Genomic DNA, 72,089 nt, shown 5'->3' with positions numbered 1-72,089 from the left:
ATTTGCGCTTTTCAATCTGATGTTGTATCTGTTATTGTTCACAGTACGTTTTTTGGAACGTGTGCAGTGGACCAGGGGAAAACGCCCCCACCCCACTTTGCCCCGTTTGGATCATAGATGAAGGGCATGAAACAGAGACGAAGGTTAAAATTCATTCTCATGGAGAGATGGAGGTAGGAATGGACTATTGGGGTTTTCCGATTCCGGTGGTGGATTTCCAGCGAAGCCTCAATTGGCACCCCTGAGCAGCGGTGGCCCTGTGTAAAAACAGAAATAACACAGAGCATGCGTACCTGATGCCGCCATTGGAGGAGCTGATGTGCTCGTCGGAGATGGTTGGCAGAGTTTCTCTGCTCAGCCGGACTGCTGCCCTCCACGAGCCCAGACTTCTGGATGCAGTCGGTGAGTAGACTTGTATTTCCCTTTTCGTCTCTTATCCTGGGTCGCTCATGATACCCAGTATTTATAAAGCACAAAATGGGAACGGTTGAGAAACCGTTCCCTCTGATTTTAATGCAGGTTTAACGAAAGGAGCACATTCATGGGGAGCATTACTCACATTGTGGGTAACCACCACCAACGTGGTGGTTTATCCCAACATTCTCCCACTTGTTTCGACGATAAACCCTTTAATCAGAAAACCTTATGGGAATAACTTGATGAATAGAATGGCCTTTTGATTCTATTCTAAAGGTCCTTAGTTGAATCTCTAATCCTTATGAGATTAACAACAACCATAATAAGAATCAAAAACTGAAAGTGATCACTTTATTTATATGCATATGTCAAAAAGAGTTTAACAATCCCATCCTCATTACATGTTCGGAATATAATCCCGGTGCTATCCCTTTAATAAGAGGACCAGTGATCATCTTATTGGTACCAATATTGACAATATGCACTAAATGATTCTTTGTCCTTTCTTTAACAACAAAATACTTCAATTTCATATGCTTGCATGACGTAGTACTTTTGTTGTTGTTCAAAAAGGACACCGCAACTTCATTATCACAGTAGACCTTCAGTGGCTTCCGAATGGAATCGACCACCTTTAACTGTGATATGAAGTTCTTTAACCATATAGCCTGCGAAGTAGTCTCGTACAATGCTATGAATTCTGCCTCCATGGTGTGGGCAGTAGTGGTCGTCTGCTTTCCACTCCTCTAAGAGATCGTGCCCCCAACAAGTAAGAAGACATACCGAGTAGTAGACTTTCTACTATCAAGGCATCCTCCTAAATCCGCATCTGAGTAGCCAATGACCTCGAGGTGATCAACTTTATGATACATTAACATATAGTCTTTTGTCCCTTGCAAGTACCGCATGACTTTCTTGGCAGCCTTCCAATGGGGTAAACATGGGTTAGACTGAAATCTGCCAAGTACCCCTACTGCAAAAGAAATATCTGGTCGAGAACATGTCTGCGCGTACTGCAAGCTGCCAACAACTGATGCATATGGATAAGCACTCATATGTGCTTTGTCAATATCGTTCTGTGGACAATCCTTTAGGCTCAGCTTATCACCTTTTGATATGGGTGTAGAACTAGGAGAACAATTCTCCATCCCATATCGCTTTAACACCTTTTTTATATAGGATCTTTGGGAGAGTCCTAGAAAACCTTTTGCTCGATCTCGACGAATCTCAATGCCAAGAACGTAAGCAGCCTCACCCATATCTTTCATATCAAAATGTGATGCAAGAAACTGTTTTGTCTCTGAAAGCAACTTTATATCGTTGGTTGCAAGTAAGATGTCATCCACATACAACATCAATATAATGAACTTACTCCCACTTTCCTTAAGGTATATACATTGATCAATAATGTTTTCTGTAAACCCGAAAGTCATAATGACTTAGGAAAAATTAATATACCACTGTCAGGAGGCCTGTTTAAGTCCATATATTGATTTGTTAAGCTTGCAAACCAAACGATCATTTTCAGAGAAACCAAGAGGTTGTTTCATGTATACCTCTTTATTCAGATCCCCGTTGAAGAACGTTGTTTTCACATCCATCTGATGTAGCTCTAAGTCATAATGAGCTACGAGGGCCAAAATTATCCTCATTGACTCATTAGTTGAGACAGGGGAAAATGTCTCATTATAGTCAATGCTCTTCATCTGTGTGAATCCTTTAGCAACCAATCTTGTCGTATGTCTCTCTATGTTACCTTTGAAGTCTTTCTTGGTCTTAAAGCCCCATTTACACCCTACGGGCTTTACTCCTTTAGGTAACGTGACAAGATCTCACACTTGATTTTTAGCTATAGAGTCTAACTCTTCTTTCATGGCTTCTATCCAGTGCGAAGATTGTTTGCTTTCAACAACTTCCATAAAAGTCAACGGGTCATCATCCATATCTATGAAATCACCAGGCTCCTGAAGGTACACCACATAATCAGGATGTATGACAGATCTCCTAATCCTTGTGGATCTCCAAACAGGTCGTTCCTCAGGCTCAGATTGAACCTGATCATCCTGTTCGTGCTCTTCTGCATTATCCACAATAGGTTCACTTTGGATTTGTGCATTAACAATCGAATGATCAACCACACCATCATTAGGAATAACAATGTGGTATCTTTCGATGTTTTCCTTAACAAGTGACGAAACTGGATCCTGTACTTTCTTAAAACCAAGGCTTTGAAGTGCACTTAATCCTATTGAACCATCTTCTAGGAATTTTGCCTTATCCATTTCAACAATCTGTGGTGAGTGAGATGGGCAATAAAACTTGTACCCTTTTGATCTCTCTGGATAACCAATGAAATATCCACTGGTTGTTCTTGGATCAAAGGCTTTAATGTGGGGGTTATACAGTTTAGCCTCTGCAGGACATCCCCATATGTGCATATAAGACAGTGATGGTTTTCTACCTGTTCACAGCCCGTAAGGAATTTTAGGCAGAGATTTCGTAGGAACCTTATTCAAAATATGCACAACAGTCCTTAAAGCTTCACCCCACAACTTTATGGAAAGCGTTGAATAATTCAACATAGCTCTGACCATTTCTTTAAGTGTACGATTTCTTCTTTCAGCTACACCATTCTGATAAGCACTATCAGGCATGGTATATTGAGGCACAATGCCTTTCTCTTTAAGAAATCGCGCTAATGGTCCTTCCCTTTGCCCCATCTCAGTAAATCTACCATAATATTTGCCACCTCTATCAGACCTGGATATCTTAATAACCTTATCGGTTTGTTTCTCTACTTTTTTCTTAAATTCTTTAAATATCTGAAAAACATCTGATTTTTCAAAAATCAAGTAGAGATACATATACCGGGAATAGTCATCAATAAATGTGATGAAATGTTTATCGTCTATGTAACAGGGAGAAAATGGTCCACATACATCCGTATGGACTATTTCTAATATCTCACTACTGCGTTTGGCACCCTCTTTATATGTGTTTGTATGCTTAGCCTTTATGCAATCAACATATGGGTCATTGTCGGTAAAATCTAAAGATTTCAAGATCCCTTCATTTACGAGTCTCTTTATTTTCTTTTCAGAGATATGACCCAACCTTCGATGCCAAAGCATATAAGATTTATCATTTATCAAGCTACGTTTATTTCTAACTAATGTGTATTCAGAAGTCAGAGACTCCTGAGTTTGGACCTTCACATTCAATCTATATAAACCATCATAAACTGATGCAGAACCAATTTCAATTGAATTTCTAAATATGAACAATTTGGAATTTTCAAATTTAAAACAATATCCAAATTTATCCAACATTGAAATTGAAATTAAGTTTCTAAAACTACGCCTGTATCTAGAGTAATCCTGTAGGTTCCAACACCCTTCACATGTGAACGCATCTTGTTTCCTGAATAGATGCTCTTCTCATGCATTGTTGGTTCCCTTCTGCTCAGGAACAACTGTAGACAGTTTGAAATATGAACAATAGCACCAGAATCAATCCACCAGTTATTTTCAGAAATATGTAATAACTTACATTTATGAGAAACTAATGACAAATTACCTCTCTTTTCCAACCACTTCTTATACTTTATGCAATCTGCCTTCATGTGTCCCTTCTTCTTGCAAAAGAAACACTTTATGGGAGCAGAGTTGGATTGCTTATCTTGGGATGACTTATCCTCAATTGGCTTCTTCCTAGCATTTCTCTTAAATGCATTCTTCCTTGGTTCTGCCTTGGACGTATGAGAAGTCATATGTGTACTCTGCACCTTCTCACCTTTCATCCTCTCTTCTTCTTCAACACACTTGGACATGAGTTCATTAAATGTCCATTCATCATTATGTGTGTTGTACGAGATTTTGAAAGGTTTGTATTCCAAGGGTAAGGATGTTAGGACTAAATGCACTAGGAAAGAATCAGAGATGGTGAACTTTATGTCATTCAACTGAGATGCTATGTTTCTTATCTCCAAAATGTGTTGGCAAATGTTTTCCCCTCCAGTATATTTCATAGATATGAGTTTTGACATCAGGGTACTGACTCTGGCCTTATTTGAACTCACAAACTGTGCCTTAATGGCATTCATGAATTCCCTCACTGTTCTGTATTGTGGGATAGAACTACGAATGTTCTTAGCTACTTTAGATTGCAAAAGCAACAAGCTAAGCCTATTCGAGCGCTCCCACTTATCAAAAGCAATCTTTTGATCAACAGTGTTCTGATCAGTGAGGGCAGCGAGTTCATCTATCCTTAGGGCCAGATCTAGATCCACATACCCTAATGCAAAAAGAACAGTTTCTTTCCAATCACTAAAGTTAGATCCATCAAAAAAATGTATAGAGCTTGAGCCATCTAAAATCACAGAACTAGAAACTGCATGACAAAAGACACGTATCAAGAAACATTCATACGAGACTAAAACTTTAGTGGAAAAAGCAAAAGAATAAAAGGCCCTTGATATGCTTCTTTTCAGGCAAGTGAAGGGGGTCATCGAAGTCCTACTTTGGTAAGAGCTTCAACACACGAAACCACTTTGCCTACCGACCATATTCGGTAAAACTAAGGTTCTTGTGAAGTTAGACCATCAACACAAGGTACCTTTGGGCACTCATGTGTGATGTATCTCTACACATTTACCTTATTCTACCCTACTTAAATTTCAAACACGATAAAACTACCTTTGGGTCGTTTATCGTTTCATGAATATAAGTACAACAGTAATATTAACTAAAACCATATGATAGTACAACATTTTGACAACATACGTGTATTCAGTCACTTTGGTGACATGAATACACTAAGTTATCTAACTATCCTTGATGCCAATATTATATACACATTTATACATGCATAATTATAAATAAATGTATGAGCAATAACCCAAGCCAAACTTAAATGGGTAAAACCTTGGGTTCTCTAGCAAGAACCAGTTTGAAAGCACTCTGAACCGGTCTGAAACAGCCCTGAACCGGTCATCTAAGGGTCTGAACCGGTTCTGAACCTTATGAACCGGGTCAAGTATGAACAAAAGTTTATAAAAACCCTATAATCGTATGTCAAAATCCCTGTATTTTCTTATATTTAAGAAAACAGGGTCTTAGCATCTCGGAACCGGTGAGAAACTGGAAGGAACCGGTCAAAAACGGCTCTGAACCGGTCCCGAAAGGGGGCCGAATCAGTCCCTGATCCGGTTCAGGCCAAATAGTGCCTAGACCCTACTGGATCCGGGTCAGACCCGACTGTAACCAGATCTGAGTCAGACCCAGAATAATCTGGATCTGAGGCAGACCCAAAATAATCTGGATCTGGGGCAGACCCAGAATAATCTGGATCCGGGTAAGACCCGATACTAACCTGATCTGGGTCGAACCCGCTACTAACCGGATCTGGGTCAGACCCGGTACTATCTGGATCAGACCCGGTAATATCTGGATCCGGGTCGGACCCAATGTTTACTGGATCCGGGCCAGACCCAGTAATAACCGGATCCGGGTCGGACCCAATGTTTACTGGATCCGGGCCAGACCCGATAATAACCGGATCCAGGTCTGACCCAGGGTTTACTATATTCGGGCCAGACCCGGTAATAACCGGATCCGGGTCTGACCCAGAGTTTACCAGATCCGAGTAAGCCCGGGGTTTACTGGATCCGGGCCAGACCCGGTACTATCTGGATCAGACCCGGTAATATCTGGATCCAGGTCAGACCCAATGTTTACTGGATCCGGGCCAGACCCGGTAATAACCGGATCCGGGTCTGACTCGGGGTTTACTAGATTCGAGCCAGACCCGGTAATAACCGGAGCTGGGTCTGACCCAAAGTTTACCAGATCCGGGTAAGCCCAGGGTTTACTGGATCCGGCCCAGACCCGGTAATAACCAGATCCGGGTCTAACCCGTGGTTTACCAGATCCAGGTCGGACCCGGTCTGGTTTCACCACGATAAAAAAAAATGAAAAAGGGGCAGAAAACCCCGATTTTCTGAAAAAGAGGGGTTTTTCCCTTTTTGCAGCCGGCGACCGATGTCGCTCGCCGGCAACCCACCGGTGACCAACGTCGCCTGCCGGCGACCCAGTGTCGCCCGTCGATGACCAACGTTGTCGATGGCGAGCCACCACGACTTTCGACGACTCTCACGGAGCCCAGACCCGACACAACTACATTACAGGAAACCCCAAAACGCCGTCGGTTGGATGCTCGCATCGCCGGACAGTGGTTGGTCAGAAAAAAATGGTGACACTGCGCGGCAGTCTCTGACGACGACGAAAGAAACAACAGCCTTTATGGCCTCAGGTAAAGAAAAAAAACCTGAAACCTTTTTTTTTTTTTCTGTCACCCGATGGCGATAGTCGCCGGAAAAAGGGGTATGTCGCCCCATGGCGACTGTGGCTTGAAAACACTATCGCCCAATGGTGACAGTTGCCGGAAACCTCGCAGCGGAAGCGTTGTGGGCCCATAACCCAATGTTGGGGTTTTTCGATTCCGGTGGTGGATTTTCGGCGAAGCCTCAATTGGCACCCCTGAGCAGCGGTGGCCCTGCGTAAAAACAGAAATAACACAGAGCATGTGTACCTGATGCCACCATTGGAGGAGCTGCTGTGCTCGTCGAAGATGGTCGCCAAAGTTTCTCTGCTCAGCCGGACTGCTGCCCTCCACGAGCCCAGGCTTCTGGATGCAGTCGGTGAGTAGACCTGTATTTTCCTTTTCGTCTCTTATCTTGGGTCGCTCATGATACCTAGTATTTATAAAGCACAAAATGGGAACGGTTGAGAAATTGTTCCCTCTGATTTTAATGCAGGTTTAACGAAAGGAGCACATTCATGGGGAGCGTTACTCACATTGTGGGTTACCACCACCAACGTGGTGGTTTATCCCAACATGGACTTCTGCTTTTCCCCACCTCGCCCATTCTTGTAAGGGATGACAATTGGCCAAGGAAAAACGGGGTCCCGCCCTGCTCTGTTTGAATTGGGGATTGAGGACATGAAACAAGGATGAGGCAAGGGTGGAGGTTAATCCATCCCAGGGATGGAGATTCGGATTTTGAGACGGGGCGGGTGATCCATTGCCATCCTTAATGCACACACATACACAGACAAGCATGTGGATGTAAACATAAGGTGTGTTTGGGAGCCCATGTTGGAGGGAGTTGCAAGGAGTTAAGGGAAGTAGAATTACTAGAATTCAAGGAAAATGGATTTGAGAGGAGTTGTGGACTTCCTCTTTTGTTTGAAAGCATAAACAACTCCTTCAATTTAGGCTTGCAACTACTCCTTATTCCTCGCCATGTTTAGAAACTCGTAGCATGGTATTTGGGTCAGGCTAGGTCCTATAAATTAGGCCTAGGCTCGGCTCGAGACGGGTTAATATATATTTTCTATAATATATATACATATATTATGTATGCATATATAATATGTATATATATATATAACATAAAAATGTAGGATTTACTGAGGTAAAATAGGTGATTATAGGATTTACTATGGTAAATGGGGTAAAAAAAATTGAACCATCAGAAATTTAAAAATGGATATTTTGGAGGAAATGAAGACGGCTGATTCATGGCCAAAAATCTGGCCTCCCTCCAAATCCTTCCTCCAAAAGTCAGCCAATTACCTATATTCAGTGCCAAGTGATATAACTATCTTCGGTTACACCCCAACTCCTCCCACAACCGGCTCCCAATCAGAGCCTAAAGGTAAAGACATTTCTTTGTTACCTCTTATCTTCTTATCTTGGGGGCATCCTCAATGATGCATTGTGGCCATTACTAAATCCATTTTCTTTTGCCTTACCTTATGCAAGTGCATAGGGATGGCAGTGGACCGGGGGAAAGCGGGGCCCTGCCCTGCTTGGACCGGAGATGAAGGGTATGAAACGGGGACGAATGTTAAAATCCATCCCCGTTCGGGGGATGGAGGCGGAGATGGACGTACACTTAATTTTCCCCACCCCGCCCCGTCCCCATCACTTTTCCCCACAATATCCCCACCCCATCCCACCTCATCCCCGTTTGAACCGGGGATGGTGGACATGAAACGGGGATGAAGGCAGGGGTGGAGGTTTTAATCTTGAGGCAGGGCGGGGATGGAGACCTCGTCCCGCCCCGCCCCACTGCCATCCCTACAAGTGCATCAGCTGATCACTATTGTTTCTTTTTTATCTTTTTCACAGATAAGGCTGAATATGGAAAGGGCTGTGCTGGAAATGATCATCTCAATCTTCAGTGTCATGATGGAAACAATTATTGAATGAATGGCTTCGAAAGGCATGAGGGTCCACGTCAGTATGCATAAGTTGGTCTAGTTGGACAACTGAATAAAGCATAAAAATAAAAAGTTGCAACTTGTTGCTCACTTATCAGGAAAACCACTTGCTAGATGGGAGGTAAGGTTGGCATTCCACTTCAAAGATTTTAACGGCAATTTGGACATTTTTTCTTGATACATTTGCCCTTTATCGCCTAAAAATTTAGACATCTGATTTTTCCAGGCGACACCTGACATGGCATCTGATTTGTTCAGGCGACAGAAGGGTAAAACTGTCAAAAAATCAAGTGGCCATGTTTGACATATTTTGAGTAGTGAATAGGCCATGTTTAACATATTTCTCTAGTCGTTATGAAAACAAGTGCTGGTGACAAAAGTGAGTATAAATGAATATTTTTTACATAAATTTAACCAGATCTAATTCATGGGTTAATTTGCTTTTACCTACATTAAAAGTTCAAGCCTCTGGATGGTGAGGAGTCTAATGAACCAAATATGGGCTGTTCGAGCTCAGCTCATTTTACAACCAAATGTGCATTCGAGCTTGGCTCATCTTGCTTATGCATGCAGAGAGCCAAGCTCAACTTGCATTGGCCCAAGCTAAACGAGTTGGACCAGCCGAGCTGGCTCCTTTAGGTGAAAAAAAATCTTTTTTGTCAAAGGGTCCATCATAATAACTAGTGGTTACAAGTATATCCCTCCAACTAGTTGGAGTTATAACTTATCACGCTTCTTTAACATATATGATACATAAATACTATGTAGGAGCATTGAAAAAATGAGAAAAGTTTCGTGGATATATTAATTAGGATTAAAAGTTTGGTGGTCATTTAAATGTTTCTTATTTTTTCTTTAATAGCACTCCAGCCAATGCCACCTAATTTTGGTGCGGTTTCGATTCTCTCGTGTTCGGTGGCTTAGATTATTAGGTAAGAACGAAGCATCATAGATGTGAACTTGTGATGACGTCATTAAATTACCAAAATGGCCCTTATTGTAATTTTTAGATGTTTATTAACTTATTATATTTATTAATGTGATGGCGCAACTGCCACCACCTTCTACTTTGAATTTTGACGAAATAAGAAATTATGAAGCTACGAAAGGCCTTGCCGAAATTCCTTCCATCTTTCTATTTGGTTCATGGAACAAGAGTCAACATGTGGCAAACTCTTTTTGGACCAAAATGCCCTTCATGTTGGCATCTCTACCCTTTTAATCTAGGGCTTTATATTTAAGTCATATGCAATTAGGCGGTCTAAGTAAACTTTAAAGTGTTATTAAAGTGCAATTAATAAAGGTACGCAGAATACCAACAAAAGATTTCATCTTATGCTGAGGCCGTAGTTCGCCCGTGATTATGTTCAATGTCACAAAATCTCGATCGGTATCATGGCTTTGTCGGCAAGAGAAAATCTTGCAATAAATTTTAAAAAAAATGTTCTATATAAAACCTTGAAAATATATTGGCATATAAAAATTCATCAAAATGTAAGAAAATATATAACGAAAAGTACAAAACATAAAATAAAAATTTGTTGATATCAAATTAATATAACAAAATTTTGAATATAGGCTACATGATGAAGAGATTGCACTTGGTATTCATTAGAATTTGAAATACTGCAATAAAATCGCTATATTTTTTTAATATCTGTAATATTTGTGGCTCTGATTATGTTTTAGATGAATGACTGCCTGAGACGATGTTGGAAATGAGAGGGGATCAGGCGCAAGGAGCCTTAGACAGGAAACTGTTTAAGACTCTGCGGATGCCGTTGATCATTAAGATGACTCATCTAAAAGGTTAAAAGACTTTACTTAGATGGGGCCCAACAAAAATGTCTGATGCCGTTCTCTTGGCATAAAAAATAGATGCTTAAAGTGTCAAATCTATATTTGTCGCACATCTTGAACTATTATACAGTACTGAGCATCAGAAAGACTTGGCTATGTTTCAAATATGATGGTTGGTGACACTAACCTATTTTTTAGATGGGAGAACCGCAGATTATGATGTTAGGAAAGTTTTAAATTATTAATGGTTACTACCAAAAGTGTTTTGGAAAAAGTTTAGTACCATATCTAAGAGAGAAAAGTTTTTCAAGAGGTTTAAATAGAGAGTTTGTAATCTATTCTTTACTTTGGTAAGCCTTGAGTATTTAGGTGAATTACGGACGTCGCTGCGCATCGTGCAGCAACGGACACACGCGCGCGCGCGCTTGAGGCGCTTTGATGGCGCACTTTGCATGCTCGCAGCGGTGCGAGGTGCATATGAGGCGCAAATATCCATTTTGATTTTTCGGTTTTGAGACATCTGGCCGTTTGAAAGGTTTAATAGCATTTATATTGAGTTTAAGGCGCTTTGTGACTGTTGGACGGTTTTGGAGGCCTTTGATTGACAGTCAAAGGTGGGTGACCGTTCAGGTACCTTTTGTCCTATTTTGAAACTGTCAGATTTATGGCCTTTAATCTCATTTATCGCAAAACGTTTTGGCCTCTCTAAAAGTCTATAAATTCTTCTATTTTCGTCTTTTTGAAATCATCAAAATTTCTGACTCTCCAGTTTTCTCCTTTCTTTCTTCTCGGTTTGGCTTGCTGAGTTCATGTGTGGGAGAGGTCATCTGTTCTTGCGAAGCAGTGACTCTCTTGAGGTTCAAGCCTAGTTGTATCCTGGGAACTCAGTCGTAACAAAACCCTTTTTCGCATCTTCAGAATTTCCGGAGTGGGGCGATTGAAGTTCTAAAGATAGCGATCTTAAAAACGTGCCTCTAGGCTTGAATTCTCTTTTCTGAAATCCATTTTCACAAGGTTGGAATAACAATTTTAGAACTTCAAATGGCCTCTGGTTCGACATCCAACTCCATCAATCTGCTTAGCCGTGACCTTGAAAAACTCGATCGATTTGATGGGTCAAACTTCAAGCGGTGGCAATCAAAGGTATCGTTCTTGCTGTCTGAGCTGCATATCGACTATGTCCTCAAAAAGCCCTGTCCCACTGTCGTTGCTGGAGAAGTTGAGACAGAAGAACAGAAGAAAGAGCGAGAGAAGTGGCATACTGACAACTACAGATGCAAAGGGCATATCCTGAACACTTTAGCCGATTCACTCTTTGACCTGTATTCACCATTGGAGTCGGCTGGAGAGTTGTGGAATGCTCTCGAGATCAAGTACAATGCAGAAGATGCTGGTAACAAAAGGTTTATAGTAGATCAGTATGTTAATTTTTCTATTGTTGATGAAAAGCCTATACTTGCTCAAATTCATGAGATGCAAATACTGGCCTATAAGATCAAAGGAGAAGGTATGTATCTTGATGATGACTTCCAAGTTGTTGTCATCATTGGGAAGTTGCCGGATTCCTGGAAAGAATATAGGAATCACCTAAAACATAAAAATGAGAAAATCACTTTAGATGGCCTTCTTAAGGACATCCGAATTGAGGAAGAGACTCGTCTTCGTGACAAAAAGAATTTGAGTCCTAAAGAAGGTTATCCTAAAGTGAATTTTGTTAGTAACAAGGGTGGCAAAATCATGAAAACCCAGAAAATCAAAAAGAATTTTGTGAAGGGAAAAAGCCAACTGATAAAAAGAAAATTAGTTGCTATGTTTGTGGCAAGTTTGGCCATTTTGCTAGAGAATGCAGAGAACGGAAGAGGACTGGTCCTAAGCCAAATGAGTCAGAGGAGAGGCTTGTTGCTGTAATCTCTGAAACCTTTATGGTGGCTGCAAATAAGGGCTGGTACCTGGATACTGGAAGCACTGTTCATGTGGCAAACGACAGGAACTTGTTCAAGTCGTATGAAGTAGTGGGGGAGGGATGCAATCTCTTTATGGGAAACTCTTCCTCAACTAAAGTGCTGGGAAAAGGGAGTGTGGAAATTAAGTTCACCTCCGGGAAAGTCCTAACACTTGAGAATGTCCACTATGCTCTACAAGTTCGGAAAAATTTAATCTCTGCAGATCTCCTGTCACGAAATAGTTTTAAGATTGTTATTGAGTCTAGGATTATAACTGTGACCAAAGGGAAAATCTTTATAGGAAAAGGGTTTGCCACTGGTGGTATGTTCAAGATGAGCATAAATGAAGCTACTACTTCTGTTTATATGGTTGACTCTTATTTTCTTTGGCATTCAAGATTAGGACATATAAATTCTCGTTGCATTCATAATATGAATAACTTTGGTCTTCTTCCGTGTCATGTGAAAATAGAACATAAACATAAGTGTGAGACATATATTCAAACTAAGCTAACTAGACTCCCGTTTCCTAGTGTAGAAAAGAATTATAAATTGCTTGAATTAGTGCATTCTGATGTGTGTACGATGGATAATGTTTTGAGTCGTGGTGGCAATAGGTACTTTATTACCTTTATAGATGATTACTCAAAATTTTGTTATGTTTATTTGTTGAAACATAAATCTGAAGCATTTTCCAAATTTCTTCTTTATCTAGCTGAAGTACAAAATAGGTTTAAAACAAAAATTGTACATTTAAGAACAGATAGAGGAGGTGAATACTTAGGTGGAGGATTTGATAAATTCTGTGAAGATAATGGTATTATCCATCAAACGTCAGCTCCTAGAACTCCTGAACAGAATGGAGTAGCAGAAAGGAAAAACATAACACTTGTAGAAATGATGAATGCTATGCTTCTTAATACGGGTTTGCATTCCAACTTATGGGGAGAAGCTATACTTTCTGCTTGTTATATTCTTAATCGAGTTCCTTATTCCAAATCTGATAAATCACCTTATGAATTGTGTTTTGGAAAGAAACCTAATCTTAGTTATTTTCGTGTTTGGGGTTGTTTAGCATATGTTAAAATTCCAGAAAATAAAAGGAAGAAGGTTGGACCTAAAGCATTTAAATGTGCATTTGTTGGGTATGCTGAACATAGTAAAGCATATAGATTTTTGGACATTGTTTATGATGTTATTGTAGAATCTAGAGATGCATCTTTTATAGAACATAAAAATGCATTTGATTCTCTTCTTGATGGCAGCCGGATTATAGTAGATGAACTTCCTGCAAATGACATGATTGAATATTCTAATGAATGTGTTGATGAACCAGAAACTGAAGTTAGACTCAGTAAACGCATTAGAAAACCAACTAATTTTGGTTCTGACTTTTATACATTTCTAATTGAGAATGATCCTATGTCTTTTCAAGAGGCTATGTCTTCTCAAGATGCTGCCTTTTGGAGAGAAGCTATTAATGATGAAATAGAATCAATTATGTCTAATAATGTTTGGAAATTAGTAGATTTACCTGTTGGTTGCAAAACTATTGGCTGCAAATGGATTTTCAAAAAGAAATTAAAAGCTGATGGTATAATCGATAAATTTAAAGCACGTTTGGTTGCAAAAGGCTTTAAACAAAAAGAAGGTATTGATTATTTTGATACTTTTGCTCCTGTAACCAGAATATCTACTATTAGAATTCTGATTGCCATGACTGCCATATATAAGCTTCAAATCCATCAAATGAACGTGAAAATGACCTTTTTGAATGGAGAATTAGATGAAGAGATATATATGGAGCAACCTGAAGGTTTTGTAGTGCTAGGGCAAGAGCGCAAAGTTTGCAAACTTGAGAAATTCTTATATGGATTAAAGCAAGCCCCTAAGCAATGGCATGAAAAATTTGATAGTTCTCTGGTGCATAATGGTTTTAAAATTCATGATGCGGACAAATGTGTCTACAGTAAAGTAGATAGTGGCTCAATTATTATTATTTGTTTATATGTTGATGATATGCTTATTTTGGGTAACAATAGTGAATGCATAAATCAAACAAAAAGATTTTTATCTTCCTTGTTTTGTATGAAAGACTTGGGTGTTGCAGATGTTATTTTAGGAATCAAAATAATAAGAAATAAAAATGGCATTATATTATGTCAATCACACTATATTGAGAAAATTCTTACAAAGTATGGATATCTTAATAGTTCACCAGCATGCACCCCATATGATCCAAATATGAAATTGACTCCTAATGATGGTGCTAGTGTTCAACAATTAAAATATGCCAGTGTTGTAGGTAGCCTTATGTATGCAATGAACTGCACAAGGCCTGACATTGCCTATGCAATGAGTAAAGTGTGTAGATACACTAATAATCCTGGTCATCAACACTGGAATGCAGTGAACATGATTCTTAGATATCTAAAGCATACTTTAGATTATGGAATTCGCTATACCGAGTTTCCTGCTGTTATTGAAGGGTATAGTGATGCAAGTTGGAATACTGACTTTGAAGATTCCAAGTCTACGAGTGGTTGGGTTTTTACCCTTGGAGGAGGAGCAGTTGCATGGGGGTCTAAGAAACAGACCTGTATAACTCATTCTACAATGGAATCTGAGTTTATTGCTTTGGCATCTGCTTGTAGAGAAGCTGAATGGCTTAAGAATATGCTAGTGGATATTCCACTAGGTGAGAAGCCTATACCTGCTATTTCAATGTTTTGTGATAGCCAATCAGCTATATGTAAAGCAGGTAATATGAAATACAATGGGAAGTCTAGACATATTAGTCTAAGACACAGTTTTATAAGACAAATGATTGATGACAATATTATTTCATTGAAATATGTGAAGTCATGTCAAAATTTGGCAGACCCATTTACGAAAGGCCTTTCGAGAGATGTCATCAATAAAAATCGAGGGGAATGAGAATTAAGCCAATTAAGTCATCACCTAAAGATACCCAACCTAGAGCGTTGGAGATCCCACATGCATAGGTTCAATGGAAAACGAATTGGTGAATGACAGATATTGAGCATATTTATGTAAGCCCATTACTGATGTGTGCTCATGAGCTGTAACTAATATGAGGGTTGAGCTAATAGCTCTTAATGAGTTTGTAGGCCTTAAGGCTAAGGTCTGTGTTACAGTACACCTAGACAAACTCACCTATATGAGTGTAGAAATGTGAGCTGTTTCTTATGAGAATTGACAATTCTCTAGAGCACTCATGAATCCAGGAAAGCACAAGGCTCTAAATGTGCCAACATGAAATCCACACAATCGAACTTTTGGAAACCGATGTATGATTGAAAACTCCGTTAACAATATAAGGGGCTAAGTTCAAGGTAAGTCCACTTAGCACCTTGGTTAATTTAGGTTTTCTTTCATATAGTGGGGGTTCAAGTCATGCAGACACTCTCACTAATGCATAAGTTTCTATGCAAGCCAAATATATTTTAAAACTAGTGGGGGATTGTTAGGAAAGTTTTAAATTATTAATGGTTACTACCAAAAGTGTTTTGGAAAAAGTTTAGTCCCATATCTAAGAGAGAAAAGTTTTTCAAGAGGTTTAAATAGAGAGTTTGTAATCTATTCTTTACTTTGGTAAGCCTTGAGTATTTAGGTGGATTGCGGACGTTGCTGCGCATCGTGCAGCAACGGACGCGCCGTGCGCGCACACGCGCGTGCGTGCGCGCGTGTGCGCGTGTGCGCGTGCAAGGGCGCTTGAGGCGCAATGTGGCGTTTTGATGGCGCACTTTGCACTTCGCACGCTCGCAGCGGTGCGAGGTGCATATGAGGCGCAAATATCCATTTTGATTTTTCGGTTTTGAGACATCTGGCCGTTTGAAAGGTTTAATAGCATTTATATTGAGTTTAAGGCGCTTTGTGACTGTTGGACGGTTTTGGAGGCCTTTGATTGACAGTCAAAGGTGGGTGACCGTTCAGGTACCTTTTGTCCTATTTTGAAACTGTCAGATTTATGGCCTTTAATCTCATTTATCGCAAAACGTTTTGGCCTCTCTAAAAGTCTATAAATTCTTTTATTTTCGTCTTTTTGAAATCATCAGAATTTCTGACTCTCCAGTTTTCTCCTTTCTTTCTTCTCGGTTTGGCTTGCTGAGTTCATGTGTGGGAGAGGTCATCTGTTCTTGCGAAGCAGTGACTCTCTTGAGGTTCAAGCCTAGTTGTATCCTGGGAACTCAGTCGTAACAAAACCCTTTTTCGCATCTTCGGAATTTTCGGAGTGGAGCGATTGAAGTTCTAAAGATAGCGATCTTAAGAACGTGCCTCTAGGCTTGAATTCTCTTTTCTGAAATCCATTTTCACAAGGTTGGAATAACATATGATGCTACAAATAATTAATTTATCTGATTAGCCTTGGATCTCAAATCCTAAAGACTGAGGTCTCGTAGATATTGGAAACCCTTTTAGCTTTTATTTGGGAGCTGGTGTTGAAGAAGAGATGAGGCTAAAAAATTACTCATCTTACCGAGGTGGTATCCCATGTGGTAAGCCAGGTCCTGTGTCAAGCTGAAGGACCAAGTTCGAATTCCTCTGTCACATGGGGCTTAAGAGGGTCGGAGTAACCCCAGCTTGCCTTCAAAAAAAAAACAAAACAAAAGAAAATAACACATCTTTACTCCCAACCCTATTTTTATCTCCCAAAACAGTGTTCCCGAACACCAATAAAGGTAGGTGATAATAATTACACTTATTAAATACCATCTCACTCTCATGCTTTCCATCTGGCTCCAAACACAGCCTTAAATGCATGGATCTCTGGCCGGACAGTGGAAAAAAAGGGTTGGCCCAAAGATCATAGTATCTGATATCTGGATATGAGATTTGAGACAGTCAAACAAACTTTTGAGTTCTATTTCCTCTCGTGATGAAGGAATAAATGAACTTGTGGTACGTGTTTTGCTTAAAGCACCTCTAGAAATATAAAAATAGCAGCATTCAGGTGGACCTATGTATTTACGCTGGTGGATCTTACCATAGTATAGTTGGTGCGCCGTCTCATTCCTAAGTATCAGAATGCATGGATGGCATTTATCATACGCTATAAGGCAGTCAACGTGTCGGCTATCCCACCCCCATCAGAGTGCACCCAAACCTACTCGAATAACAAATACTGGACAGGTTTGAAAATGAAATGTGAAATTTAATACAATATTTAAAGTAATATTTTACTTATAAAAAACGTGGGCCAAGCTGGGTGTCGTTAAACATTCCAAGAAAAAAAATGTAGTTTATTAAAACCTGAATCACATATTATTGTTTAATTCAGCATTTTAATTTCCTTAACTAGATATTTGAGTTTGAGTTGAGTCAGACACTGGACACAAACCCGATTTATCGACAGCCCTTCCCACAATTCTCACTATCCGGAGAAGGGAGGTGCAGTTGAGCAGAGTCCCTAACAAAATAAATACAAAAAGAATCACAGTAGGGTAGGTAAAGCAAGCGTTAGGCCACCTTTGTAATTGTAACCTCCCTAACTAATGGTTTGTAGCGTTAGGAAAAAGAAAAAGCAGAGCGAATGTGGGTGGTTGGAGGAGTTGCGTCTCAAGCAGAAGCGAGCAGGAGTTGATTGGGCGTCACGCGTGAGCTTTAAGGTGCAGCCTGCAGGCGACGCCAAGCAGCACAGGGTTGCTTTTGTGGTGTGGGGGAGGGAGTGTGGGATCCAACCTGGTTATGGTGAGAGGAGCTGGCCAATGACCATTCTTCAGAGGACGGTGGGGTCCGCATGGCGTGCTTGCTTCGTTGCTTTATCGTAGGGGTCCGGTACAGTAACCGCCGACAGTTCCTAGCGATAAAAACGTCGGCGGCGGACTCCCCGCTGTCATATTTATCAGGCCAGGCGGCCTCTCTCTGATCCCTCTCAAATCTGAGATAGAAAGCAACCCCTCACCGCCACTACTTTTCTTTCTTTAGACTCAGAAGCACAAGGGTAAGCCTGTCTGTCCGTGTGTGTTTAGTCTCGGGCAGACAGGTTTGTGTTTTTCTGGTTTGTTGTTGTTGTTGTTGCTGTTGTTGGGGAGGGAATAGAGATGGCCAACCAGTTTGATCGGTGGCAGAAAGATGCCTTCTTCTCTGCGGCGGAGGAGGTGCAGGAATCGGCTGATATGTATGTGTTTGTTTTGAAGCCTTTCTTTGTAGGCATTTGGAGTTTGTTTAGTTTTGGCTTGGGTATTGGAGTTGGGGAAGTCTCATATTGAGTTTCTTATTCGATTCGGTTTCTGGGCTATGTTTTGTTGGGGATGTTCTTTGGTAATTGCTCCGTTTTCTGTTTTGAGGATTGTGGGGGTCGGGCAGTTTGTATTGAACTTTTCGATTTGGTTTGTAGGGTTTGTTGTTTTTGGGGTTTCTCTTCTTATTCTTCTTCTCTCTCTCTCTCTCTCTCTCTCTATTTTACGAATGATTTAGGTGCAACCTGCGGGATTTATTTTCTTGGGTTCGCTGCTTATGTGTTGTAGCTTTTACTTTCTGCATGTCGTTGAATTACTTCGTTTCTCCTTCATCCGTATATTTGGACACGTTGCTTTCTGTATGATTTTCTGATTGGCTAAATTGGGGAGTATCTGGTTTGAATTTTGTAGATTCTTTACTTAGGCTTTTATTTATGAAGTTGGTTACTTGATTTCCCTATTTTTTGTGGTGGTTTAGAATGGAATCCGCGTATCGAATTTGGGAACGGGAGCGGAGAGAAGCGATGGCTTCGGATGATTCAGATGAATTGAGAAAGGAGCTTCATACCGCCCTTGGTACCACTAAATGGCAGGTTATTTCTGGTTGTTGTTGTTGATTTTCGATTTTTAGTCACCTTTGTTATGCTTGCGTCACCTTATGTTATCCTACTGTTTGCAAATTATTCTCTTGAATATACGATATTTCTAATGTTCAATTCAGGAAAAACATGTTTCGGTTTCTACTCTTGTTTTTTCATAATTTGGGATTTAGATTTTCAGAAAAGTCAGAAAGGAGGGAAATTCTTTCTTCTAGTTTTTTATTTCATCCATCAGTACGGTTTTGTGGGAAGATTATTTATGTTTCTCGCATTTGTAATGGAAAACTGAAGTTTCTGAAATTATTGTGGTTGCTGGAACAGTTGGAGGAGTTTGAGAGGGCTGTCAAAATGTGCCACCAAGAATGCTTTGCAGATGATATGGTTGCCAGACATAAGCAATTTGTCCTAGCAATAGAAAGTCAAGTTTCTCGTATCGAGAAGGCACTGAGGGACTCGATTGCTGAGGAAGGGAAGAAACCTTTCCGTTGGGTGCAGCTTGATAAACAAGACCGAGATGATTTAGCAATATTTCTTTCTGGAACCCCAGACACTTTTCAAGATATAAAAGAAGAAAATGCCAATCTAGGAAGTTCAACAAAAGAATCCTTGAAAGAAGATCAATATTCTATCTCTATTCCAAAGGATTATAACACCAATGGCTCTGACATCGGAGATATTCTACTTTGTAAAACTGGATTCAAACAGGGCATGTCTGTTATTGAAGATGCAAAGTTTGTTGTAGATCTAGCAGAAAACGAAATATCAAGGACGGAAGAGGTTCACTGCACTGAGGAAAGACTGACTGGACCTCGGAGAACTTGGAGTTCATTAGATATCGGTGCTTGGAAGATTGCAATTGCTGATGAAGATGCTGTGAGGAAGGCATTGGAGGCACGGCCACAGGGAAGCTTTCACTTTTGTGGCTTGCTTAGAAGCATCGAGTACAGAACCAAATTAAATTTATGTAGGAACAGCTTTAGAAAATGGAAGGTCGATTGTCACCAGGAGAATGCGGGCATATCTAGTTACCTTGATCTGAGAGTACCGCAGCGACTGAGTCAGGTGCAATCTTGTTTTTCCTTCTATAGCTGTAGTATATTCAGCTTCAAAGTTTAAAAATGGGAGTTGGCTTGGACTATGGAAGAGTTCCGGGTTGATCGTCCTGGGGTGCTTGCTTCTATGGTCTTGGGAAAGTTGAGTAGGATCCAGCTCATGTCTATCATGTCGAATCCTGTTACCCTACTTTCAAATTAGGTTTTCGTTTATTGGAGCCTGGCTATCTAATTATTCCTGTAAGGTGTCCAAAGCAAAATGATGCACCTCTGTATCTCTGGTCTTACAGCCATTACTGTCCAAGTCTGTTGAACCATATATAACTTCTCACAGTAGGCTTATAGATTTCCTGTGCCACTATGGTTTCACAGTGACTTTTTCTTAGTAGTGAACATAACCCTTAATTACTTTTTAAATTCCCTTTCATGGCATAGAATACCATTTCCTGCAGAAACCAGGTTTCCATCTCATTTCTTGTGCAGTGTCCTCAATGCTATTATGGCTGTTTGTCTAAGATGCCACTCCATGGAAAAAATTTCCCTTATTTTTTATTAGAAAGAAAAATAAAAAATCATAATGGCATGTTTTTCTCTTTTTTTTGTAATTTCTTTCCTCCTTGTTCTTTTACAAGGTGGATGATGGACTATATGTTTTGTTATTGGATTAGGGAATAAGTTTGCTCAACGAAAGGAGCAGGACTTGTCTTCATAGCTGCAGGGAGCATGTAAAAGCTTCTCATGCAAAGCAACTCCTTGGACGTGTTGAAGGATGCAGGCGACAATTGAAAAGATTACAATATTATGTTCAGTCGAATCCTTCTCTTAAATTTGCTTTGACGATTCTTCTAACTATTTTATTTATTGGTAAGTTGGGTACACCAGGTTTTTATACTGATGAGCTTACTTAGATTTAGTTTCTCGGCCATTATATACTATGATTTATTCTGCTTCTTATTTGGTATAGAAGTTTCTAGAAGCGTGAACATTTCGTAAGACGGAGTTTGCTGATACTATTTCAGGCCAGTGCTGCAAACCCAATTTCGAATTCAGTCCCTAGGAATCATGACTATACATATTAGTGTAAAAAATTGGTATAACTACAGTTTATCTGGGAAGAAAATTGGGGTATCCATTTAGGGTACAGGGACTGCATGGAACCAGACTGTTCATTGAATCTATCATTTTTACTAAGGTACTGCATTTGACGAATGAGACAGACATCCCACTATCATCCGATATGAAAGTCTACATGGAAGAGTGAAAGTTGGGAGGAAATGGGTGTGAAGACCTAGAGCCAGTAAAAGCCTTGCCGGTAAAGCTTTTACTGGTGCAATTTACATTCGCCAATGAAAAATGCTTTCACTGGTGCAGCTTTTGCACCAGTGAAACAAGTTTTCACTGGCTCAAAGTGAGAGCCAGTAATATCTTTTTACTGGCCCAATATAAGTGCCAGTAAAAACTTTTCGCTGGTGCATTTTCAGCGCCAGTGAAAAGATTGTTTTTCATGTGCAAGTTCACTGGCGCTGGACTTGCACCAGTGAAAACATTTACTAGCAGAGTCTTAGTGTCAGTAAAAACTTTTCCTGGCACACTTATTTAGTGCACTAGTAAAAGTGGCAAATATAAAAATATATAAAAATAGCTATACTTGAAGAATTAAAACTAAAACACAACATTGAAACCAGGAAATGGTAACCTCAGAAGCAATTTTTATTTATGTTGACACAAAGTATTAGTTATATGCAATGCAAATGGATTGACGGACATAGAACTTTATTAAATCTACCACAATAAACATCTTCAGAAAACCAAAACTGCATCTATAGGTGTTCATATCTCCTATTGGAGCAATGATACTATAACTGTGAAGAAGCAATTGCTGGCAAACTATAATGAAAGTATTGACAGTAAGAGCATGCAATAGCTTATGCATAGCAGCATAGGTACCGGACATTCAGAAACTAATTTGCAAACAATGATATCAGTGAAGGAAGCAACAGAGGTATTTTGCATATATCTAATAAAGATGGTGACTAATCCTACAACAATAAAACAATGATAATGTATCTGAGGGTTTTGAATGACTTCGCACTTTGATAAGAGCTGTATGAGCAGCTCTGATGCAATAATGAGACGCATCAAGGTGCCGGCTTTCATCTCTACTTGTTCCAAACACTGGTCTGATTTCATGAAGAAGATTCTTCAAAAATAATGCACATTATTGTCTCCTATTCTTCTCATTAACTGCAAAATATTTGGAATATTAGAAAAAAACTGTCAAACAGGTACATGTACATTCAAGCTCACACACACATACTTTCGAGAACATGTGTATGAATGCATGCACATGATTTTAAGAAGTTGATAGCACTACTGGATGAGATGTACTTACGAAATAAAGTGGATCTTAGGGGAAACTAAAATAATGATCCCTTTGGTTTAAGATTCTTCAATTGACGAAATTTACTTGGTTTGTCATTTTTTACAGCAGAACTACTTGCTTCTGTTAAAATGTAAAACTGTACATATATGTATATATAATAATATTATATTATTATATATATATATAAATACATTTTTAATTTCTTTCTTTTCTGTATTTTTTTTCCTTTATTTTTATTTTTTGTCTTTATGTCATCTAGTTCAGTTTGAACTAGAATGACTGTTGCTAGTCAAGTCCTGTCCAGACTTGACTAGCAATAGAGCTGTTGGACTGACACAGTCCAACAGCTCTTAATAGAGCTGTTGGACTGACACAGTCCAACAGCTCTTAATAGAGCTGTTGGACTGTGCCCAACAGCTCTATTGAGTCCTCTTTCAGCTGTGTATATAAAGGGGTGCAGCCCCTCTTGTATTTTACTCCAATGCTTCTTAAGCAATTGGTTTTTCATATCAATAAAGAATACATTTTTATTTTTATTTTGTTTCCAATTATACCCTTTTTAAGGGTTATGCTTTAGTGTCATTCTTGACACTTGCTCTTGTTAATCAAAGCTCGTGTTTCGAAGATCCCCATTTCATTTCATGGTATCAAAGCCGCGGAAGTACTAAATCTTGAGGAAAAGCTGCCTCGGTTTCCGTGCCCGTTTGCAAAAGTGTTCGCCACTTGAAGAGAAGTGTTTTATCACTTCATTGGAGAAGATTTCACATCTTGTTGTATTGTTTTTTTTTCTTTCTTTCTCATTTTCCTTCTTGTTTCTCTTCTATCCCTATTCTTTCTCTCCTTGTAATCGATGGATGACAATGATAAAGTCACCATCATGCCTATGAAACTAAGCGATACGAACTATGTAACATGGGCTTCAATCATGAAGCACCATATATGGGGAAAAGGCTTATGGGGGATTGTGGATGGTTCCGATTCGGAACCTAAGCTATCTCTTACTAAAAAGGAGGGAGATAAAGACGTCCCTCTATCGGAAGAAGAGAAAATCAAGGCTATTGCCTCATACGAGAAGAAATGGAAAGAATGGAGAATATCTCATGCGAAGATAATGTCATGGCTTATCAATAGCGTTGACATTAAAAAATGCTCAAGTCTTGCCAAATTTGATCATGCCGATAAGGCATGGGAATACCTTAAGAATATGTATTCCCTTAAAGATATTGCACACGTGTGCAACCTCCAAGAAAAAGTTCGAATGATGACACAAGGAGACAAAACTATTCGTGAATATTACAATGGGTTGTCCGAACTTTGGGAAGAACTTTCCCTTTTAGAACCAAAGTGGCATTGTGCCGAAGACATCGAGCTTCGTCAGAAACAACTCGATGTTGAACATTTTTACCAGTTTATCACTGGATTAAGGCCGGAATTTGAAACCACTAAATCGGCCCTACTTCACCGGGGAAAAATTCCTTCTATTGTTGAAACTATTGAAGAGTTAACAATGGAAGAAAATCGTCTCCGAAAAGGTTCTTTAAAAATTGAAGATGATTCCGTTTTAGCCGTGTCTAGACCAGGGAATCATGTTCGATCATATAGGCCTCCTCACTTTAACCGACAAAATGGTGACTATGATAAGAAGAAAGTTATTTGTCATCACTGTCATGAACCGGGACACTACAGGCCGCAATGTCCCAAACTTAAGGAGCTGAGAGAAAAAAGAGCTGCAATTGCTGGATCGGAGCCTAAAGATCAGGATGCACCAGTTTCCCTGGCCCAACTAATGGAGATCCTTCAGCCTCTCATCAAAGGTGCCTCTTCCTCATCTGAAGCTTCAACCGGCGCAGCAGCCTCATCTTTTTCTGATTTAGGTAAAATTTCTTGGCTTCTTGACTCTGGTGCATCTTTTCATATGACTCCAAATAATCAAAGTCTATCCAAATGTGTTAAAAATAAAACAAGTGTGTCAAAGGTCTTTACTGCTGATGGGACTTCTCTTGAAATAGAAGGAATAGGAGATTTTGAAAAAAATTATAAAACAAAAAATTTTTTTATTCCAGAAATTAGACATGTTCCCAAATTAAATTTAAATCTTTTATCTCTATCTCATTAATAGGATGCCATCTTCTTCGTTACAAAATATCACTCCCATTGAAAAACTTATGAACATTTCTCCAGACTACTCTAGATTAAGAATATTTGGGTGCAAATGTTTCATATTTACTGACAAAAATGATAAACTTTCTCCTCGTGCAATTCCCTGTGCCTTTTTAGGATATGCTGAAAACCAGAAAGGTTATAGATGTTTTGACTTCAAAAATAATAAACTATATGTGTCTAGAAATGTTTCCTTTCTTGAAAAGGAGAGCTTCTTTGATTTTAGAAAATTAAAAGACGTCACTGAGTACTCCTTTTTGCTAGATCTAACATCAACATCTGATGAATATGACCTTGATTGTAACTTTGATGATGATCCAAGAATTATTGATCTTAATGTTGAAAATGAAGAAGTTCATAGAGATACTAGTATTCAATATTCCAGGCGACAAGAGTCTAATACTCCATGTGCACTTGAGAAATATTCTAACATTCCAACTAGACAATCATCCCGAATCTCGAGGCCTCCAGAAAAGTTTGTATCATACGAGTCTTTCTCACCCACATATAGGGCAGTTATTGCATTAATTCACTCATATGAAGAACCATCCACATATTTTCAAGCAAAAAATGATATCAAATGGATAGAAGCCATGAAAGTTGAATTAGATGCACTTGAAAAGGCTTCTACATGGAATATTCAAGATCTTCCTCCAGGGAAGAAAACTATAGGATGTCGATGGGTTTATAAAATTAAAACCAAGAGTGATGGTACTCTTGAAAGATATAAAGCCCGTTTAGTAGCCAAAGGTTATGCCCAAGAATATGGGATTGATTATGAAGAAACCTTTGCTCCGGTGGCTCGTATGACTACTGTCCGAACCTTAATTGCCTTAGCTTCTATCAAAAAATGGTCTATTTTTCAAATGGATGTCAAAAATGCTTTTTTAAATGGAAAGCTAGTTGAAGAAGTATATATGGAACCCCCTCCTGGTCTAAGTATTCCTAAGGGTAAAGTCCTTCGCTTAGAAAAAACTCTTTATGGACTTAAACAAGCACCAAAAGCTTGGTATGATAGGTTTAGTCGTGTTATGATTGATATTGGTTTTCAATTCTGTTTAACTGACACTGCTTTGTTTATTAAGAATTCTGATGCAGGGATCATTGTGCTTCTTCTCTATGTGGATGATATGATCATCACCGGAAGCGATAAACAGGGAGTTGAAACAATCAAAACACTTCTTAAATCTCATTTTGAAATGACTGATTTGGGCTTGTTGAGATATTTTTTAGGCATTGAAGTTGCTTATTCTCCTAGAGGATATTTATTATCTCAGACTAAATTTGCTTTTGATATTGTTTTCAGGTCTGGTATTACTGATGATAAGAAAGTTGACACTCCAGAAGTTGTTAATGTTAAAATGAAGATTGATGATGGAGAACTTCTTGCAGACCCTACTCCTTACAGACAGCTTGTCGGGGCACTTTCCTATCTATCCATTACCAGACCAGATATAGCACATGCTGTTCATACAGCAAGTCAATTTCAACATGCTCCTACTTCTGTTCATATGGGAGTAGTCATGCGTATTATCAGATACATCAAGTCCTCTCTTTCACGAGGACTTTTCTTATCTTCCTCCTCTTCTCTTGATTTAATTGCATATACTGATGCTGATTGGGGAGGTGATCCCAATAACAGACACTCAACCACTGGCTTTTGTGTCTTTTTAGGGGAATCATTAATCTCGTGGAGGTGTAAAAAGCAGCAGAAGGTATCTCTCTCATCCACCGAAGCTGAATACAGAGCCATGGCAACCACGACCATGGAAGTAGTTTGGCTCCGACGACTGCTTGCTGACATGGGAGTTGAAGCAACAAAGGCTTCACAAATGTGTTGTGACAACAAAAGTGCGATCTACATTGCCAGTAACAGAACATTCCACGAACGCACCAAACACATCGAAATGGATTGTCACTACGTCAGAGAGGAATATCTACACGGGATAATTGATCTGCCATATGTCACTTCAGAATATCAGTTAGCAGACCTCTTTACAAAGCCTCTCGCTGCTCCCCGATTTCACTTTCTCTTAGACAAACTTTCGCTCATTGTACCGTAAGTTTGAGGGGGAGTGTTAAAATGTAAAACTGTACATATATGTATATATAATAATATTATATTATTATATATATATATATATAAATACATTTTTAATTTCTTTCTTTTCTGTATTTTTTTTCCTTTATTTTTATTTTTTGTCTTTATGTCATCTAGTTCAGTTTGAACTAGAATGACTGTTGCTAGTCAAGTCCTGTCCAGACTTGACTAGCAATAGAGCTGTTGGACTGACACAGTCCAACAGCTCTTAATAGAGCTGTTGGACTGACACATTCCAACAGCTCTAAATAGAGCTGTTGGACTGTGCCCAACAGCTCTATTGAGTCCTCTTTCAGCTGTGTATATAAAGGGGTGCAGCCCCTCTTGTATTTTACTCCAATGCTTCTTAAGCAATTGGTTTTTCATATCAATAAAGAATACATTTTTATTTTTATTTTGTTTCCAATTATACCCTTTTTAAGGGTTATGCTTTAGTGTCATTCTTGACACTTGCTCTTGTTAATCAAAGCTCGTGTTTCGAAGATCCCCATTTCATTTCAGCTTCTCCTATGGAAATATCAGTGTTCATTTTAACCTTCTCATTTGTATTCAGTTCATTTCCACCAACTTCACACTGCACATGTACTGCATGTCCACAATGGAAAACATGGATGCTTGATACTGAAGGCTCCTTGGTCAGTGAGCTGCTACAAATACAGCAGATTCGACTCTGTAAATCATATGCATGTGTGATGCTCCCTTCTTCAGTAAGCTCATGATATAATATGTATCATCCTCAATCAGAATCTTAGCAGTGTCCTGATTTAAGAGCAGCAAGAGAGTCAGATAATCAAAAGGGAAAGTAATAAAGAACAATATCTTCTTAAGTCAACCTATACTATCACTGTTTTATGAGTGATAGTCCTAAAGCAAAATGGCTGGAAAATTATACAACATAAATCACCTATTGATAGATTACATTGTCTATGATCTTTTGTTCTTTAGTTTCTTCGTTTTCAGTTTCAATGACTTTACTTCTATCTGTGGAGTAAATATTGTCTAATTTGGAATCAATACCAGATAAAATAAGCGATAAGGAACTTCCTATATCACCAACTCTTTCCAATAAGAATGCGGTCTCATCAGTCACCCCATAATTCTGGCAAAGACGCAAACAGTGCTCCAATGTGTAGTTTTCAAAAGTCTCCAAGAACCTTAGTACTGATCCAGGTTCAAATTGACACAGGAGCTGCAAAACAGAAGCACTTGGTCTGTCATGAAAAGTTTTGACCTTGCATAGGACATGAAAAATCCATAATAGAAATGCAGGAAGAACTTTTAATAAAATTTATCACATCAATCATAATTAATGTAACTAGGTAAGAATATGATGTGGATTACGAATGCATAGATACCATTCGTTTTCAATTGGAGCTTTAGATACCCCTCATAATATCCCAATCATGAGAGTGCTCTAAAACATACTCACCAATATCAGCCTTGACAATATATTGGCAAGCCATATTTTTTCTTACAAGCCTCAAGAAAATCTCACAGAAAAAAAACATTTTAGGAAAAATATCATGTAAAATTTTCCATTGGTGTTGAAATTGTTGATCAGGACAATTTCATATGAAAACATGAGAAACACATTGGAAACATCTGTTTGTTAAGGTGTATTCTACGCATAAGTGATTGTACAATCATCAAAATATGACATAAAGAGGCTTGAGTTGTGAATGTACCCATAAGATATCATGCCCCATAGATAAGGATATAATCTATTGTTCAGAATAATGGATATGTGGTGAAACTTTCAACAGGATAATTTTTTGATTTTGATGCTTCACTTATTTGGTGGATTAATAAAGTTGAAACCTGATTGTAGATCTTAATGTATGCATGTCCTTTATTTAGGTTTGTTTTTACCATGGTGTTATGTTTCTTTGTAATCATTGATCATAGTCACTAATGTAGATCTTGTCATGATATTGGCAAGGTTTTTTCCTAGGGAAATGGTTATGCTCTAGCTCAAATGTCACATCCTTGATCTTTTTTTCCCTTGTTTATCTCTGTCTCTTTAATATGAGAGCTTGCAGATATTGGAATGACATGATATGAATGAGGAGAAAATAGTTGGGCAACATCTTTTTGAACCTTCTACAGACACTTGGATTATTAGAGTGAAATAGTAAATTTCTTTTGAGAAACAGTAAAATTTTTCAAGGAGCAGAAATTGTAGCTGGCAAAATGTCACCACAAATAAATCGAGTAAAAACAAGAAAGAAATTTTCCGATCCAAGAGATGCTGTCATCCTTTTGATCCTTTTTTTTTCTGATGTAACATAGAGAAACCACCGTTATCCTTTGAGTGTCCCATATGGGGCCCAAGGTATCAGATTAACCATAGACCAGAGTTGGTGACTTCAATGTATAACTTCATGAATACTCCTCCTGCCCACCAGGGATAGTTTCCCATTTGGCTTAGGCCTTGCGAGTTGCAACAAAGGATGCACATCCTAGGTATCAAATTCTCAGGCCCTTTCAACTTGAAAGCCTTAAGTCGGCCCATGGTGTGCAGAGCCTTTTGATCTTGGAACCCCATTATGAATAAGTGGGGGTTTGAAGAGGTTCCTTTAAATATTCAATCGTTCTGTTCAAGCCAAATTAACCACCATGCTAACTTCCAAATATGTCTCCATTTTTTGTGTTTGACATCTGGAGGAATGAATAGATCTTGCCAGATAACCCCCTCAAGGATGTGGATGCAAAAGAAGGTCCAGCCAAGCTAACCTGAAAACCTTTTTTAAGTAGGGCAAGAACCAAAACATGGGGGTATTTATCTCCTCTTGTGTATAGCATAAATAGCACTTGTTTACCAATTGATATCCCATCTCCTTCATGCTTTGCCTGTTACGACAATGAAGCCATACATGATACTTCAAGTACAAGGTTTTGATGATGAGCAAGTGGAATCAACTGCATTTCAGCTAAGGCTATGAAGAAATTGAAGAATTCAGTGAAGAATCCTTGAAGACTAGTGTGCAAATGTTTAATTCATTAAAAGTCTTAGATTCTTGTAAGAGCCTTACTTAGAGTGCATATTTAGGTTGCATTTCATCTTAAAAGTCTTTAGAAAAACTTTTCTAAAAGAAACTCTTTTGAAAATCTTTTTAGAAAACTCTTTTATTAAATTTTCATTTTTATTAGTCGACCAATAGACTTATCAGTCGACTAATCCTTTCGCGCCATATTTTCTAAAAAGTCATTATTGTCAAATTAGTCGACCGAAGGTTTTATGAGTCGACTGGACAGAATGTCTGTTTTCTGGAAAATTAGCAGCAGTCGACTAATGGTTTTTCAGTCGACTGAACAGAACATGTGTTTTCTGAAAAAATTTAGCAGCAGTCGACTAATGCTTTTTATCAGTCGACCGAACAGAATGTTTGTTTTTCAGAAGTTTTTAGCAGCAGTCAACTAAAAGGTTTTTCAGTCTACTGATGATATTATCAGTCGACTAACTTTTCTTAAGTCGACTAAGTTTCAAAAGTTCAGAATTTCAAACGGCTTGATTAACAGATCAGTCGACCGACGATAACTGTCAGTCTACTAATAACTAACTATTAGTCGACTAACTGATGTTTCAGTCGACTAATTTTGCCGTTTTCCTGAAACTTCAAAAAAGGCGTGTCTTTTCATTTTTCAAATGTTTTGATCGTTCGAAATGGACCGTTTTGACACCCTTTCATACTCTCAACGTATGGAATCTTTTAACTATAAATATGAGTGCATTTTACACTCAAAAACAACAATTCAATCAATTTGAATCTTGCTTTTCACTCTTATTCATTCAAGTATTGATTTTCTCACTCACGTGATATTTTCACTTCAGTTTTTCACTCAAATCACTTTGAGAGATAGTGAATTCGTGAGTAGAGTGTTTCAACAACCTCAAAAGCCAATTGCATCTCATTTGCATTCAAAAGGAAGGCTCATAGGTTGTATTGTAAGTTGTTATTTCTTTTGTGTAAAAAGGACTCATTGGTGTAAAGGAGTTGTTTGCTTTCAGTAGGATTGTTACTGAAAGTGAGACCGATTATGGTCTGTGTGATTTTGTAGTTTACAAGGTTGATAGTGGAAAATCTCAAGCGGGTTTTGCTTGGGGACTGGATGTAGGTCGGGTTTGACCGAACCAGGATAAAATCTTGTGTTCTTTGTGTGTTTGTTTTGAGATTTGCAAAATCCTTCAATATTTCGCAGAAAGTTTTTTAAAAGCACTATTCACCCCCCCCTCTAGTGCTCGTTGCCTCGATCCTAGTGCACTTTCATTTGGTATCAGAGCACAGGTTTGCTATTACTTTGATTTGACCATCATCTAGCATGACAACTACAACATCTCAGCACAAAGAAGGAAACTCTTCTGTTCGTCCTCCTCTCTTCGACGGAACAAACTATGGATACTGGAAAGTAAGAATGACAATATTCCTGCAATCCATGGATCTCGATATCTGGAGAGTTGTTTCAGAAAAGTACCAAACTCCATCAACTGATTTCAGCCGATGGACCGATGATGAAAAGAAGACTGCTTCACTGAATGCCAAAGCTATGAATGCGCTGTATTGTGGCGTTGACAAGGTAGAGTTCAATCGCATCTCTCAATGCTCTACAGCTAATGAAATCTGGCATACTCTTCTCGTAACTCACGAAGGTACGTCAAAGGTAAAGGAATCTAAAATTGCTTCTTTAGTTCATAAATTTGAATTGTTCAAAATGAAGCTATATCGGACATGGTAACTAGAATGACCGATATAACTAACACTTTGAAATCCCTTGGAAAAGAATATTCACAAGTGGATTTAGTCAGAAAGATTCTAAGGTGTTTAACTCCTGAATGGGAGAGAAAAACCACTGCTATTGAAGAAGCAAATGATCTCAATACTCTCACTCTTGAAGACTTAGTTGGTAACCTAATGGCATATGAGGTCCAACTTCAAGACAGACAAGAAAAAGAGCCTAAAAAGAAATCTCTTGCTTTTAAGGCTACTTCTGACTCAGAAGATTCTGAAGAAGATGAAGATATTGCCCTCATCACAAGGCAATTCAGAAGATTCATCAAAAAAGGAAGATTTCAAAAAAAGGCAAAGAAAGTAGATTCTTCCATTCCCAATGAAGTAAAGTGTTTTAACTGCAAAAAGGCAGGACATATCAAGAAAGATTGTCCTCTTCTCAAATTCAAGCCCAATGACCAATTCAAGAAGAAAAAGGCATTTCAAGCCTGTTGGGATGATAGTGACTCCTCTTCCGATGAAGAATCAAATGAAGAAGTCGCCAACATGTGTTTTGTAGCACAAGAAGATTCGGTAAGTCAATTTGACTATGATGAGTTATTTGAAGCATTTAATGATTTATATGCTAAATTTAAGAGTCTTAATTCTAAAAATAAAGAGTTAAAAACTGAAAATTTAACTCTTGACTCTCAAAATAAAGTGTTACTTCAAGAAATAGAAGATCTCAAGAAGGAAAATTCTTGCCAAGCACTTGAGATAAAAGAAATTAGAGTTAAAACCAATCTCTTAAAAAAGAAATATCTAGTCTTAAAGAAAAGTCAAATGATCTTCTTTCTATAGTGACCAAATTCACAAATGGTCAAGAGAATCTAGAAAAACTTCTTGGTTCTCAAAGATGCTCGGTTAATAAAACCGAATTGGGATATAGCTTCTTTGATACTCAAAATAGACCAAACTATGTGGTGAAAAATCAAAAACATTATTCTCAACCTTTTGTTCATAAAACTAAATTTTCTAGTTCTAATAGAAATGCATCTAGAAATGATTATTCTAGAAATGTTTATTCTAAATCCTTTTATAGAAAGAATATTTATTATCAAAGGAAACCAAAATCCAAATGGATATGGGTTCCTAAGACTAACTCTCATGGACCCGAAAATAGAAAGGGGTCAAATGCTCTGTTTTCTGATTTTGTTGTAGGTACACAACATAAGGAGCAAATGGATATTGGACAACGGCTGTTCCAAACATATGACTGGAAGGCCGGAGTTATTTTCCACCCTCCAAAATAAGGATGGAGGAACCGTCACCTTTGGTGACAATAACAAGGGAAAAGTGATAGGTATTGGTAATATTGGTAATCCAAAATGTTCTTTTAGTAGATGGTTTAAAGTATAATTTAATATCTATTAGTCAATTATGTGATAAAGGTTTTCATGTTTCTTTTGAAAATAATTTATGCTTAATTTCTGATTTTCAATCTAAAAAGATCATTTTTAAAGGTAAAAGAAGAAACAATGTGTATGAACTATATCTAGATGAATTACCCACTTTTAATGAAAAATGTCTTATTGTTTCAAATGAAATTCAATGGTTATGGCACAAGAGACTTGGACATGTTAATTTTAAAATTATTTCAAAATTATCCAAGAATGATCTTGTAAGAGGCCTACCTAGAATACCATATAAAAATGATCACTTATGTGATGCTTGTCAAAGGGGTAAATAAATTAAGAGTTCTTTTAAAGCTAAAGATATAGTTTCAACAAAACGTCCTCTTGAACTTTTACATTTAGATCTATTTGGACCATCTAGAATTCAAAGTTTGAATGGTAGCAAGTATGCTTTTGTTATAGTAGATGATTATTCTCGGTTTACATGGGTGATTTTTCTAAAAAGCAAAAATGATGCTTTTTCAGAATTTTCTAAACTTTGTAGAAGAATTACAAATGAAAAATCTACATCTATTATTAAAATTCGTAGTGTTCATGGTGGTGAATTTGAAAATGAATCTTTTCTAAAGTTTTGTGATTTACATGGTATATCTCACAACTTTGCTTTTCCTAGAGCGGCTCCACAAAATGGACTTGTTGAAAGAAAGAATAGAACTTTGCAAGAATGTGCTAGAACCATGCTTCAAGATAAAAATTTACCAAAATATTTTTGGGTTGAAGCAATTAATACAGCATGTTATGTCTTAAATCGTGTTCTTATTCGACCAATTTTACATAAAACATGTTTTGAATTGTATTATGATCCTATACCAAAGATCTCATATTTCAAAATTTTTGGTAGTAAATGTTTCTTGTTAAATACCAAAGATAATCTTGATAAGTTTGATTCAAAATCAGATGAATCAATATTTCTTGGATATTCTTCTAGAAGTAAAGCATATCGTATTTTCAATAAAAGAACATCTTGTATTGAAGAATCTTTACATGTTGCATTTGATGAGAATTGTGAGCAGGTTATTCCTCTAAGCGAAGAAGAAGAAGCAACACTTCAAGAAGAACCTTTGATAGAGAGTACTTCTCAAGAAAATATTCCTCTTCAACCGGTTTGGAAAGAAGTTCTTAATCATCCACATGAACAAGTTATTGGTGAAATAAAGAGTGGTGTCCAAACTAGAAGGCAATTAGAAAAATCTATTGCAAATGTTGCTTTCATATTTAAATTAGAACCAAAGAATATCAATGAGGCATGTGATAATGAATTTTGGCTTTTGGTCATGTCTGAAGAACTTAACCAATTTACTAGGAATGATGTTTGGGATCTAGTTGATAGACCAAAGGATCATCCAGTAATTGAAACAAGATGGGTCTTCCGAAATAAGCTGGATGAAAATGGTGAAGTCATTCGTAACAAAGCAAGGCTAGTGGCACAAGGCTATAATCAAGAAGAAGGCATAGATTTTGATGAAACCTATGCACCAGTGGCTCGATTAGAGTCAATTCGTATGATGCTTGCTTTTGCTAGTTACATGAACTTCAAGTTATATCAAATTGATGTTAAGAGTGCATTCTTAAATGGACACATCAATGAAGAAGTTTATGTAGAGCAACCTCCAGGCTTTGAAAATGAAAAATATACAGAAAAGGTCTACAAATTGAAAAGAGCTTTGTATGGACTCAAACAAGCACCAAGAGCGTGGTATGAAAGACTACGAAATTTTCTAGAACAATCTAGTTTTTCCATTGGTCGGGTAGACTCCACTTTATTTATTAATCTTAATTCAGATATTCTTATTGTGCAAATTTATGTTGATGACATAATATTTGGTTCTACTAATGATTTTCTTTGTAAAGAATTTGCTAAAGCTATGCAGGAAGAGTTTGAAATGAGCTTGATGGGCGAATTAAACTACTTCCTTGGACTTCAAATAAAGCAAACTGAAGAAGGAATCTTCATCAATCAGGGTAAGTATACAAAAGAACTTCTCAAGAGATTTGGGATGGACTCATCGAAATCAAGAAGGAATCCTATGAGTACAACTACTTCTCTTGATAAAGATGAAAATGGTAAAAGTGTAGATACTAAGCTCTACAGAGGTATGATCGGATCTCTATTATACTTAACTGCTAGTCGACCTGATATTATGTTTAGTGTTTGTATGTGTGCAAGATTTCAAGTTAATCCAAAGGAATCTCATTTAACTGCAGTAAAACAAATTCTTCGTTATTTGAAAGATACTTCAGATTTCGGTGTGTTTTACCCAAAATCATCTTCCTTTGATTTAGTTTCATATAGTGATGCAGATTTTGCAGGAAGTAAATCTGATCACAAGAGTACTAGTGGAACTTGTCATTTCTTGGGAAATTCCTTAGTCTCTTGGTTTAGTAAAAAGCAAAATTCAGTATCACTCTCAACAACTGAAGCTGAATATATAGCGGCTAGTTTAGCATGTTCACAAGTACTTTGGATGAAACAGACCTTCAAAGATTTTGGTTTGAATTACTCCACAACAACTATTTATTGTGATAACACTAGTGCTATAAATCTTTCGAAAAATCCTATTCAGCACTCAAGAACTAAGCATATTGAAGTTAGACATCATTTTTTAAGAGATCATGTGTTAAAAGGAGATATTTCGTTAAATTTTATTTCCAATAAAAAACAACATGCCGATATCTTCACTAAACCTCTTAAAAATGAAGATTTTATGAGAATTAGGAGAGAACTAGGTATTTGCTCGTTTTTGGATTTATAAAAATGCTGATTTTTGAACAAAATCTCAAAATCGCACTATATTAGTCGACCGATAAAATTCTAGTCGACTGATGTTTTATATTTTGGAATGTATCGCATCATATTAGTCGACCGATATATTTCTAGTCGACTGATGATATTTTTTTTAGTCGCATTATTAGTCGACCGATAAAGTTTTAGTCGACTAAAATTTTTAAATCTTAAATGAAGGGACCCGACACCCCTTGGATTTGTTTTTAAAACCCGTTTTTTTTTAAAAAGAAGGCATCGTTTCACTTTGTTTTTTTTTTTTTTTTCGCACCTTTTCGTTTTTTTTTTCTTTAAAACGAAACCCTTAAACCGAAAACCCCTCTTTCTCCTTTGTCTCTCTCTCTCTCTCTTTCGAAAAACCCTCGGAGTACCGTTCGACTCCATCATCGCCGAGATTTTCTTACCGTAACAGGGAGACGCCGGAATCTTCTGGCCGTGATCTTCAAACGCCGGAATCCTCTTGCAGCGACTGGCGCATCTTCAAAACACTCCGAAACTCTCTTGCCGTGACAGTGCATTACCGGAATCCCCTTTTGGCCGACCTCTCCTCACCGTCAGCCACCACATTGTCCTTCGTTTTTTGATCGCCGCAAAGCTTTTTCCCTTTGCCGGACGTCATTTGGAAGCCGACATTTTGGTAACCATGCCTCGCACGAAGTCTACATCTGCAAAAGGTTTAGGTTCTCCTCCTCCTACACCTACTTCAAGACATGGTTTTTCACTAAGATTACTTCGCAACCCTCTTCTCTATGACACTTTTGGATCAATTTCTGCACTACCTATTTTACCAGGCCGAAATGTTCTATTTCATTTGTTTTCTCGTTACAAAATAAGAGAATTATTTCCTGGTATTTCACATCTTTTTGATGCTTGTGCAGATACACTTCACTATCCTTTTCTCATTCACTTGTTTTACACAAATTTACAAATGAATCATCAAACTGGAATTTTGTCTTCTCTTGTTCGTGATGTTGAAATCGAGTTTGATTCGAAATTACTTGGAGAAATTCTTGAAATTCCATCTTCAGACACTCTTTTCAACACTATTGAAATGAATGATGAAAGAGTTTTTTAACAAATTCTTCTTCCAGAAGCACCTCACTGCCCTCCTTTCAAAAATACTAATCTTCAAACTCGTGCACGCATTGCTGGACGAATCCTTGCCCACAATGTTCTACCCAAAACTGGTTCTTTTGATTATTATTCCACAGATCTATCTACGGCTCTTTATGTTTTATTTGGGAATATTTCTGTCAACTGGGCCAATGTGTATTTTACAAACTTGTGGAAACAAAAACCATTTGTTCTTTATGGTTGTCTTTTAACCCGTATTTTTAGACATTTTAAAGTTCCTTTAACAAATGAAAAGTACATTGAGCAAAAAGAGTTCTTTGATCAAACAATTTTTAAAAGAATGAAAATTAAATATCTGCCTCCCTTAAATGTTGATCAAACTGAACCATCTGATCCTAATGAACCATCTATTTCTGAACCTTCACCTTCTGCGACACCTTCATCTCATGCAAAAAGAAAGAAATTTTCGACAAATCAAGACCATGATGAAGTTATGCAGAGACTGGAAGCGTTGGAGCTGCATCAACACACCTTTCGTGAAGATGTGACTCAACAACTTGCTTCAATTCAGAAGGATGTAACTGCAATTAGGGATTTGCTAAACTCTCTTTTCTGATGTTTGATCTTTGAAAAACATACTTTATGGGTTGTAATATTTTAAACTTATCTCTATTTTTGCTTATGCTATTTTTGCCCTTACTCTTTTTGATTCTGACAAAGGGGGAGAAAAAAATAAAGATAGCATTACTTTGAAATTGCAAGGAGATCTTGAGAAAAAGATGATAGCAATTACATTACAGGAGATCTTGCATGAAAAATGCAAAATTAAGAGAAAAAGAAAGCTTTGAATGAATGTATTTCTAAATACATGAAGAAATGATGAATGAAAATACAAACCAATCAATATGTGATATATGTGCTTTAAATGTGCTAACTTTTAATGTTTTGCAGCATATTGATAGGGGGAGTAAAATCTCCATCTATGCATCTAAATGCTTCATCTTTGATTAAGTTTGTCATCATCAAAAAGGGGGAGATTGTTACGACAATGAAGCCATACATGATACTTCAAGTACAAGGTTTTGATGATGAGCAAGTGGAATCAACTGCATTTCAGCTAAGGCTATGAAGAAATTGAAGAATTCAGTGAAGAATCCTTGAAGACTAGTGTGCAAATGTTTAATTCATTAAAAGTCTTAGATTCTTGTAAGAGCCTTACTTAGAGTGCATATTTAGGTTGCATTTCATCTTAAAAGTCTTTAGAAAAACTTTTCTAAAAGAAACTCTTTTGAAAATCTTTTTAGAAAACTCTTTTCTTAAATTTTCATGTTTATTAGTCGACCAATAGACTTATCAGTCGACTAATCCTTTCGCGCCATATTTTCTAAAAAGTCATTATTGTCAAATTAGTCGACCGAAGGTTTTATCAGTCGACTGGACAGAATGTCTGTTTTCTGAAAAATTAGCAGCAGTCGACTAATGGTTTTTCAGTTGACTGAACAGAACATGTGTTTTCTGAAAAAATTTAGCAGCAGTCGACTAATGCTTTTTATCAGTCGACCGAACAGAATGTTTGTTTTTCAGAAGTTTTTAGCAGCAGTCGACTAAAAGGTTTTTCAGTCTACTGATGATATTATCAGTCGACTAACTTTTCTTAAGTCGACTAAGTTTCAAAAGTTCAGAATTTCAAACGTCTCGATTAACAGATCAGTCGATCGATGATAACTGTCAGTCTAAAAAAACAGGCATTCTGATCAGTCGACTGATGCTAAATTTTTTTCAGAAAACAGGCATTCTGATCAGTCGACTGATAAAACCTTCAGTCGACTGATGCTAATTTTTTTCCAGAAAACAGACATTCTGATCAGTCGACTGATAAAACCTTTAGTCGACTGCTGCTAAATTTTCCAGAAAATAGACATTCTGTCCGGTCGACAGATAAAACTTTCAGTCGACTAATTTTTATGATCAGTCGACTGCTGCTAAATTTTTCCAGAAAACAGACATTCTGTCCGGTCGACTAATAAATTCTTCGGTCGACTAATTTTACAAAAAAATAACGTTTTGCTTAGAAGATTTGAAGCAAAAAGGTTGGTCGACCGGTCAGTCTATTGGTCGACTAATAAACATGAAAAATTAAGTAAAGGGTTTTCTAAAATGATTTTCATGAAGGGTTCTTTTAGAAAAGTTTTTCTAAAGACTTTTTAGGTGAAATGCAATTGAAATATCTATGAAGGAAATAGTACAATGGTAAACTAAATATGTGATTCACATATGAATTTTAGGATTATGTCCAATACATAGAACACACATGATACATATATTTGCACAATGAAGATCATTTCTTGTTCAGGATAATATAAGAGTTCAAGAATGAACATGTGGTTTCGCTAAATGTTGGGAGTGCCAAACAAGCACTTAAGAAATGATAAAGTTAGATAATGTCATGTTGCGGCGTAACCAGTGGGGGTATAAAACGTACACTCGAGCTCATAAACAAATCTTAAAATGCTGAATGTATAAGTACTCGACACAAAGTTGAACCAGAATTCTGAGAAATTATGGTTGTCGCCTATTGGACTTCTAGTAAGTAATGTGCATACACTAAGATCACCCCGAATGTGGGTTGGGATTTCGGAAAACCCCTATGGTGCAACGACTCGCACTAAGAATTTAACAAAATACAAAATATGCATTACATAACCTAAATGTGGGATTCTGGGTATACCTGAAAGATGGTATATGTTACTGGTTTCCCAGGGTTCTGGGTACATCTGAAAGACGATGTATGTTACTGGATCCAAACAAAACAAGAATGAAAATTATGCACATATATAATAATTATGGGATTCTGGGTATACCTGAAAGACGGTATATGTTACTGGTTTCTCGGGATGCTGGGTATACCTAAAAACGGTATATGTTACTGGTTTCCCAGGGCTCTGGGTTCACCTGAAAGATGGTGTATGTTACCGGACCCCTTGTAGTGCGATAGCTCGCACTTGGTTATAAAGAAAATGTAAAATGAAATATAAAACCTTCGAGACTCTGGGTATACCTGAAAGGCGGTATATGTTACCGGATTCTTCGAGCTCTGGGTACACCTGAAGGATGGTGTATGTTACTGGACCCATGGTCTACCTTGGAGAGGGTAGGTGGTACAAACTTCGTGGACGTTCGTGTTTTCGTGGGAGTTAGGCGTCTTACCGTATGGTCTTGGTCCGCTACGAGGTCTATGCCTGTGCGTACCCACAGGGTAAGAGTAAGTTAAACATTAAATAATTTAAGTTGACTGGAAACTTATCTCTGAAGAATTATATACTGTTGATTTGGCTTTAGTGAAACTTGTGGAATCTACAACTTGTACTAATGTAGATAAATATACATTTAGTTCAGTCATCTTTTGCATTGTATCATGAATTAGAAATCATAATTATCTTTTTAGAATGATATAAACTTCCATGCTAGTTATATCTGCAGTTGTTGCACATATTTGTACACAGGACACTGAGCACCACATATAAATACATTGTTTCTTACGCAGACAGGGGAGTCTGACCCTTCTGCTTTAAATGTTTTTCAGGTAACGCATAATTGGAGCATCGTGGCGTCGTATTTGGAAGTAGTCAAGAGATCTCAGTTTTTCAGTGTTTTCTGTTTGAACTCTGATTAGTAGATTTATATCTTTGTAATGGGATGTAATTAATGACATTAATGTTTCAAGTAATGAATGGTATGTTTGGTACTTCTCTGTTTTACCCTGTAATGCGCCCAACTTGTGTTTTTCGCACTTCCGCTATTTCAAAAAAAAAAAATAATTTTACTCCAAAATTTTCACTATAAAAAATTGGGGCGTTACAGCTTTGGTATCAGAAGGTTTTATCAGTCGACTGATCAGAATTTTCACTATAGGTGTTGATTCTGTATAACTGCAGCAACCAAGAAAACATATTAGCTCTATGTCAAAGTCCAAAACTCCATCGTGAGTGCTTGGGAGGGGTTGGATTCTCTGAGGCATGAATGAACAATAGAGAGAACCAGTAGGGAACAAACCTCATTTATCACATTCCCAAATAATCCTGTGAGCTTCTGTTTTCAATTTCCAGCTTGCAAGTATTCCCATCATGTTCATCCGTTCTTCAATTTCATGCTCTTTGAAGTTCCTCCTAAACTGAATATACTAGCCCTCTGAGGGTGTTCAACAGTACCCTACAATAGCAACCTGAGTTAAATGATGCTGTAAATGGAGGGATACTTTTGTTCAAGTGGTTTTTCCAAGCACTGGCTGTCAGCCCGGAATCAAGCATGATACCCAACTCCAGCTGAGTGTCAAGTTTGGATGTGAGGCAATGTTGTTAAAATTGGTTCAGTAGGTAAATCAGTTTCTTCTTTAAAAAATGATTTTTTATTCAAAAATAGAAAAATTAAGAAAAAATAAAAATAAATAAAAAAAACATCAGAAAAATAAGAAAAAAACACATTTTTAAAATAAATACAAAAATAACAAAATAGGTTCCGCTTTGCTTGCCCCAAAGGGGTTTGGCATAGTGGGATGCGGCCTAGGCTGCTAGGTAGGTGGTCTAGGTTCAAATCCCATGAACGACACCCTTTGTGCAAGCCAAAGCGTAGTGACTCCTTGGGGGCAAGGGATAAGGCCACAAAATTTTATGTTGCCAGGACAGTGACCATAATTACGCCAGGCAGAGCCAGCGCAACTAGGTCTCTGATCCTGGGGATGGTTTCTCTATGTAAATATAAGAAAAAGGCTTCACTTTGCTAGGTCGATTGTATTTCAATCGGCCGTAGCAAATATATAATTGAGAGAGAGAAGGGATGGCCAAAAAAGGGCCATCAGAGGCTCTTTTCCAGCATCCACTTCATGGAATATGAAGGGACATTTGCCGGAAAGGGCCATGGATGCCCCCCCTTTCTGGACACGCACACACACAAAGAGAGAGAGAGAGAGAGAGAGAGAGAGAGAGAGAGAGAGAGAGAGAGAGAGCATTACTGACAATGTGGATGGAGGCAGTAGGCACCAGTGTATTAGAACATGGAACAAATATGGGGATATGGATCCAATAAAGGATCCATATCCGATACAGCACATACATGTTTTGTAGTTTAATGTAATATGAATTACTAAAACAGGGCAGTTTCGTCCTTGTAAAATATTGTAACTTTATTAAGTTAATGATGTATTAGTGCTGCAGTAACCAAGAAAGTTTTGGGCTGTCAATTTCTCAAGAAGAGCTCTCTCTCTCTCTCACTCTCTCTTCCCCATCGTTTCCTTCACCAAACATGACTGCTCAAGGCAATTTTCACATGGTATCATAGCACGTTGTATTTTTGGGCGTAAAAGGACCTTCCTCAGGGACGTGAAAAGCCAAGTTCTCTTCCTCGACTTCAATCTACGTGAACTAGCCAAGATCTGCTGCAACAAAAGCCGAGTTCTCCTCGTTCTCTTCAGAATATGTGAATAAGGTATTCCTCAGGGACGTGAATCAGATCTCCTCATTACTGCAGAAAAATGCCAAGTTCTCCTCAGGGACGTGAATCAGTTCACGTGAATCGGGTTGTCTTCCTATTCCCCTATTCCTTTTCTGTCATCGTCGGCTACATGATTTGCCCCCTGCACCTTTTTTTTTCCAGCAACGATTAACTCTCTATATCGCAGATCTGAAAGACATTCAGATCTGCTGTGTGTGTTCCAACTGATCTGAAATAAATTCAGATGTTCACTCGTTTCTTGTATTACACCTTGTTTCATGCACAACAGTTTTTTTTTTCTCTCCTAGTTCACGCAAAAAAAAAGGGGCCGAGTTCTTCTTATTCCTCGTGACTTCATCTCCTTTTCTTAATTCACATACAATAACTGCTGGTCACGTCTTCTTCTTCTCCATTCATTCACAGTTTACACAAAAGGATGAGTTCATTTCTTTTGGTACCACTTTTTGTCATAGATCATAAGCTGCATCATTTTATGATAGCAGTCCAGATTGTTTCTGTCATAAGCTGCGTCACTTTATTCTTTATTTTCAGCCACATTTCTCTTTCTGTCATAAGCCTACAAATGGATACTTCAGGCAATTCTGGTCTTTCTTCCAATTTCTTGGGGCAGGTAGTTTCGAAAAAACTGAATACAAATAACTATTTTACTTGGAAAAGGCATATTACCCTTTTTATTCGCAGTCAAGATCTTTCAGGTTACTTCGATAGCTCCACTCCAATGCTTCCGGAATTTGTCACAACCGAAGCAAAAGAGGATGGAGGAATGCCAAACATCATTCGCAATCCTGTTTTTATTGTTTGGATGAAACGTGATTAGGCTCTTGTCGCGTACATCACTTCCACATTGTTGCAAGAAGTTTGGTTTCTATTCCTGATGATTGCACATCTAAAGTATTGTGGGAGACTTTAGCTCAGACCTACTCTCAGATATCAGAGGCTAAGATGTTGTTTCTCAAGCGTGAATTTCAACTTTTAAAGAAGGGAGCAATGACCATTATTGAATTTTTAAACCAAGTCAAAAGCATTACAGATCAATTATCCATTGTTGGATATCCAGTGTCAGATAAACAAAAGGTGCAATAAACACTGAATGCCTTGGGATCAGAGTATCATGTACTTGTCACTTCTTTATTATGCTTGCCTTCATTGCCCAATTTTGAGGAATTACGTGCTAAACTCTTCCAGTACGAGATGTCTTTGAAAAGCATATATGATGCTTCAACAGGGCAATCATCTACGCATGAGATTTTTGTCACAGGGACGTTTGCTGATAGTGCACGAGAGGGCGTGGTAGAGGCAGGGGAGCCCAAATCCAGGGAGGACGTGGATTGCTACCTACTCCAAATTCCATTGCCAGCTTTTCAAAGAATGTTCCCACATGCTACCAGTGTAACAAACGAGGTCACATCAAAGCCAACTGCTGGTTCAACCTACAAAATCGTAATAGAACACAAAACAATAGAAATGTTGCTACATCAGGAACTGCAGGTACTTTTCGGGTCAATGATGATGCTAAAGATCTTCTCTTATCTGCTATGGCCAACTTGAATCTGAAACAGAACGATGATGAAATTATGTAGACTCTGGGGCAGCAGCTCATGTCACTGGCAATGCAGGTAAGTTTTCTACTTTGACCCTCTATTTTGGCAAATCTAATATTGTAACTGGAGATGGGACTCACCACCTTATTTTAAACATAGGCAATGCCCTCATCCCTTTGTTCGAGTCTTCATACATTCCTTTATTTGATGTTGTTCATGCACCAAACATTAAGAAAAGCATTGTCTCTGTTTCTAAGCTTGTTGACTCTACCAATTCATCTGTGGAATTTACTCCTACTTCTGTCTTTGTCAAGGATCTTCAAACTAAAGGAGAGCGGCGTGACAACATGTATATCTTCAATGAAGATCCAGCCGCCAGTGTCCTGAAGCCCAAGTCTGATCATGTCTCCAAAACCATTTTAAGTATATCCAAATGTAATAAGCCAGATCTTTGACATTCTCGTCTTGGTCATTGTAGTCAAGTCTTTATTGAAAAATTAGTGTCCAACGGTTTCCTTTCAAAGCCTATTTAACCTTTGTTAAAAGACAAAGTATGTCTCAGTTGTTAGGTCTGCAAAAGTCATGTACTTCCTTTTCATCAAATAAATAAAAGAGCTTCCATGACTTTTGAGACAATATGTTCTGATGTTTGGGGCCCAGCTCCCAATCCTTCTTCTTCTGGAAGTAAATATTATGTATCCTTTATTGACAACTTCTCTCGTTTTACCTGGATATTCTTTATGAAGCACAAATCAGAGGTTTTCCTTATTTTTTGTCATTTTTATGCCTATGTCAAAACCCAATTCTCTCAAAATATTCGAACTCTCTAATGTGATGGAGGTGGTGAGTATTCCTCCAAAGAATTTTTTGATTTTTTCCAAGATAATGGGATACATCATAGAATTTCTTGCCCGTATACTCCACAACAAAATGAAATTGCTGAACGTAAAAACAGACACATTGTGGAAAGTGCAATGAGTATGATGCATGATTGTAACTTGCCTATTGGACTTTGGACAAAAGCTTTTCATACTGCCACTCATGTGATAAATCGCCTTCCTATGCCTATCATTGAAAATCAATCTCCCTATTATGTTCTCTTTGGTGTACATCCTGATTATGACGAATTACGAGTTTTTGGATACACGTGTTATGTACATATCGATAAATCCATGAGAACTAAATTTCAGGACAAAACCTCTATATGCCAATTTGTAGGCTATGCAGATGAACACAAGGGTTACAGATGCTATGATCCTGCCAGTAAGAAGATCAGAATCTCCAGAAATGTTGTTTTTGATGAAAATAGTTTTCTGGGAAATAAAGCTGATCACAATCGTGATCATATTGATGCAGCTGCTAATTGGTATGATCCATGGCTCAGCGCTGAGCTCATTTCACACGGTGCAAAACATACTACTCTGGCCCCTGAAAGCATACATGATGAGACGACTTCAGATAACGCATCAGAAACAGAATGTCTGAGATACAAAGGAAACGTTTATACCCGGAGATCCAAAGAGCAGATAGATATACCTGCTGGAGAACATATGGCGTTGGCCAATGACAGAGAGGCACCTAGAAGATCAGACAGGATAAGGCATCCTATTGAAAAATGGGTAAGTTATGACAACTTTTCTATGAATTTTCAGATCTTTCTATCCAAGATTGAAAAACACGAGGAACCACTTGGGTTTTGTCAAGCTATTCAATCTAATAAATGGATTGAAGCGATGAATGAGGAGATCAAGGCACTTCATAAGTGTCAAACATGGGAGATAGTTTGTCGTCCTCCATATAAGAATGTTGTTGGCTCAAAATGGGTATATAAGATTAAATATAAACCGGATGGTAGCATTGAACGATACAAGGCATGCCTTGTTGCCAAAGGTTTCACTCAAGAATATAGCCAGGATTATGATGAGACATTCAGCTCAGTGGTGAAAATGAGAACTATTCGTATTGTTCTTGGCCTCACAATTGAACATGGATGGACCCTTAGTCAGTTTGATGTTAAAAATGCATTCCTTCAGGGGGATTTAAAGGAAGAGGTCTACATGGAGTAACCTCAAGGTTATGCAGAAGGGAACCCAAAAGAATATGTATGCAAATTAACCAAAGCACTGAATGGTTTGAATCAAGCCTCCAGGTCATGATTTAAAAGCTTCTCTTTAGAAATTCAGAACCATGGTTTCTTTCGTTCCCAACTAGATCATTCTCTATTCATATACAGGGATGAAACCACTATGGTTTTCTTACTTATATATGTTGATGATATTGTGATCACTAGTAATGCTCCAGATCATATTCAACGAATCAAAATTTTACTAAGTATGCGATTTAAAATGAAAGATCTTGGGAAACTGAGATATTTTCTTGGTGTAGAGGTGGACAGACAGGATGAAAAAATGTTATTAACTCAACACAAATACACTCTTGACCTTCTGGTCAAAGTAGGAATGACAAATTGCAAACCTCTGCCCACACCCAGTGTTGTCAATAAAAAATTAAGTCTTTGTGATGGTGAGTTATATCCTGATGCAGGCAAGTATCGCAGTTTAGTGGGTATCGCAGTTTAGTGGGCATGCTACAGTACCTCACTTTCACTAGACCAAACATTGTCTATTCTGTAAATCAAGTATCTCAGTTCATGCATGAACCGAAAACTCGTCATATGGATGTTGTCAAACGTATTCTTCGTTACTTAAAAGGCACGGTCGGTGATGGACTCACATATGTACAATCTTCATGGGGAATAACAAAACATGAAATATTGGCCTATACAGATGCAGACTGCGCGGGGGATCCAGATGAGAGGAGGTCTGTTTCAGGATGTGTTTTTATTGGAGGAAATCTTGTTTCATGGAGTAGCAGAAGGTAGTAGCGAGATCTAGCACAGAGGCAAAGTATAGATCCATGGCAGCCACCACAGTAGAAGTGACCTAGATTAGGCATTTACTTACAGAGATGGGAGAGAATATCTCAAGTTCAACTCTTATGTGTGACAACAAAAGTACTATACAAATTGTGTTCAATCCTGTTCATCACAGTCGGACTAAGCATATTGAGATTGATCAACATTTCATCAGACAAAAGATAGCAGGCAGAGAAATTGAACCGATCTGTGCCTTCGGAAGATCAAGTTGCTGATATGTTCACAAAGGGCCTCACAAGTAACCGTTTCTGGTTTCTGAAGAACAAGTTACACATGGTTCACTCCCATGCGCAACTTGAGGGAGGATATTAGAACATGGAACAGATATGGGGATATGGATCCAGTAAAGGATCCATATCCGATACAGCACATACATGTTTTGTAGTTTAATGTAATATGAATTACTAATACATGGCAGTTTCGTCCTTGTAAAATATTGTAACTCTATTAAGTTAATGATGTATTAGTGCTGCAGTAACCAAGAAAGTTTTGGGCTGCCGATTTCTCAAGAAGGGCTCTCTCTCTCTCTCTCTCTTCCCCATCGTTTCCTTCACCAAACATGACTGTTCCAGGCCGTTTTCACACGGTGCTGGGTGGGTTCAGGGAGGCAGGCGGAACTCGGAAGGCATCAAAGACTAAAGACACTCAAGTCAGAAGAAGAGTGAAAGAGGGAATAGTATCAGGGCAGCCACCTATGTTTTTTTTTTGTTTTCTTTGTTTTTATTACATGTAACCCTGATTCAGCCCCGATTTTTTTTATTACATGGTCGAATGACAATTCTCAGCTAAGATATCCAAATGCACCATTAGATTCTTCCTAAAGGAGAATGATAAAAACTCTTACATATATGGTGTTTGTGTGCCCCTAGGCTTCATGATAACGCATGCAGCAGAACCATGTTCCACGAAAATGAAACCGGATCCCCTCATTAACCGGATGCCGTCACATATGATGGGATCAATTCTATGCGCATGCTGGTTGTCCAACCAATGGGTAGGATTAGTCTAAACTCTCACCTGAAATATAAACTAATCTTAACCGTCCAATTGCATCAGTTGGATGGCTAGGATCCAGGTCCTACAACAGCATATGTCGTAGGATAGGATTTCATAGGTTCTAGCTTCCCATCATGATGCCACTGTCCTTGCAATACAGTACGCTGACCCACTACCACTTTTAAGGTAAATCAAATCCTATAGAGGGCCCAAGGGATTAGTAACACTCAAACCTCAAAATCCCAAATTTAGCTTTTTCATTGATGGGTTCTTGTTGAGTCGATTGTCTAAAAAAAGGTCTTATTCCAGAGACATTTGCCTTAAATCATTCAGCTTACCTTTCTTTTGATGACATGAAAACTATGATGTCAGACCATTTTAGGTGGGTTCAAAACCTATGTGGACCAGTCTTTCTTTTGATGACATGAAAACTAGGATGCTAAGACAAATTCAAGTGGGTTCAAAACCTTTGTGGACCAGCCTTTCTTTTGATGACAAGAAAACCAGGAGCATGTATCAGGTGATTTTGGAGGGGGGGAGAATCGTGCCCTCTAGCAAATTGGTAGAGGGCCGATTTGATCTGAATCGTCCGATTCAGACTGATTTTAGCAATATTGATGTGACATCCTTGAGCATGGCCAATCTCTCCACATGGGCGAGCCCTTCCTCCACTTATTAGACATTGACCAGGTAGAAGGTCTACCCTTTAAGTCATATTTCTTTTCTAATAACCGGGTCCAAGGTTTATCCACCTTAGCTAACACTCACCACTATTTGATTTCTGACCTCAGGCCTCACCTTTCAAAAGGGCACACAAACATAAAATCAGGAAGATTTTTTCTTTTGGTTGGACAGTTCAGGAACAAGGCTTTCTTTATAACATGATAGACAGTGAGGAAATTCTTATGCCTGTAAAAGCAATTCCGAGTTTAGATAATAAATACTGATTTAATGTCACATGCTTCGTACTGTTTAGTGAATTTAATGCTGTTTCAGATGGGACTCCTTCAAACGATTGCTGGTTGTGCAACAGTTTTGTGTTGAATAGAACTGTTCTCATTGCAAGTCTCATTTTAATTTTTGTTCATATGCTTGATTTATTGAAAGTTTCACAAAGAAAACCTAAAATTTGTATAAGAAATTTCTGAATTTGCAAGGAGCTTATCTGATTCTGCCATAAATGAAGTCTTATTTTGACACTATGCAATTGTGCAGCCTCAATTGTGCTCTGTGCAATCTGAAGGAGTGCCATATGCTGATAGCCGTGCCACAGGTAACCAACAATTGCTGCTCCTTTTTTTTTTCTTCAAAAAGCAGTGTTTTGAGTTATGAACATGCTTTATGCTTTTCAAGATGATAAAACACACAGTCCTCGAAAGACACATTCTTGTTAAAAATGGTGCAAAATTAGTTTGTGCTTTTTCTTGTACTGGCATGCAAGAATCATCTCTCTCTCTCGTCAAAAACGTAAGAAAAATGTTACACTATTTTCAGTAGTTACACTAATGAAGGATGTTTTATGTGTGTGTGTGTCTGATATCATGCAGAAGATAATATCATCGATAGACAGTTACTTGTGGGCATGTTGAAATGCTTAAACTCATTTTTATGGGAAAGAATTTTGAACTTATACTATTTCCAGCATTTTGTGTGTGGAGCAAAGTATCAGGTTAATCCCTGATGTTTGATGTTATCTATCATCTTCAATATGACCTCATCTTATGGCAAAGTATGTTGGATCTTGTTGGTGCTTGGCCATCTGGTGGATCTGCTCTGCTCAGAAGTCAGCTACAGTGGACATGTATTGGGTATGCTCCTCTGTAGATAAAGGAATCAACCCATGAACTTCGGCAGGACAAATAAGCATGCCATGAGGGTCAGTGAATAAGTCATTCCCATGGATTGCTTTGTATCTTGATTGGTGATAAGTGCCAGTTGGGTTTTCCCACCTACTTTTTATTCTGTTACCATCTTGAATAATGCGTGCAAAAATGAGGCATCCAATCTCTCTCTCTCTCTCTCTCACACACACACACACACACACACACACACACACACACACACACATCCTTCATTAGTGTGAGTAATTACTGAAAAGGGTGTGACATTTTTTTTACATCTTTGACATTTGATAAAGATTGGTGCATCCTTCATTGTTTCATGGGCCATGATCATGTTTAAACTAGGTCAGAACTATTGGCTGTCCATGCACCCATAAGGCTTTTGGTAGTCTTCAGAAAACTTGTTTTCTAGTGTTCTGTGCAAATCAATGGTTATAGATGATGGCCAACCTACCTTGGGCACTCAAGTAAACTATCATAGAATTCTCATGCCCTTTTTCCTGTAATGTCATTATGGTTCTTATATTTTGTACTTTGTATTTTGTTTTGCAGCTCCACGCGGATTGGGCCTAGAGTTAACCAGGTGACCACTATAATGGCAGCCCATAGTTGCAAGTTGAAATGATATGAAATGCCATGGTACACGATCTGAAATTTCGAGGCATGAGGGCCTTTGTTGAAAGCTTCATCACATCCGGTGTGACAAAAGACGGGCATGTGTAAATCTGCATGGGCTACAGGATTAGATTGAGTTCCTTGCCTCCAAAGCTCCGAGTCTCACTTTGCTCTTTATTCTATGGCTACTTGACTCTGGGAATGTTTAGTGGGCTGCTGCAGGTTTGTGCCTGGGGATTCATTAAACCCGATGGGCTGGGTAGAAAGCCTGACCTGCTTAACAATCTGGCCCGCTTATTTGGTTGGTTGGGACTCTATTGGAATCAAATGGAGTTGAGTTGGTTTAAAGCCCTGCAGATTGCTAGAAGTAAAAAGATTCATATTGTAATTGGATTACTAATTACTATGAGAGCTTGTGTTTAGCCATTGTTATGATTGCCTGTTATTAATGCATTGGTTCTTGCTTATATTATGTCGGCAATTTTTTCATTTTTTCTTATTACATGTGTAGTGGTCATCTTGTGTAATTTTGCAATGCAAGCTTTCCTATTTACATGAAGATCCAACCCTCTTCGATCATTTCTACTCGTGACTATCTTTATATTGCAATACGAAGAAATTCAAGAAAACATAAGGTATTATGAGTTTTTTAATGGACATGTGCATTTATATCTAGACCTTCAAGGATTAATATAAATTAATGCACAATATAGTATATCAATAATTTTTACATTAACTTTTGATTATAAATCAAAAGTCAAGGAAAAACGAAAGAATGAAAAACTGTAACTAATATTTTGGCGATATTTTTTTGTCATTCTTGTACTTATTCAAACTTGTATACATGTAAGTGAGATAGCTCTTCATGCATATTTATAGATGTAATCCAATGAGTTTAATTTTTTCAAGTGTGATTCATGGATCTTCTCACCAGTGTCGATGAATAAATATGTAAAAAAAAATAGAGAAAGCAATTTTTTACCTTCATGTTTAGGCTATAAATGTAACACCTTTAGATTTTTAGCCTTTGAAAATACATAAAAATTAAATTTTTTTTCTTTTAAAATAAATAGCAAAAACAATTTTAACTTTGATTTAAAACCTCGGGTGGGTTACAATTTAGGAACCACAGTATAAATCAAAGCATAATTTAATTCAAACATGCATTATATATAAAGTCCTTTACAAAAGTTTGGACAATTAAAGATTTATGATTAAAAAATAAAAAATCTTAAAGTTTTTTCGGAATCTTGAAAATCTTGATTCTTCGATGTCACTTTCATCTAGTATTCACTATCGTGCAAGGTGTCATGTACCTGAACTTGTATTTCCCTATAACACTCAAACTTGTGGCAACCTTGTAAGTAAATATCATTTTCAGGTAACCTAAATTATCAAAACATATTTAAGAATCATGATTTAACTCTATTTATGAAATACATAATTTCAGTAAATGACAACTTATGTATTCAGTTTGATGCAAATAATCACTCATGCATTTAATATAAATAACAATTCATGCATTTAGTAACAATGACATTGTCCACTTTTTTGCAAGTAGTTATTCAAATATTATAGCTTTTATTTCGATATTTATTAACCCTGCAAGTACTCACAGGCTACTAGCCGTCGTACAACTATGACCATTTCTGGATTTATTATGACATATGTATTTTAATTACCCCAAATGACTAGTGTACGGATTCTAAAGAGAATGGTTTGCAACTAAAAGAAATCATGAAAGGGCCACTAAAACGTTGGTTCAGATGCATCCTGAACTTCTACAGAAGTTAGGGCGGTCACTTACTTCGGTCTCCAAAATTTGAGTGATTGGAGACCCATAAGAATCTATTGCTCCCAAAAATACTTTTACATGTCACTCGAAGTTGTATCACCTACTCTCTCTAAGGTAAGCCAAAACTATATTATGCCATGTGTTTTCATTAGGTTTTTCAACCCATTCAATGTTGCTCTGTATATACATGCACTTCGCCTATGAAGACAAAAAATCACTTTAAGCGATGTGTAAGCATGATTCATTTAACTTGTACATAAGAAAAATGCTACACATTCATCAATATGTTCTATGGCAACAAATGTTGTTCGAACCTTGGCCATAGGCTAACCAAAATAATTTGTTTTATAAATAACAATTTCAAGAATTTTAATTCAAAGTTTGTAGGGTTTCATTAAACCCTAATCTCATTATTGAACAACAATCTTTATAATAATCATTCAAGGCGTACTAACCTGAATTGATGCATGCAAACAAGATTTATTGTATGTAAGCATAGTTCAAATTATACAAACATGGATTAGGGTAGGCAATTCTTCATGCTAATATAATTCACATCTACAATTTTGATATAAGTATCCAAAATATATTTAATATTTTAAATTACAAGTTTTTGGTATAATAACTTTGATTTTTATGTAGTAACTGGGGTATCGAGGTAAGTCAAAATAATCATTGTTGGTAGTATTCTAGTAGAAAATTTCATCATATTAGATAATGTTTTCTTAAAATTTTTTGGTTAGCACTTGTCCTAAAAAATTTATTTTAAGAACCTTGATTGTATTTATACAAAAAATCTAAAGGCTATTTTAAAATGACCTTATTTGTTATAATTTTTTTTACAGAGCTTCCTTTATAATGACTCGAATATTCAAAAAAGGTCTTGAACTTGATTTTGAGTTGTAAAAATTTTGACATGACTTTTCATCATAAAAAATTTAATAAAGGTTTTTTTGAAAAATGATTCGAATGTCTATAAAGGGTTTTGAAAATTTTTGACATAATTTTCTTTATAGAAATTCAATTTTTTTGAAACATTTACAAATTTTTTGACATAACTACTACTAAAATAATTTAAAATTTCTGAAATATTTGTAAAATTTTTGCCAAAACTCTAGCTATAATAATTCAAAATTTCAAAAATATTTATAAAATTTTTGCTAGAACTACTGCTATAATAGTTTTATTTTTTAAAATGTTTATAAAATTTTTGCTAGAACTACTACTATAATAGTTTTGAATGTTTAAAAATATTTATAAAATTTTTAACACAACCTCCTATGTGTAGAGGCGAAATTAGATTAAATTTTTGCAAAATTACCTCAATTTAAATCTAAAAAAAAATCTTAAGGGTTTAGGGAAGGAATAGGAGGTCCTATGAGCACATGCTAGGGTCTAGATGAAGAATACAAGTACTTACCTTATTTGTAAAAATTTGGGCAATGCTTCCATGATCAAATATTAAATTTTTTATCAAATTGAGCAAAACTTCTGCTACCTGAACTCTAGAAGTCGATTCTGACCCGTTAGCACTCCTTCGAGGAAATAAATACTATAATTAGATAAAGGCAAGGGCCTTGGAGGGTTTTGGCGAAAGAAATAAAAAATTTAACGAAGGTTTGGGTTAGAATTTCTAGAGAGAAGGGGCTAGGGTTAGAGATAAAAGAAGTGAATTTAGGAGAAAGAGAGCTAGAGAGAGAACATGATGTGGAGAGAGAAAGGAGGTGGGGATCTATTTATAGTCTTCAGAGGAGGTGGTGCTCCCTTGGAGCCCACACCTCCCCTGAGTGTCGTTTTTCTGAGAAGGGAGGGGGTGACTCACCCTCTCCCTTGCCAAGTGTTAGCAAGAGAGAGAGGAAAAGTGTCACCCTCTTCCTAAAATTTTGACACCTAGAGAACATGATTTTCAAAAAACCATGTTCTATCCTTAAAATAATAATAAAATATTAAATCATATTTTAATACCAAAATTTTATACCTGAATTACCCTTATTTAGAACCCATATAACCAAATTACTACTTGGGTATATAAAATTACTATTTTACCTTTCAGTGGTTTAGAACTTTACCTGAACTTGCCACTAGGATGGCAAATTACCATTTTACCCCTAATATTTTTATTCATTCTCTAAAAATACTCCTAACATAAAAATTACTGCTTTACCCTTTTATAGTTAAGGAATTTACCTGAATATGCCACTAGAGTAGCAAATTATCATTTTGTCCTTGATAATTTAATTATTTACGAGTATGTCTCTAAATTGTAGACTTTGAAAAACTCTCTTTTTGGATCTATCAAAAGTTTAAATATTAGTTCAAATCAGTGTTTGGATTCAATAATTATTCAAATCGAGATTTTTAGACTTCAAATCATATCCAAACTAGTTCATAATTTATAAAGACTTGATTTTTAGAATTTATTAAACATTAAATTTTTTTGGATGTTACAATAATTGCCCTTCCCTCCAAAATTGGTCAGCTTCACACTCAAACTTTGTGAAATGGTAGGGCAGTGGCTCCTCAACCATCCTAAGTTGAGTCTATCACCTTCAAACTTACCCTCCTTCGCTTCTAGGATCACTTGATCTAAGTGCTTGAAATCTTTTCACCGATGTCCAGTCATAAGCTTCATCTGACACTTAAATATGATGATTTATGCCACATCCTCCAATGTATTAGTCATCTCAATGCTTCCGAACTAGAATGTGTTTGTTGACAAATTCTAGAACTAAGCTTAAAGGACTCTAGAAGATTGTGACTGGTGTTCCACGTGATATCCAAGAATTTTTGAAAATTCATCTGATCCAGCAAATCCTTTACATCAATGCTCGGAACCACAAGTGTGCTTAAAACCAGTAGAATCAATGAATGCGGGATGTTGGACCTCTAAATCTTCTCCATGTAGATTCTGTATTCACAAACCAATATAACATTTTAAAGAATGAAATAAAATATTCAATCTACTTGTCTGTATCATAAAAGCATAGTTACACACACATAAATGGAGAAAAGTACTTCCAGATGAGTATCAGACCTTGTGGTTGTTGCAACCTCTTTCTCAAAGCATGCACTATCTCTAATCCTAGGGAGGGGGAACTTTTTGTGCACCCTCTAGCCCAACCTCACTCTCCTCCACTTCCTGTAGACCTTCCACAACTGCCTCAAATTTGGGCCTTGATTCTTTCACTTTTGGGCCTTTACTCTCCTCTACTCTCTAACTCACCCTCCCCTTGCTAAGGTAACACCTTCACCTTTCTATATGATATTTCTCTTCTATTCTCCATTTTGTCTCTACCACTATAGGTGACCACATTTTAAGTTTAATCTAGCCAGAATTAAGGTTAGCAACAATCTCAAGGTGAACCAATGACAAACTTTTTCATCAATGGGCCCCTCTCCCTCCTTCGACGCTTTCAGAATGAGAGAATATTTTGGCCACAATCTCGTTAGTCTTTTTTACAACATTTGGGGTCATTCTTAAACTGCTAGCTATTGTTTTGCTAGAAGTGCTAGCAACTGCTGGGTTAAGCGAAGATTTCTACAGTCCAGCTTGGCAAAGGTGTCTTTTTTATGCATTACATCTGACACCCAGATTTTTGGCCATAGTGCAAGCTCCCTCTCAACACAGAGGGTAAGCTTATTGTATGTTTTAATATAGAAAATATGACCCACTGTGTAAGGATCATCAAGTACTTCAGGATGTGTGTTTGAAGTATTTTTACTCTTCTTTAGCAAGCGTATTGTAGGTTGTATTTTTTTCTCTTCTGTGGTACCATATTGCAATACTCAAAATAAGAAATTTCTATAATAATAAAAATACGAAATAGTCTACTGAAAACTCATGACAAATAATATTCAAACTTATGAAAATATAGCAAAAAACTTGATACTAACATGCAAATGTGAGAAACAAAGTGACAAGCAGATGGTATTTTCAAGTATAACCAAATCGAGTATAGAGGCATACCAAAGCTTGAGGAAATAAAGTGACAAACGAACATTCACATGTAAATGTTAGAAACAAATGAAAACAACAAATTACAATGGATAATATACATGCAGCTGAGCTTGCTTTTAAGAAGCTTAAGTAGGTTATATGTGAGGCACCAATGCTAGCGCTTTTAGATTTTTTCAGAGTTCATAGTTGAGACCAATGCTTGTGATAGCAGGACCGGGGTGGTGTGCAAGATGGCCACCCATTGACTTTTATAAATAAGAGACTCTCAAACCATGTCAAAGCTCTATCAACTTATAAAAAGGAGATGCTCGCTCTTGAGAAATGAAGACCATATTTGCTCGAAAGATATTTTATAGTTCATACCAACAACAAGAGTCTCAAGTACCTCATGAAACAATATATATCAACCCCACTCCAGAAGAAATGGGTTGCCAAGATGATAGGGTACAACTTTAAGGTACAATATAAGAAAGGACAATGGAACTATGTTGCCAATGCTCTATCCCAGTGATTGGAGGAAGAAAGATTAGAAGCTTTTGTAGTTGCACCAACACTTGTGCTTGCAGAAGGGTTCAACTTAAAAGATTTCTTGCTTAGTGGACTAGGCAAATTTCAAGGTGGCGAAGATGATATGTATCCATTAGAGACCCAATCCATATCGGCTATGGATGGAGTGAAGCAAATAAAGATCCAACCCAATTCAGCCTTGGGCAGACCAGAGTGCGTAACAAAGCAGCCATGGTGGACCTAGATCCAAGGAAGGGTCGGCTGGCCCATATGGGGCCCACCTAGATGTCGACCTCCCTTTAGGTGGTGCTTAGAAGGGCGTACAAGGAAGAAACTCCAAAGAGCCCTTATGTTTTATGAGAGACTCTTGATTTTATGAAAGGCTCTTAGAATTTCTCATTTGTCATTTGTTTTCTCTTGTTTAAGGTGATGGATTTAAGAGCCTTGAGCCTATAAATAGTGACTTATTTTTGTACTTCAGCATATATGAAAGAGCTGAAGCTTCCTCTCACGAATTCATCTCTCTCTCTCTCTCTTGGGTGTGGCCCTCTCTTCTCTTCTCCTCCCTTGGCCCCTAGGCCTTCATCTGTTCAAGTCCTCTCTTTGACCTTATTGTGAGTCCATTCTCTTGACTCATCTCTCTTTCTTAGTATGTTCCAGACCTTACTCAAGTGTGTGGATGATTCCTGATGGATTTGTTTATTCTAAAAACACCAAGGCTACAACCAAGACACTCTTCATCCAAGTGCTCAAGCTGACTCAGTAAACTTGACCTTCTATGGTGGAACAACCTCTCTGCTAAACCAGACCAAGTTACAGCCATGCCAAGTCATAGCAGACCTTCTTAAATACCTCTCCTAAGTCACAGTCAGTCAAACCCACCTTCACCTAGGCTCAAACTCATTTCTACACCCCTTTGATCCAAACCGAATATAGTTAACTAACCCAATTATGTATGCTCTAAATTACAGAATATAGCCAGACTTCCTTAGATCATATCTCCCTAACCAAAATGAGTTTTGATCTCAATTTTGAACCCAAACTTAATATATATGTTTTCAACCTGCCCTAAAAAAATCAGCCCTAAACTACAAACTAGTTAGGAGAAGCAATAGAATTACCAAAACCTACCATCTTATAAATCTCAAACCCCAAAGAGTTAGACCATAAAATTTTATTCAGACCTTTCTATACATGTTTAAAAACTCCATCTAAAAAATCAGCAATTTATGTTTAGTAAATTGGGGGGGAATGCATTTTCTCTAAAGTCTGCTAGAAACAAATAAAACATGTTTTCTATTTTTCTTAATTGGATCTATCCAAATTTTTGTTTGGATCCAATTTGAATCCCATAGGCCCCAAAACTTATCAACTGGATTGGGATGTGTCTTAATCAAACACCGAAAAGTAATCACTTATGCATCCAGACAAATACAAGTGCACGAATAAAACTACCTGACTCATGATTTGGAGTTGACAGTTCTCATATTTACCCTATAAATTTGATGCTACTATCTTTATGGTGAATAATTTGAGGTATTCTCTGATTATAAGAGCCTTAAATATATTTTCTCATAGAAATACTTAAACTTAAGATAGCGTAGGTTGCTAAAGTTCTTTAAGAATTATGGGTTTTTCATTTCTTACCACCTAGAAAAAGTGAATGAAGTGGCAAATGGTTTAAGTAGGAAGACATCAGTTTCAGTCGCCAGTTTGATTAGTCAGAGTTGGAATCTACTGGAAGAGTTCATTAAGTGGAGGCCATTTGCAGAAGAAACCTTGCAGATTTATTGTGCAGGCATGAGAGATTGACCTGAGATCATGAAGCATATAAAACTATGATATATAGATGATCCTGAGTTTGAGTGGATGTGTGAGTCTTCCTAGAAGCCTAACTCGCATCTCCATTAGAAAGAAGATGTGACTATCATGTTCAAAAAAAGATGGTGGGTCCCTAAAGCCCTTAGAGAAGAGTTGCTCACCAAAGGCCACCTGTGTAAGTATTTTGTACACTCAGGAGCACCAAAATGTTCAAGGATTTTTAGAAAACTTTTTGGTGGAATGGAATAAAGTGAGATGTGGCAAATTTTATATATAAATGTCTTATGTACTTACCAGAAGTTGAAGATTGGGCATCAGAGGCTTAGAGAACTACTGCAGCCGTTGGATATTCTAGAATAGAAATGTAATGATATTATGATGAATTTTATAATGTGGCTACCCAAAACCCATCACCAGCATGATGCAATTTAGGTGGTAGTAGATTGTTTGACTAAGAGTGCACATTTTTTGTCAATCCGAACCAATCAGACTTTAAAGAGCTTGGCATAATTATACATAAATGAGATAATCAGATTACATGGAGTATTCCTATTGATAGTGTCAGATATCCTCATTTTATATCACAATTTTGGAATCAACTGTAGAAAAGTTTGGGTACTAGAGTGAAGTTCAGTACGAATTTTCATCCTCAGATGGATGAACAATTAGAAAGAACCATACAAACTCTCAAGAATATGTTGAGAGCATGTACATTAGATTGGGAAGGAGAATAAGATAAGCATATGAAGTTTGCTGAGTTTTTCTATAATAATAGCTATTATGTCAGTATTGGTGTGGTCCCATATGAAGCTCTGTATGGCAAGCCTTGCAAATCTCCTGTGCTGAAATGAAGTTGGTGCTAGGGTAGTATAATCTCCAATGGTGATCTAGTACTACACAGATTAGATGCAACTAATTCACCACTATCTTATTGTAACGTAGAGCAGATAGAAAAGCTATATGGATCAGAGGTATAGGGAGCTCAACTTTATTGTGGGTGATTATGTTTTTGTTTGGGTATCACCATCAAAAAGCATTTTCAGATTCGATAAGAAGAGAAAGCTTAGTCCTCAATCCATGGGTCCCTTTGAAATCCTAGAGAGGATTGGAGAATCAACGTATTGAGTGGCACTTCTACTTCAATATTTTTATATTCATAATATTTTTCATGTCTCGATGTTAAGAAAGTATGTATTAGATCTCTCATATATCATTCAATATGAGATAGTCGATGTACAAGAGAATTTGACAATGCATGAGAGACCGGTGGAGATTGTGCATCGTAGGGAGAATATGCTTCGCGATAGATCAATTCTATTGGTGAAAGTGAATTGACAACATCACATATTGGAGGAGTGTACCTTGGTACCTAAGAACAATATGCGTAAGTGATATCTTCACCTATTTGGTAAGTTCTAATTTTGTGGACAAAATTATTTTAAGGGGTAGGAATGTACTACTAAACATTTTCTAAAACTAAAAAAAAATTAATTAATAAGTTTTTTACGTGAATGCATTTATTTCAAAAGATTTATAGGTATAGACTTATTTTACTTTATTATTATTTAATTAAAGAAGGGATATTGTTGTACTTTGAATCCTAGGAGTGAACCTTATGTTGGATCATGGACCAAATGGAAAGGATTAATAATCCATGCATGGAACCACTTGATGAGTCTAAATTTTAGATAACATTAGTAATTTAGTTTTACCAAGAATACATAGGAGACAAGAGGTAAACTAAGATTAGGAGTTTGATTTTTTTTTTTGAACTCTAAGAAGGGGGGGGGGGGGGGCACCTAGGAAGCTGGATAAAGATAGGAAACCCCAAACTCCTCTATTTAAGAGGTTGAGACTCCTTTTTCTATACTCACATTTTTTGTAAAAGAGAGAGATCAACGTTGGATGGTTTTCTTGAAGTTTTTTTTAGAAAACTTGAATTTTCTTGGTTGATTCTTGTTATATTCTATTTTATGTATTTTGATTCGACCAATCAAATAGATAAATTTATTTTTCTCAAACCATAGACCCACAAATCCTAGAAATTTGTGAAGATGTTACATACATGTAGAAGATCCCAAATCAAATTTCATGCTTGGATGAGTTATGGATTGGGAGATATGCCCTCTACAAGTCGGCACAAAAATTTTGTCCTGACTGTGAGTTTATGGAGATAAAATATTTTATAAAAATTATATATCTTAGAATGCTCATGATCTATAGCTGAGATTTTAAGGTGTGTTAGTCTAGATATAGAATAAAATATGGTTAAAATTTGAGAGGTCGAATTCAAAAGGTTTGAAAATAAAAATTTATGAAATTTGGTCTATAAACTGTCAATTTCAAGAATACGTTTTGTCGAGTAATAAAAACAATACGTGTTTAAGGATTTTTCTCTCTCAATTGGAATCAAATTAAATCCTAGAATTTGTGGGCATGAATCTGACATATCAAGTCACTCATAGTAAAAATCTCATCATCTAATTCTTCTTAGTGTAAACACCCCAAATTTTTCACCTTCACTCACAAGTCCTTTCCTCTTCCCACTGGGACCCGCTCTCTAAATCCTTCAAGAAACCAATTGAATGACATCTGAGCCAGAGCTATTTAGAGCCTGAATTTTGCCCCAAATTCAAATATTTCATACTACAATCAAGATTTACTCTCTATTTTGGCTCAATTTCAGTTATCAATCCTCATCCTTGAATAAGAATGTTCAAATTCTTTGTTTCTCTGCCAAAGGTCTGGGATTTCAAATCTCTCATCCAGGGTTTACCTTTTGCATCTCATTTCATATCATTTTGTATCATTTCATGTCATTTTGTATCATTTCATGTCATTTCATTCATTTCATCGCATCACATCACATTGTATGTCATTTTCGAGGTGCAGTACTCTGATTTTTCAAAACCTTCTAATCCAGATTCGATGTTAAAACCATTCTTTCAAAATCAATTTCAAATACCTGGGTTTTAGATTGATATTTTGCTACTTGTCAACCCCTAGGATATTATATTCTTTTATTTCAAAACATTTTTCTTAAAAAATGATCTGGATTCATTTTAAAATCAATTTTTAACTGATCTTAATTCTCAGATGAGACCCATCTATGTGGTATCACTTCTGGATCCTTCATTTCATCCAGATTTCTCAAATTTCAGAGTTTTAGTTGATTTAGGACTATGTTCTTTTACCTTTTCAACCCTTTTTAAAATTTCATTTTGGTTTTAAATCAGAGGTAGCCTTACCCCTTGCCCATTTCTTTTATTTTGGCCAAAATCTTAGAGTTTCAGTCGAACTAGAACTCTATCACAGAGTTTCAGTCGGATTATGACTCTATCCTTTATTTCTATTTTACCTATTTTTAAGAAAACCTTTCAAAATCCTTCAAAAGAAACCAAAATCTTAGAGTTTCAGTCAGACTAGGACTCTATCACAGAGTTTCAGTCAGATCAGGACGCTATCTTTCATTTCTATTTTCACCTGTTTTCAAGAAAACCTTTCAAAATCTTTCGAAAGAAATCAAAATTTTAGAGTTTTAGTCAAATCAGGACTCTGTTCCAGAGTTTCAGATGGATTAGGACTCTAACCCTGACTTTGTTTTTGAAAAAATCTTTCAAAAACTTCTTCATTTATCCTTCAAAAATCAAAATTTAAAATTTTAGAACTTTATTATAGAGTTTCAAAATTTTAGGACTCTGCCTCAGAGTTTCAGTCGGTCCAGAACTCTATTTTGATTTTATCTTTTTACTTTTATTTTACTTGTTTTTCGAAAAAGATTTAATTCTAAGAGTTTCAAAATTTTTGGACTCTATTCTAGAGTCCCAGTTGATTAAGACTCTAACACTGATTTCGTCTTTTTGTTCATTTTTACTAATCTTTGAAAAGATTTTTCAAAATCAAAATTTAAGAGTTTCAAAATTTCAGGACTCTGTTCCAGAGTTTTAGTTGGTTTAAGACTCTAATTTTCTCAAATTTGTTCTTTGCTTTCATTCTCATCTGTTTTAAAAACTTCTTATCACCTTTATTTTAACATGTTCAAAAACTCAGATGCGGGGCCCACATACCTGGCGCCACATTTGAGAGATTTTTAATTCATCTAGGACTCTAGAGGATTTAGAATTTTTATTTTTACCTTTTGTTTAAAACCCCTTTTGAAAATCTTGTTTTTAACACTTTTATTTTCAGGTTTTAAAAATCATTTTTCTGAAAAATCAAATGGGGCCCACAGTAGGTGGCACCACATTTGAAGAAGTCTAGGCTAGTTCAAGTTTGGTTAGTATCCTAATTGAATTAGAATTTCAAAAAGATCAAAATCGATTTTAAAACCTAACCTTTATTTTCATTTTTTTAAAACCGTGTTTTTAAAACTTGTAATTAGGACTTTTAAAAACCAAATGTGGGCCCACATGGGAGGTGCCACATTTGAGGTTTATTAATACTAATTAGGAGTCTTAATTAGGTTAATTAGGGTTGACTAATTAGTAGTTTAGTTAGTTTATGAAGCTCTAGGAAAACTGCCCCCCTTAATTGAATTAATTAGGAAAAGTTTTGAGAAAATAAAACTCTCTCTAATTAAACCTAATAAAAAGCTATAAATAGAGTGTTATCATCGCAAAATTTTACTTTTGCAAGTCAGACTGACCTTTGAAAAAGATTCTGAAAATAACTCGCCTCCGTTTTAAAATGCGGGATAATTCCGAAGAATGAGACTCGCCTGTCGGTACGAGGTTCAACCGTTCCTGACACCTTTACCAGGGGTAATTGAACCAGTGATCAATTCTATGCTTAGCTTTGCTCAACTTGTCTAAATCGTGTTCTATTTCCTAAATGCATAAAGAATCAGACATGTGCTATGAATTTTCTAAAAAATGCAGATTTGAAAACATGATGTTTACTTAGAATAACTTGAAATACTTGGAAATTCTTGGAGAAGATGTCACTTGGAAAATCGTGAATCATGGTGAAAGAATATTTTTGAGGAAAATGAAAATCGATTTATGAAGAATCCAAGTGTTTTGTGAAAATAGATTTCTGAGGAATTTCAAGTAACTTTGGAAAACTTGATTTCTCTGAATTCAAACTTTAAAATTGAATACATAACTTAGAAAATCTAATTTTGAACTTTGAAAAATACTTGAAATACCATTTAAAAGCTCAGAGTTTCGAGAAAATCAATTTCTGAATAAGACTTAGAAAATTTTGAGAAAATCAATTTCTCTGAATTGAAATTGGAATTTGCAAATGAATGAAATGAATAAATATGGATTTGAAAGACTTGATTTTGAGGAATTGAGAAAACCCTTTTGTATTTTTGAGAAATGCAGTGCATTTTGAAGTTAGCCTAAGAGTGTAGGCTGAATGTGGCTAATATGAAGATCACAAATCTGGGTCTGATTCGTATTCTGACTATGGCCATAAATACGAACTCCACCGAGTTTGTCAACTCCCTAAGAGCTAGTTTACGTGCCATTCGTATAGACCATGGTGGATTTATAAAAAAAAATATGCATGAATGATGCATTCATGAGATATTAAAATTTGCAGAATTAAACTACATGCAATGCAAATCCTAATCTAAACAGAAATTAAAATTCTTATTCCAAAGTTTACATTTAATTTACATCACTAATTAAATTTAAATACAGAAAAATAAAATCTTCAATATTCCTGCAAAACTAGAAAACTTGCTAGTGAAGATATGTGGGCTTTTCTAGATTTATCTAGTAATATCTAGAAATTACTGGATTTTGCTAGATATAAGTATTTTTCAATGATTCCCTGAGATAAATATAATGAAATAAGAAATAAAATTAAATAAATATAAAAATGGGATTTGAAAATTCGAAATTGGGGTCAAAATAACCAAAATACCCCTGATAGCAAGACTATGGCCTTGAAATCAGGGTTTTCAGAAAGATATTTTGTAAAATACAACTTTTGAAATTCAAATGAGGATAAATTAAACCAAAGATGATATGATTAAAAATAATAAAACCAAAGTTTGGAATTTCGAAATTGAGGTCAAATAACCAAATTGCCCCTGATAGCAAGACTATGGCTTTGAAATCAGGGTTTTTTGAAATAGATTTTGGTAAAAACTTTAGATTTAGGATTTAAATAAACATAAAATCAACCATGAATCATCCTAATATGATTCTAAACATGAAAAAACCCTAAAAACATCAACTTATACATGAAAATTAAGAAATATCATGAAAATCATGATTTTGGCAGTGTTTCGGGATTCTACGGGTACCCTGTTTCGCAATTTGATTGATTCAAGCACCAAAAGAAATCCAAAATTCATAAAAATCAGCATGTGTAATCTTTGTAACCCTAGAATTGAATTGGAAACATAAAAATTCAATTTTGACAAAAATTTTAATTCAGAATTTGCATAAAATCATAAAATTTGCTATTTTTGCCTATGGATCTGTACCCGTTTCAGTGTTAGACCCGAATCAGAGGTCAAAACATCATGAAAATTTCTGAAATTTTAGAGAGATAAACTAGACAAAAAATCAAAGAATCTCTTATTTACAGATCGGAAAAAGCATCTTCGATGAGGGAGATATCCTTCCGACAATCTGGACTTAAATATAATGAATATAAAATTGATTAAAACGGGTACTTCCGATTACAAATACAAAAATAAATAGCATACTTAATCAAAAATTTCTAAAATTTCAGCAGTGAACAGCAGACAAAAAAATAATGAACTTTTTTTTTTTACAGATCTTGGATGAAATCCATGGTTAAATCCATGAACACAAGAGTTTCCATGGTGAAATCTATTGAAAAATTATAAAAAACTAATAAAAAATAATAAAATAATGTTAAAAAAATTCAGCTTGAGGCTGCAGATGCAATGGAGAAAAAAGAGATGCTAGAGAGAGGAGAGAGACCACAAAAATTTGAGAGAAAAACAGCCCCTTTTGACCTCTTGAAGCCCCCCTTTTATAGGTTTTCAAAAAGTCACTTAATTAGGGTTAATTAAAAAGAACCCCAAAATCAACCCAAGAAGATAATCTAACTCAATTTGAGGGTAATTTCAAGGATTCTAATCCATTAGAATTGATGAGAGGTATGTTTTTCATGTTTTTAACCAAGAAAACATGAGATTTATCTGATTAAATGGGTTAAATCCATGATTTCAAAGGTGAAAGCAATTCCAGCCATGGATCCCTATTTTATTTTTATTTTTTAGCATATTACTGTTTATTTCATGTATTACAACATCAAAATATGATTCATTTTACTGTTTATGTACATTTTTTATTGTTTTCATTAAATAAATCATGTTTTATTAGGGTTTCTTAGATTTCTATATATTTTCATCTTAGCTCTATAGAAAGCATGTTAGTTCATACTGAAATACTCGTTAGAAATTACTGATTTTTTATATGTGATACACGGACATGTCATTAAGGTTATGTAAAAAATAAGACGTTTTGGGATTCAGGAACCTTGTCAGAAAAATAAAAGATTTAACTGTGATTTTCAATCGTTAAAATCATTATTGAAATTCATAAATAACTTGCAGTTGCGTTATTTCTTTCACCCGATATCTGATTTGAGATCCGTAAAGTACAGTGGCTTTGTATTGATGTAAGCTATTTAATGCAAAAAATTTTGACTCTGTTTGGTATTTTTTCTCTGTTATAAAGTCGGATCAATGTTTTAAAACTTGTTATGATTTATCAAAACTCTAATCTGACTTGTACTGATCATAGATCTTTAACCGTAGATCTGATTCATGATATATAAAAAAAAAGTTCATTATTTTTCTGTCTAATGTTTACTGCTGAAATTTCAATTTTTTTTTATTAAGTATGCTATTTATTTCTATATTTGTAACCGAAGTACATGTTTTAATCAATTTTATATTCGTTATATTTAAGTTCAGATTTCCGGAAGGATATCTCACTCATCAAAGATGATTTTTCCGATCTGTAAATAGGAAATTCTTTGCTTTTTGGTATAGTTTATCTCTGTAAAATTTCAAAAATTTTCATGTTGTTTTGATCTCTGATTCGGGTCTAACACTGAAACAAGTACAGATCGATAGGCAAAAATAGCAAATTTTATGATTTTATGCAAATTTTGAATTAATATTTTTGTCAAAATTGAAATTTTTTGTTTCCAATTCAATTCTACAGTTACAAAGATTACACATGCCGATTTTTATGAATTTTGGATATTGTTTGGTGCTTGAATTAATCAAATTGCGAAACAGGGTACCGTAGAATCCTGAAACACTGCCAAAATCATGATTTTTGTGATATTTCTTAATTTTCATATATAAGTTCATGTTTTTAGGGTTTGTTCATGTTTAGAATCATATTAGGATGCTTCATGGTCGATTTTATGTTTATTTCAATCCTAAATCCAAAGTTTTTAACAAAATCTATTTAAAAAAACCTTGATTTCAAGGCCATAGTCTTGCTATCAGGGGCAATTTGGTCATTTGACCTCAATTTCGAAATTCCAAACTTTGGTTTTCTCATTTTTAATCATATCATATCATCTTTGGTTCAATTTATCCTCATTTTAATTTCAAAAGTTGTATTTTACAAAATATCTTTCTGAAAATCCTGATTTCAAGGCCATAGTCTTGCTATCAGGGGTATTTTGGTCATTTTGACCCTAATTTTGAATTTTCAAATCTAATTTTTATATTTCTTTGATTTTATTTCTTATTTCATTATGTTTATCTCAGAGAATCATTGAAAAATGCTTATATCTAGCAAAATCCAGTAATTTCTAGATATTATTGGATAAATCTAGAAAAGCCAACATATCTTCACTAACAAGTTTTCTAGTTTTGCAAGGATATTGAAGATTTTATTTTTATGTATTTAAATTTAATTAGTGATGTAAATTAAATGTAAACTTAGAATAAGAAATTCAATTTCTGCTTAGATTAGGATTTGCATTGCATGTAGTTTAATTCTGCAAATTTTAATATCTGATGAATGCATCATTCATGCATATTTTTTTTTTATAAATCCACCATAGTCTACACTAATGGCACGTGCATTAGCTCTTAGGGAGTTGACAAACTCGGTGGAGTTCGTATTTATGGCCATAGTCGGAATACGAATGAGACCCAGATTTGTGATCTTCGTATTAACCACATTCATCCTACACTCTTTGGCTAACTTCAAAATGCACTGCATTTCTCAAAAATACAAAAGGGTTTTCTCAATTCCTCAAAATTAAGTCTTTCAAATCCATATTTATTTATTTCATTCATTTGCAAATTCCAATTTCAATTCAGAGAAATCGATTTTCTCAAAATTTTCTAAGTCTTATTCAGAAATTGATTTTCTCAAAACTCTGAGCTTTTAAATGGTATTTCAAGTATTTTTCAAAGTTCAAAATTAGATTTTCTAAGTTATATATTCAATTTTAAAGTTTGAATTCAGAGAAATCAAGTTTTCCAAAGTTACTTGAAATTTCTCAGAAATCCATTTTCATAAAACACTTGGATTCTTCAGAAATCGATTTTCATTTTCCTCAGAAATATTCTTTCACCATGATTCACGATTTTCCAAGTGACATCTTCTCCAAGAATTTCCAAGTATTTCAAGTTATTCTAAGTAAACATCATGTTTTCAAATCTGCATTTTTCAGAAAATTCATAGCACATGCCTGATTCTTTGTGCATTTAGGAAATAAAACATGATTTAGACAAGTTGAGCAAAGCTAAGCATACAATTGATCCTTGGTTCAATTACCTCTGGTAAAGGTGCCAGGAACGGTTGAACCTCGTCCCGACAGGCGAGACCCATTCTTCGGAATTATCCCGCATTTTAAAACGGAGGCGAGTTATTTTCAAATTTTTTTTCAATGGTCAGTTGGACTTGCAAAAGTAAAATTTTGCGATGATAACACTCTATTTATAGCTTTTCATTAGGTTTAATTAGAGAGAGTTTTATTTTCTCAAAACTCTTCCAAATTAATTCAATTAAGGGGGGCGATTTTTCTAGAGCTTCATAACCTAACTAAACTACTAATTAGTCAACCCTAATTAACCTAATTAAGACTCCTAATTAGTATTAATAAACCTCAAATGTGGCACCCCCCATGTGGGCTCACATTTGGTTTTTAAAAGTCCTAATTACAAGTTTTAAAAACACGGTTTTAAAAAAATGAAAATAAAGGTTAGGTTTTAAAATCAATTTTGATCTTTTTGAAATTCTAATTCAATTAAGACACTAACCAAACTTGAACTAGCCTAGACTTCTTCAAATGTGGTGCCACCTGCTGTGGGCCCTATTTGATTTTTCAGAAAAATGATTTTTAAAACCTGAAAATAAAAGGGTTAAAAACAAGATTTTCAAAAGGGGTTTTAAACAAAAGGTAAAAATCAAAATTCTAAATCCTCTAGAGTCCTAGATGAATTAAAAATCTCTCAAATGTGGCGCCAGGTATGTGGGCCCCACAAATAATAACAGGTTTGGTGACCGTGATGGGACTTGTCTTTGCCTGATCAATTATGTGCTTAACTTAGTTCAAATTGTCAAAAATCATGTTCCATGGAATGTCAACTTTTATTTCATGATATCATGTGAACCTAGGAGCCTAGACTTGAACCCAGCTGACATGGATTGCATATATACTAAGTATGGTTTGGTAGGACCATATTGAGGAGATATTATTCATGTTCACATAGACTTAGGTCTAATACAACCCTCTTCAATCTAGATTTGATTGAAAACAATGCTTGTTTCTTCAAATATTTCAAAATTTTATCTCTTCAGGATTTAGAGCCTTCCGATTTTCTTGCATGTGCTCATGTTTTCAAAAACCACCCCACCTATCTTTACCCGGTCTTCACATTGCTAGGCTTTCTTCCATAACCATAGTTTGGGACAAAGCCCCACAACTGGACCACTTATTTGGGTTAACACCCCCCTGCCACGTACCAAGGGCCATAGTCCAACGTATATCGGCAGACACTCAAGGATGTTGGAAAACTTGAACTTAGAACCGGAGAAAATGATTTTATTTCACGTGCATCGTGCCTCAGCCTAAGTATAACGACATAGCATGATTGGACACAGTTGATCTGAGCCTAGAGTCAGGATTAGGGTCCTACAACTCTTTCAAAATTGATGCATTTAGAGTCAGCTTCTTAGGGAATGTTGTATGTGCATAATTGTTTGTGTAGGATATGATGAAATGCCTTATTTTATTTCTCTTTTATATCATTTTCAAAATTTCATCTATTTTTCCAATAATTTTATCAAAACCCTGGATGATTTTTAAAAAACTCATATTTTTCTTCAAAAAAAATTTAGGCGATTTCCCTTTCCTACCTTTCCTCTGGATCTCCAATTTTCAACCTTATTTTGATCCTGCCTGCAATTTTTCAAATGTTCAAATCTTGTCAAACTTCTTTTCTTCGTATATGTCTTCCAAATTCTACTCAAAATTTCTGTCTCTTTCCAAATCCTTAGACATCTCCTTCATCATCTCAATTTCTCCCAAAAACTCTTCAGTCTAAGCCATTCCTTTATTCTGCAGAAAGCATTGACATTTCACCATGGTTCAAACAAGGTCAAGAAAGAGAACAACACCAAGCAGTGTAGAAAAAATGAGTTCCTCGAGACCGGTCAAGAAGCAGGACCAGACAAGTGAAGATGACATTGATCCAGACATGTACAAGATGTTTCAAAAGATGATGACAAAGATGCTATCAGAGCTACCAGAGTCAAGCATCAGAAAAGAGCCAGCCAAGGAGATGACACCAGTCACATTCTCTGTGAACATCGAGGGCAACAACAATGGCAAAAGCAAAAGGGGTGGCAGAAAAAATCATATTGGCAGATCAGAAAACCCAAATCCAGGTAGAGAGGACCATAGAGGTCAAAATGATAAAATAGACAAACAGAATGCCCGACCTCTCCAATCCAGTCCCCAGCATAAAGGGAAAGATCAGGAAAAACCAAAACACAAAGACTGGAGCATCGATCGAAAGTTCACTCCTCTAGATCAAAAGCTTGAGACTGTTTTGAAAGTGCAGTAGGATCGAGGCAACGAGCACTAGAGGGGGGTGAATAGTGCTTTTAAAAATTGTCTGCGGAATATTAACGGATTTTGCAATTTGAAAAGCAATCACACAAAGGAACACAAGAATTTATCCTGGTTCGGTCTTTCCCGACCTACATCTAGTCCCCAAGCAAAAACCCGCTTGAGATTTCCACTATCAACCTTGTGTAACTACAAGATCATACACAGACCAAATCTGATCCCACTTCCAGTAACACACCTACTGAAAGCAAACAACTCCTTTAAACCAAGGAGTCCTTTCTTTTATAGAAAATTGAAATAAGTAATAACTTACAATACAACCTATGAGCCCTTCTTTTGAATGCAAATGAGATGCAATTGGCTTTTGAGGTTGTTGAAATATTCTACTCATGAATTCACTATCTCTCAAAGAAATTTGAGTGAAAAACTGAAGTGAAAAATATCACGTGAGTGAGAAAATGAATATGAGTGAAAAACAAAGAGTAAATGATTCAAATTGATTGAATTGAAGTGCTTTTGAGTGTAAAATGCACTCATATTTATAGTTGAAAGTTCCCATATGTTGAGGGTATGAAAGGGTGTCAAAACAGTCCATTTTGAACGATCAAAACGTTTGAAAAATGAAAAGACACACCTTTTTGAAGTTTCAGGAAAAATAGCAAAATTAGTCGACTGAAACAGTAGTTAGTCGACTAATAGTTAGTTATTAGTAGACTGACAATTATCGTTGGTCGACTGATCTGTTAATCGAGCTGTTTGAAAATCTGAACTTTTGAAACTTAGTCGACTAGAGAAAAGTTAGTCGACTGATAATATCATCAGTAGACTGAAAAACCTTTCAGTCGACTGCTGCTAAAATCTTCTGAAAAACATACATTCTGTCCAGTCGACTGATAAAAGCATTAGTCGACTGTTGCTAAATTTTCAGAAAACACATGTTCTGTCCGGTCGACTAATAAAACCTTTGGTCGACTAATTTGATAAAAATGAATTTGTTAGAAAATATGGTGTGAAAGGATTAGTTGACTGGTGAGTCTATTGGTCGACTAATAAACACGAAAATTTAAGAAAAGAGTTTTCTAAAAAGATTTTCATGAGGGGTTCTTTTAGAAAAGTTTTTCTAAAGACTTTTTAGTTGAAATGCAACCGAAATATGCACTCTAAGTAAGGCTCTTACAAGAATCTAAGACTTTTAATGAATATAACATTTACACACTAGTCTTCAAAGATTCTTCATCGAATTCTTCAATTTCTTCATTGCCTTAGCTGAAATGTAGTTGATTTCACTTGCTCATCATCAAAACCTTGTACTTGAAGTATCATATACGACTTCATTGTCGTAACAATCTCCCCCTTTTTTATGATGACAAACTTAATCAAAGATGAAGCATTTAGATGCATAGATGAAGATTTTACTCCCCCTATCAATATGCTGCAAAACATTAAAAGTTAGTACATTCAAAGCACATATATCACATATTGATTGGTTTAGATTTCCATCATTACTTCATGCATTTTTAAATCTTTTTCATAAATGAAATTTTCAGTGC

The 72,089-nt window shown here is 36.5% G+C and overlaps 1 protein-coding gene across 3 annotated transcripts; it reads left to right on the top strand.

The window, feature by feature from the left end:
- The first annotated feature begins 18,075 nt into the window (after positions 1 to 18,075).
- On the top strand, positions 18,076 to 50,880 carry LOC149837302 (uncharacterized). 3 transcript variants are annotated; one of them, XM_090007326.1, is made up of 6 exons: positions 18,076 to 18,587; positions 19,127 to 19,241; positions 19,569 to 20,309; positions 20,968 to 21,163; positions 49,176 to 49,233; positions 50,354 to 50,880. In XM_090007326.1, the coding sequence occupies exons 1-5, from the start codon at positions 18,511 to 18,513 to the stop codon at positions 49,199 to 49,201; spliced, it is 1,155 nt and encodes a 384-aa protein (XP_089863452.1). In that variant the 5' UTR covers positions 18,076 to 18,510; the 3' UTR covers positions 49,202 to 49,233; positions 50,354 to 50,880. The 3 variants fall into 3 exon arrangements, with proteins under 3 accessions (XP_089863452.1, XP_089863453.1, XP_089863451.1); XM_090007327.1 differs by lacking the exons at positions 49,176 to 49,233; positions 50,354 to 50,880 and adding an exon at positions 40,564 to 40,653; XM_090007325.1 differs by lacking the exons at positions 49,176 to 49,233; positions 50,354 to 50,880 and adding an exon at positions 26,149 to 26,326.
- The last annotated feature ends 21,209 nt before the right edge of the window (positions 50,881 to 72,089 follow it).

The sequence above is a fragment of the Nuphar pumila genome, chromosome 5 (assembly GCF_984573655.1).
Source record: "Nuphar pumila chromosome 5, dmNupPumi1.hap1.1, whole genome shotgun sequence".
Taxonomy (NCBI): domain Eukaryota; kingdom Viridiplantae; phylum Streptophyta; class Magnoliopsida; order Nymphaeales; family Nymphaeaceae; genus Nuphar; species Nuphar pumila.
The sequence above is the reverse complement of the archived record's forward strand: the minus strand, read 5'-3'. Positions and strand labels throughout refer to the sequence as shown.

Excerpts from the sequence above, each read along its gene's own strand:
- LOC149837302 (XM_090007325.1), top strand. The coding sequence starts at position 18,511 with ATGGCCAACCAGTTTGATCGGTGGCAGAAAGATGCCTTCTTCTCTGCG. Across the intron at positions 19,242-19,568 it reads TTGGTACCACTAAATGGCAG|TTGGAGGAGTTTGAGAGGGC; the intron begins GTTATTTCTGGT and ends TTGCTGGAACAG. Across the intron at positions 20,310-20,967 it reads TACCGCAGCGACTGAGTCAG|GGAATAAGTTTGCTCAACGA; the intron begins GTGCAATCTTGT and ends TTATTGGATTAG.